Here is a 72,089-nt window from a genome sequence, read left to right as displayed (position 1 = left end):
TTCTTTGACCGCATCAATGAATATACATTGTAATTCTCAAAGCCGTTAATCCTTTGTGTATCATGCTCCCAAGTTTCAACAAGAAGTACAACATCAGCTTTGCTTGTTAGTTCATCAATGCCAACCCCCGCATTCCATGGTATCCATTACAATTCCAAAAGCATATTTTCAATTGTAACTCGGTCTCATAGGTCATGCATGTTAGATAAGGGGAACTAGAACCTAGGAGTCCACCTCCCAACCACCCACTATATAGCATGTCCCCTGGCCCTTTGCCCTAGTTAACTCCCTTTCCACACTGCCTAGCCTAGCCTTGCCCTTGTCTAGTCCGGCCTTGCCAATGTCCTGACATTACTCCCCCCTTACAAAGGGTTTTTGTCCTCGAAAACAAAAGTGGAAAACTTCTTCTTAAGAACACTAATGTTTTCCCAAGTGGCACCTTACTCAGGTCAATTTTCCCACTTGATTAAGGCTTGTTGATGTACATGATGACGCGTATGTAAATCATTATAATCGAGAACACGTTCAGCTTCATCCGGTAAGGTAGGAGGTCCAATGAAATCTACCAAATTCTGTTGGTCAAAGACATTGTCGTCCCCATGTAACCGCTTACGTAAACGGCTTACATGAAACACCGGATGAATACGAGAATGTGTAAGTAGCAATAATTTGTAGGCACGATCACCTACTCGCTTGAGTATTTCGAAAGGCCCACAATATCGGGGAGATAATTTAGGTGTTGGCCCAGTTTTCAGACTTTCCGAATGTTCTGGCACACGTAAAAATACTTCCTCCCCTTCCTCAAAGGTAACTTTCCGACGTTTCTCATCAGCATACTTCTTATACCGATCCTGCGCTTGTCGGACATTCTGACGAGCGAGTTTCAGCATATCCATGTGGTCTTGGAGAAAATCCTTAACCTGTTGGAGCTTTTCGGTTGCCAACTCCACCGTAGCAGGTGACCTAGGTTGAAACCCATACATGAACATGAAATGACTCAATCCAGTTGTGACATGCTTAGCATTGTTGTAGGCAAACTCGAGAATAGGTAAGTATTCTTCCTAGTCTGACTATTTTTTGCTGACGTATTCACTTAGCATATCCTCTAGCACTTGGTTAACTAGTTCAGTCTGGCCATCCGTTTCTGGATGATCGACTGTACTGAGGTTCAGTTGTGTACCCAATCGTTTAAACACAGCCCTCCAAAAGTGACTATTAAACTTGGGATCATGATAACTGACAATGTTACTTGGAAAACCATACAACTTGTATAGATTATCCACAAATAACTTGGCTAATTCTGGTGTCTTAATCGTTGATTTGGCTGGAGTAAACTTACATAGTTTAGTCAACCTGTCTACGACCACCCATACCGAGTCATGACCTTGTACAGTGGTTGGTAAACCCACAATAAAGTCCATAGAGATACTAAATCCTATTTTCCATTGGGAATCTCCAAAGGTTGTAAGAGTCGTCCTGCTTTCAGGCGCTCTGCTTTGTTAACTTGACATTTTTGGCAATGCAAGACATAAGCTTGAACAAAGTCATGTATACCTGGCCTGTAAAACTGTCGTCGTATAAGAGCATAAGTTTTTCTAATACTCGGATGCCCTGCACTTGGACTATCATGACATTCATAAAGAACTTGGCGCCAAATGTCTGTGTCTGTCGGTACACAAACTCTCCCCTTATGGATTAGGTACCCATTGTCGATGGTGAAATGCTTCCATCACTGTAGTTCATCACTCGATAGAGGAGAACTAGGTGTGGAGGTTAAGGTTACACTACCATCATTGGAGTGAGAAGGATCCCTCATTTGAACATGGATCCACACTTTGGGATATGCTTCATCATGCTCATATTTTCCTTTGAGAGAATCCAAAAATTCACTACGAAGTTCCGTGAACAAGGGAGAATTGATCTCCGGCATACGACTTAGAGCGTCAGCCACCACATTGTATCGACCTTTACGATACCTGAGCTTGGTGTCATATTCCTGAAGAATCACGGCCCACCTGGCTTTCTGACCCTTCAAATCCATTTGTTGTGTAAACCATTTGATGCTTTCATGGTCAAACACAATCTCAAACTGAGCACCATACAGATAATGCCACCATGTTTTTAAGACAGACACTATTGCATAGAGTTTGTGCTCATAAGTAGAGTAGTTCTGCTGAGCTGCATCGAGCTTCTTGCTTTCAAATGCAATTGGCCGTCCGTCTTGTATCAGGACTGCTCCAATAGCACGGTCACTGGCATCCATTTCCAAAACGAATGGTTTCAAAGGATCTACAATAGCTAGCTTGGGAGCTGTAGCTAATGCATCCTTGAGTGTATCAAAACTGTGCTATTGAGCGGGTCCCCACTGAAAAGATTTGCCTTTCCCTTTCAGTTGATCCCTCATGGGAACAGCAATATTAGCATATTTTTTAACAAACCTTCGGTAAAAACCTGCAAATCCTTAAAAAAATTGTAACACTTCTAGATTTTTAGGAGAAGGCCATTGCCAGATTGTATCCACTTTGGATTGATCCATATATAGCCCATTAGCTGAAATAACATGCCCTAGATAGTGAATTTCTTCTTTCAAAAAATCACACTTAGATTCCTTGGCATATAATTTGTTTGTTCGTAACAACTCGAACAATTCCTTGAGATGTTGTAAGTGTTCTTCTTCAGAAGCACTGTAGACTAGAATGTCATCAAGGAAAACGATGACAAACTTGCCCAAGTACGGCTTCAAGACACTATCCATAAGTGTCATGAATGTTGCGGGCTCATTGGTTAACCCAAAGGGCATCACCAAGAACTCGTAGTGTCCAAACCTTGTTCGGAATGTAATTTTGGGTATATCAACAAGTTAAATACGGACTTGGTGATAACCTGACCGCAAGTCTATTTTCGTAAAAATGCGAGCATGAGTGAGTTTGTCTAACAACTCATCCACTCGTGGCAATGGGTACTTGTTCTTAACCGTAACCGCATTTAAGCCACGGTAGTCTACGCACATGCACATACTGCCGTCTTTTTTCTTCACTAGTAGGATAGGAGAAGCCCATGGTGAAGAACTAGGTTGTATAAACCCTCTGCTAAGGTAGTCAGCAAGCTGACGTTCCACCTCAGCATCTTCAGAATAACTCATACTAGGGAGGTTTATTGACAAGTTTACAGCCTGCAACCACATCGATGCTATGTTGCACCGATCGTGTCGGCGGTAATCTTGGTGGCAAATTATTAGTAAAACATCATAAAATTCCTTTAATAATTTCTGTAATTCACTAGCACCATTTGCTTGTTTGGAAGTAGCCATTGGTGGAAGAGATGAGAGAGAAGCATGCGGCGTTGAGGGATGTTCAACAGATTCAATGTTAGAGAGAAAATGAGACAGTGAGTAACACAAGAAAACTTGATCTATTTCATTATCAGATACGAGCCGCATAAGCTCAGGTGTACAAATCAATGGTGAAGAAGGTACATCCTTCTCTCCTAACAACAACACATGTGCGCCATGGGATTCAAAGATCAAGTTGTTGTGCTCATAGCTACGCTTCAGTGATGGTCCTAGGCTATGCAACCACTCCTACCAAGGACCACGTCTGCCCTCTCCATGTTCATAACCTAAAAATCCAAGCATGTGGAGTAACCTTGTACTTCCAACGGAACAGCTCGGACTTTAGTATCCCAGATTTTGGTATCATGTCCATTCATCATAGCTACCTTGTAGTGGTGGGTACTCATAGTTTGAGGCAATTTGAGTTTTTTCACCAATCCGTAATTGATGAAATTGTGAGTAGCACCGTCATCTACCAAGATGCGCACCTTGTGCCCTTGCAGAGATCCGTGCATACGTACTAACTCATGTGGTCCGAAGGTTTGTTGCCACATGGAAGCTGTGAGACAACATTCATGCACCACCTTGGTGTGTGTTACTTCCACTGTAGAGAATCGTGAGGAAGACTCAAGAGGTAGCAGTTGCACCGTGGGCATTGCTTTCGCCTTGCCATGAGCAGTAGATTTTCCCTTGGGACAATCCTTTTTTCCATGACCGCTGCCTAAACATCGAAAACATAATTTCTCTTTCTTAGCTTTATCAAATTCCTCAGGAGAGAGAGGACCTCTGGACCCCTTGGGTTTTTTAGATGCTTCTGAATTGGCTACTATAAATTTCCTTTTATTGTGCCCACACTGAGTGCGTGTATTACCATGTGTATTAGCAGGCACGTGAATATTATCTGCTTTCTTTTCATTTAGATCATCGTGAATATGTGCTTTCACTATGGCTCCCTCAAGTGTTTTAGGGTCTTGGGTCTTGACATACTTCTTAAACTCTAGTGTCAGACCACGTATAAAACCCCGTACTTGTTGACAGTATCTCAACCTTCCAACTTGAGGATAACATCCTGATAGTGAAATATATATTCAAGCAATGATGGGTATTGGCGCATAGAACATGTGTCCCAAGCCGTCCAATTCCGATCTGCCTCATTTGTAGGCAAACATTCTTTGCAAAACATAGCTTCAAAAGCTGCCCAACTCTGTGGTATGATATTCTTCTCCTTGAGAGACATCCACCATTTGTAGGCCTTGCCTTCCAGATTTAAGCTCGTTTGCAGAGCTCTGACTGGCGTCCGAAGTACGCCGTAAGGCGTGAATTCCATCCCACTTGCTGAGAAAGATATTCACTGCATCCTTATTGCGGTCTCGGTCTTCTCCATTAAAAATCGGTGGTTTGGTGTTTTTCAACAACTCATCCACCTCTTTTGCAGTGAGACTATGCAAAGTATCAGCAGTTGGGCCTTGCCCAGGATTAGAAGGTCCTTGCCCTTGTGTAGCAACGTGCTCGTGCATGTGTGTGTCAGCAGGACCCTTGGGCTGTTGTTGCATTAATTGAATTACTAATGTGGATAGTTTAGTGACATTTGCATTTAAAGCTTTAAAATTTTCATCTATGACTGACATGCGTGTCTGAAGTGCACGAAATTCTTGAATGTCGAGCAATTCATAAGTGTCATCACCTGACGTAGCATCACGGGTACTCTCCTTGAGAGGATCCGTCCGCAGGCCATCATGGGCAGGATCATGCGTACTTTGCTCAAAATCAAAAGTCATATTTATATCTGAATCCATGGCGACACAGTGCGGTGCAAGGAATAGTCAGAAAAATACCTGAGATTGAGAGCACTTGCAAAGCTTAAGTAGCCTTGTTAATTCCATCAAAGTCGATAGTATCCAGGTGGAAATCAATCCGAAATGTCCGCCGTAAAGGGAATCCCTTAATCCCATGTAGCCGAATCAATTATGCATGCAACCGTTAATTGATTTTGAAATATAATGTCACTTTGAACTCCCCTCGAGATGCTTTGATTAAATTTCTGAGTTTCTACCGATAATACGTAGAAAATATGTGTGTTGAATTACTTGCCGGCCGTGTCGATATGCCGAAACTTGCCGAAGCCGCACAAGAGGGGCGGGGGGGGGGACCCCACTGTGGGTACCGTCCCTTGTGTTTGAAAAAAAAGCTTTGGCCACTTGCAGACAGCGCGAGGGGTTGAGCCAAGCTTCCCCCACCTCGTATAGTGCTCCTCTCTGCCTGCTGCTGGCACGTGAAAGGTTCCACATGCCGGCGCGATGCCATAGAGCCCGCAAGGGCACCGTTTGGTGCAGGTCCAACCTCGATGGCTTCTCCTTGCAAGGGCAGTTGCCCACGGCTTCAGCCTGTCGTCCTCCTCACAGGAGGTGATTTCCACGCTCCCTTGATCCCAACATGCAAAAAGTCATGCAAGTTTGTGTGGCTCCCCTCCTCCACGGTTGTGCCTTTCCCAAAAAAGGAACTAGGCTCTGATACCAATGTTAGACAAGGGGAACTAGAACCTAGGAGTCCACCTCCCAACCACCCACTATATAGCATGGCCCCTGGCCCTTTTCCCTAGTTGGACTCCCTTTCCACACTGCCTAGCCCGGCCTTGCCCTTGTTTAGTCCGGCCTTGCCGGTGTCCTAACAACGCATCCCTATTTGCTCGAGGGACTTGCCTCCTCGTTGGGCACATTTTCTTCATCAGAGATCTCCTTGTTTTTCTTATTCTTTTCCTCATATTCCTTGCGACGCATATTTTGTTGCTTAATAGTGCGATCTTCACATACAAAACATTTTGTATTCCTCAAATAGATCCAACTATTATCAAGGATAATCTTTCCCTTGGTCTCATCCGGCATGGTGCATACAATTGGCCGTTCTCCCCGAGCGAGGAGCTCCTTGCTTCACCACTCTATGTGCTCCATAGACCATAACTCCGGACATGGCAAAGTGGATTTTTAAGAAATCTTTGATAACAATGGCAAGATAAGGAGGTGTCTCTAGCTTCTCTTTCAGAATTCCATGAATAACAATGTTCTTGGAACGTCGCTCCCGTTCCTTCAACTCCTCCACATTCACATTCTCAACATTCTTTGCTTGAGCCATATCTTGCATGAGTGAGGAATTAGAAACCACATTGCTACCACATACATCAGCCCAAGACTTGTTTGTGCATACGTTTTTCATGTCGCATACATCCCAGCTCATGGTGTCAAATTTCTCCTCTTTCAATACATGGTCATGCTCTACTTTGCTCATCCGCTCCTTCAAAGAGTTTACATTCCTTAAATTCCTCTTCAAGTTGCATCAAATGTGTTGTTTGCATCTCAAGTGTCCTCTTGAGATTGTCATTCTCAACCACAAGTACCCTTAGTGTGCCATTCTCCATTGCAAGTGCTAGTAAGTCTTCGCCTTGTTTGTTTACGGTCTCTTGCAATGATACCAAGTATGCCATGATCATGGTTTCCGATGTCGTTGGTTGGATGGTTGTGTTTCTATCTCCACACTTAGGAGATCTTGGATCATTTTCCACAATGGTTGTGGACCTTGTTGAAGAAGAACCCTTGCGAGTGCCAGAAGACATTGTATGTAAAATAAGAGATAAGAGTCAATTTTCTTGAACCTGTTCACTTTGGAAATGTTGTTACAAAAACTCCTTCCATAACTCTTTAAATTTCAGTCTTTACATCAATGCGTAGAGGGATTTGTGCTCTTCAATTGAGGCTACCCAAATCGGTGTTTGGATGAAGAAGTTATGATCAAAAGAGTGAACTACTCTCTACTATGTCAAAAAAACGGCTGCGTTTTTTGTTGGAGTTAGAGAGAGAGAGAGAGAGAGAGATTGTTTGTAGAATGGCACACAAGTAATCTTTTTCTCATTCTATGAGCTACCCCATGTTCCATAATACTACTCCTAGAGACATTTAGAGAGAGAGAGAGAGAGAGAGAGAGAGAGCATGAACGTATAGGTATAATGATGTGCAAGTTATATTCCACTCATTCTAGAAGTTCCCCTAAACACACACACACACACACACACACACACACACACATTGGTTGATGTTTTAGGACAATGGCAAGAACCAAGGGGATTGCTAGGAAGGCTGGCAAAGAGCCAAGTTAGCTGCTAAAATAAGGGGCAAGTCGGCCAGCAAGAAGAAGAGACCCGAAAAGCCGATGAATATTTTGAAGTCCCCAAGGATGAGGAAGATGCAAAGAAGCTTAAAGTTGTTTAGGGAGATTGGGAAATCTCAAAAATGCACTGAGGATGTGTACCAATGCTACCCTTTTAGGCTGATCGGATCGATTTGTAAAGAGGAATACATTGGTAAAATGAGGTTGAAGGTCGTTGCACTTTTGGCACTTTAAGAGGTAGCAGATGACTTTCTGCTTGAGTACTTTAATGACATAACTGTTCTTGTAGCACATGCACATAGTTTGAACATTATGGACAAGGACAATGAGACACTAAAGAGAATAAGGTGAAGGCATGATAAATCACTTGTGCCCAATGAATTCATAGACAAGACAATGAGGGAGATTCTAGCAAGGCCGCAATCAGAGGTGAAAATTGTAGAGGTAACCCATGATGTGAATACCAAAGCCAAAGCTAAGTAGGAAAACCGGTGTGCAGAGGACTCTAAGAAACTAAGAGAGAAAGAAAAGGTCATAGTTGCTTAAAAAAAAGTAGAGAAGAAAAGCTACGACATAGTAGCGTGTGAGATGGATGCAAAAAACAATGAAATCTTATCATCAATGAAAGATGGATTGCTAGTAGACATACCAGTAGCAAATGGCTCAAGGAGACTAGCAATCAATTCTGTCGTTATTAATGTATTACAGGATCAAGATGCACAGATAACACATTCTATTGTGTATATATGCATAAAGCATGTCCCATTCTCTAGCTTTGGCATACTTACCTTCTCGCTTTGGAATGGAAAATAACTTTTGTTAACTATTTGTAGCTCAATCAAGAGCCAACTTCCTCAACAAAGCCAGTCCAAAAAATATATATTGGGTCCACAAATGTCTATCCTTCTCAGAATGAAGAATACCTATCAGGGCACATTAGAGAGATGGTTTGCTCAATGCCCTATGCTCCAAGCCACAACAATTAATTTTTCATATGCGAGAAACAACCATTCGTATGCATTGAGCTTGACAATCCAGTGGTGTGGACTCTCAACTCAATTCAAGGAAGCCATTCAGAATTAAGGCTGTGAGTATTCAGATTTTGAAATTAGTTTTATGTGGAATTAGGTTTGCATGTAGTGATTCCCGTGGTTAAATAAAAAATTTGACTGTTTGCAGCTGCATAAAAAGATTATTCCATGCATATGGCAAGCTATGTGGAAATTATGAACTATACAAGACGACCATAAAGGAAGTCACAATGCCAAATCAAATGGATGCAAACTCATGCGGATCGAGATGTCTCCTACATGTTGAGTACATACTACAGAGGTTCTTTGCACTAGCTCCATTCATGTCAAAGGTAGCCATTTTGCAAAGCATTACAATAACTTGGTGGTTGTATAGCAATAAGGATTGATCTCAACTTCTTTTTATTGTTCAGAGTGCATAGAGAAATACACCATAGAATATTTTGATTCCGTGTGACACTTATCCAACATCTATTCTCTATCTCAAATCTTGTAAGTTTGGGTGCAAAAGACAACCCGTTGGATGATCATGCGGTAGAGATGAAAATGTTAGGTGAGGGACACAAGTCAATGGACCTCCCTGAGTCCTCAAATTCTACCAAATTAGATGAGAAGTCACAAGAGGAAGAGGAGGAGAAAGACCAGGCACAAGGAAGGGCTGAGGAGAAGAGCAATCATGTAGAGGGAGGGGTTGAGTGAGAAGAGATGCATGATGCAGAGAGAGGTGTTGAGGAGGAAGGCAATGCGGAGGCCGAGGAGGCAGAGATGCACCATGCGAAGGGAAGGGTTGAGAAGGAAGATCGTGTAGAGGGAGGGGCTGAGGAAGAAATGCACATTGAAACTCTCAACCCTCAACCAAAGCCCTCCATCGTTCAACTAGAAGAGCCTGAACATCCTGATCATTCAATAGTGCTTGAGCATCAAGCAAACCATACCATTGTAGCAACCAATTCATTTTCTATAGACACTCTATGATGGAAATACAAGAGTCTTGGATTGCAAAAGCACAAGGGACTAAGGAGGAGAAGATTGAGGACATTGACACTAGACATGACAACCTCTACAATAGTCAAACCCAGTATGGACCTTTGCTAGAAGTTGACATGGTTGTTTCTGTAATAACCAATGTAAAGGAATAAGAAAGTCATCTTAGTTTCTATTAGTTATATGTTTCACAAAATTTTTGTAGAGATTGCTTATTTTGGACATCAATGGATTGCTACTGTGAGAGCCATATGATGCAAATGTAGTCTACATTGACTTGCATACTTTTCGGATAATCAATCACAGGGTCATTTTTTGGCCAAGCACCAAGGAACTTCTAGAGTTTATTCTTCCAAGGTTCCATGTTGCAATATGGTCTTTCATGCAACAACATAACCTCGACCCCCTCGTGGCCGTAGTTTGCAATGTAGCCAAAATCCAACGTTCATAATTTAATTTTTTGTATTGCCAAAGGTAGTGTGTTGCCATTGAGGGCCACTATCACCCTAAAATACCCAATGTATCCTTTATTACAAACCTTTTTCCCAAATCCATGTGCCTTTGATGCTGACAACACTTTGTTAATAGGTGACACACCACATAAGGGTTTGCTTAATCCACCGGGCACAACTCTCTTCCCACCCTCTTTCAAGGGCATGAAGATGACTTCTACCCAGAGGACAAATTTGTACTTGCAAATACTATTCAAAATGCTAACTATATACATTAAAATGCTAACTAGAGACATCCAAATGCTAACTATTTGTACCTATGAAAGTGGTGCCAATGATGCATTAGAGAGAGAGAGAGAGATGCATTAGACAGAGAGAGAGAGAGAATATGTAGAGGAATGGAAGAATGATGAAGATGTCGTCACACCGAAGAGCGATATAAGACAATAAATTTTTCATATATTATACAAAATGTAAAGAAATGGCATATACTTTCACAAAGAGAGAGAGAGAGAGAGAGAGAGAGAGAGAGATTCATCTCACTGTTGAAAGAAAGATTTCAATTAAAAGAAGATATATATCCCAATAATCAGATTCATCTCAGGATGCCACCCGGTCTATATAATATCCTCTTCCCTTGATTCCATAAGTGATAACAGATAGGTAGGTTAGGGGTCTAGATTTTGTTTCAGCTTGTTTTCCATGAGTTTTGGTCTTTTCACACTGACATGCCTCCTCGAGGTATAGTGCCTTGTTGCTTGATATTATTGTGTAGAACTTATATGGGTCTCCATCGACATGGCAGAGGACATTTGCTACAACAAAATGAGCAACTCCATACCTCCAAGTGTACTACTTTCCATGATTCATACTGGTGGATATTTATACTTGTTGATTGTGGTTTTCCATGGTTTGATTAAGTGCATTTAGTTATGTTTTTTTATTTTCCATTATAACTATATAAATTTGTCTTTGCTTAGGTTGATAAACTAGAGTTTAGTTTTATGGATGAGCCTTGAGGTTAGGAGGTCGTGACTTTAGGTTAGCTCATTTACTTGACCGCTAGTCCTAGTTGGTAAAATTATACGGGTGTTTGAGACCTTAGGAGTGTTTTAGGCAAAGAGAAGCTTGCTCACTTCAACAACAAAAGACACTAATGAGAATACAAAGGAAATGGAAGCAAAAAGAAAAAGTACCACAAAGGTAAAATCTCAAGCTGGAAGAGAAATCCCGGTTTGATTTGGTACTTCACGCACATGTATTGTCTATGGTACTAGAGCCTTTGAGGTTCCCAATGTGGGTTCTTTTCTTTGAAAAGAAAAAATCCCCAGACATACAAAATAAGCACACACAGGAAATAATTTTGAAAAAAAAAAGGCTTGAGAAAGACTTCCATTAAGCTTAAAGTGAAAAATTCAAGCTCTTGCTTGGAGTTGTGAGAGTTAATTGGCTAATCAAAGCTGAAAGGCACACTTGGGGATTCTTGCATTTAGATAATTTTCCTAACTTTGATACTACCATAGTAATTGTTTTAACCTTAGCCATGCCTATCTAATTGATAGATTCATCCATAAGCCCAAAACTCTTGATTGATTAATTTCATCAAAGTGCAATTTTTTCGTCCTTATTGGCAGTGTAGCATTTCATAATTGTTTGCAACTACTTATGTCCTCATGTACTTTATATTTCCCTCATGCTTTATTGCCATATAGTTTTGCTTGCATACTCTCACGCGGTGAATTTGTTGTGCAGACAATCTATCCCAGATGCTCTACCACCTCAACAAACAAGCTTCACCTCACTAGCTTCAGAGGACGGAAGCTAGTGAATAGATTTCGAGGACGGACTCTACACACATCGGTAAGGTGGGTACGTTAACCGATGACGGAGACCCGTGTGATGAAGTTTTTACGGGTCATGCAATGGAGTCAGTACCAGGAAAATATGAGACTGGACATCGGCCCAATTAACATCCACGGATATCACATTGTTTTGAGTTAGGGATTGGGCTTGTCGGTCCTATAGATGATTGGGTGATCTTCGATGAAAGGTGCATTACATATCTCAATTGACAACAATTTTTACTTTGATCGACCAATATGGATGCCTATGTGTGGATGGCCCAAACCCATGTAAAAGGGTCATTGTGAACTAAATCCCTCATTCTGAGAGGTGCATGCAAAAAGAGTGCTCTTGCCTTATCTCTATCTCCTTTTCCATCGTGTGCTCACGAGTGTGTGTGTGTGTGTGTGTGTGTGTGTGTGTGTGTGTGTGTGTGTGTGTGTGTGTGTGTGTGTGTGTGTGTGTGTGTGTGTGTGTGTGTGTGTGTGTGAGAGAGAGAGAGAGAGAGAGAGAGAGTATGTGTGTGTGCGCAATTGAGCCTTATGGCAGCATCAACGGTGATGAGTTGGTTGAGCAACAGCGTCGAGTAGGCTCCCTCTTCACAACAGCGCCAGATTCCTGCGACGGCAGAAAGACAAAGGTAAGTGACACACCGTTTGTACTCCCGAGCTTCCCTGCTCATGGGTTGCTGTTTGTAGCCTTAGTGGCTCACACGCAGCGCACAGCAAGTCCCCAACGATATGACACTGGCCACCACTGTCCTTAGTATGATTTTGTTACCCGAGTATATGTTGACAAATATTTGGATTTGGATTTTGGATTTGGAATTGGTATATGATTTCTTGTTGCGACATTATTTATGGAATTGGACTTGAGATTGATGAGAAATGATTATTGAATGATGAGTGTGACCAATGATATCCTGGTTCATCAGGGTATGACATGTATTACTTATTTTGGTGGTATGGGACACTAGAATAGGTAGTATGTGGATGACGGCAGGCATAAGCAATGTTGTTTAGTTTCATAAACTTTTCTTTTACTATGTAATATCTTTGAAACAGAATACTAATCACTATTTTTTTCTACAAGTATGATTTTCAGATTTATTATCTTTGCAACTGAGGACAGTTGCTTTCTAACGGAGAGGTATGTAATGGAATTGATATTTTGTTATTTATTGCAACTGACATATGGAAAATTCATAGCTGCTCTATGGAATGTGCAAAGGATAGCAAATTCATTATCTTTGTATTATTAAAGAGCTCTTTGTGAGCTATAGTCACTTTATGTTCGGGCGGACAATGTGTATTCATTTTTTAGCATTTAAAAATATATAAGTAAATACGTGCAAGAGGAAAATGCTCACTCTTACACGGGGGGAGATTGCACCCAGTATCTGGGTTATTCTTCTTCTCTCATCTCTTCTCTCTCGTCGTGCCAACGCAGCACTCCGCTCTAGGAGGTGCACCTGCACGTTCTCTCTCGCTCCCTCTCTCTCTTGCTCTCTGTCTCTCTCTGTTCACGTGCAGTCTTGACTATGTGCTATGCAAATCATCAGGTATGAAAATTCATGGTTTTATCGCTTGTAGCATATCGTTCTTGGTATTTTGCAAGGCTCACGACGCTTTTGTTTGTAGCAAGTTTCCCTTTTATGTTGTATTTTTCCCTTATGTTTTGTAGACCCCTTATCTTGAGTTAGCAAAAAAGAAGAAGTACAATCTTCTGTCTCCATATTTGTGTGTGTGTGTGTGTGTGTGTGTGTGTGTGTGTGTGTGTGTGTGTGTGTGTGTGTGCTCGTGCGCATGCGCTTGCAAGATGGTATCAAAGCCCCGTTGTGTCTGAGGAGCTTGGAGCAACAAGTAGGAGTAGCCTAAGAAGCGGTCCCCATATTACCGGGATCCATCGTCAACGATCTCCGATTGAGGTGATTCCATTTTAAAAGTGTGTGTCTTGGGGTTATATACAGTCCTTTGGACTACGACTGTGCAGTTAGATTTCCATTTCGGGCGCGTTTCGACCCCCGTTTTGAAGTTAGAGTGCTTTCACGTGCAAAAACACTAAGGTTGGGGATTCTCTAGATCTGCATATTGGTGGTGCAGAAAGCTTCGGTTTGGCTGCAGTGTGCACAGATACTCTATATTACGTAGATTGTGGTTATAGATGTGATAACTGACTATTTTTAGCAGGTTACTCAGAAACTTTGTGTAGGGTTGGAAATAGGTCATCCAACAATGATTGGCTTGACCAAATTGTCAATGAGAAGCTGTACAAGAAAAACTTCTATGCTTGAAAGTTCAGAATGACCAATTTCTTTATGGGCAAAGGTTATTAAGAGTACGTTGATGGAGAACGTGAGACAGCACCACCACTACCAGAGGAAGGTGCGAGTGCTCCGCAAATAAAGACATTTAAAGATTGGAACCAGGGAGCTCGGAAGATTATGTGCTGGCTTTCTATGAGTGTGTAGGACACAATGATTGGGCATATACAAGATTCCCATATCCCTAAGGAGACTTGGACACTTTACTGTCATTGCATGTGACCAACACAAAGGCAAGGAAGCTACAGTTGAAGACTAAGCTGAATATTTACATAAGAAAAACCTATCCATCATCATTGAAGATAAAGAACATATGTGAGTCACTTGCATCGATTCGTGTTACAGTCGATGATGATGACAAAGTAGAAGCTTGTCTCTGTGAGATTTGGGTCCAAAATACAAACAATTCAAAAGCGGCATCCATCTTTGAGAGAACATTCCCTCATTTACAAATTTAGTGTCCTTATGATTGTGGAAGAGAAGGAAGTTGAGGAAAACTCCTCTACGCAAGGTGGAAACAATTTTGAATAGTTTCTTTCCAACAACAAAGGAAGAGGAAGAGGACGTGGTATAGGCCGTAGACGAGGCCGAGGAAGAGGCAACCACCAAGCACAATAGTAGAATAACAATCAAGGTTAGAACACAGTTGGTCAAGTAAATTTTTGAGGCAAAGGGAGTCCAAGAGGTTGTGGAAATGCGCAGTGCAATAATGCAAGTCAACATGAAAATGTAGTATGTTGGGTTCGTGGAAGATATGGTCACTCTGAACGTGAATGTCCAAACATGAGGCAACAAAACAATTATGCAACCACTAGCAGAAATGTACATGAGCCTCAGAGGCTATTTGTGGTACAATACATGCTGAATACTATATCTACAAATGTGGACAAATCCAGTGATAATGTCTAGTATGTGGATTGTGTTGCATTGAATCACATGACCAGTCATGGTGAGTGTTTCAAGGAAATGTAGACTTTACAAAATCCGACTTATGTGGAAACTAGAGATGATACTACACATCCCATTATGCATACAGAAAATGGGCCATTGTCTATGACAAATGGTGTACCCAATATTACAAAGAACTTGGTTTCTGTTGGGCAAATGTTTGAATAGGGTTTACAGGTCAGGTTTAACTCCAATGATCTCTTTGTCAAAGAGCATAACAAGATTGGAAAGTTGGTTGCACAAAGAAAGAAAGTGGGAAAAATGTTTTCTTTAGATGTAAATGTGTCTGAGGTGAATGTTGCCATGTTTTCACAAGGTGCAAGTGTTGTTCCAGACATTGAGTTTGGTACAAATGCATTGGTCATGTAAATTTTTAGAGGCTGAAAATGATGCAAACTAAAGAGATGGTTACATATTTACCTTCATTTAGAGTTGCCGAAATGCAGAAAGTTTTTTAAGCTTGTTAATTTGGAAAGTAGGAAAAAGCATTATTTCCTCTAATAAGCATGTAAGCAGGAATGCATTGGATTTAGTGCATACAGATGTATGGGGTCTGGCAAAGACTGCATCTATGGGTGGATGTAGATACTATGTGAGTTTCATTGATGACCATAAAGGTATGGATCTATTTCATGAAGCAAAAATGTCAGGTGTTTATGCATTTTCAAAATTTAAAAGTAATGGTTGAAAAACAGACTGGGAAACAGGTGTAAAGTGCCTGAGGTCAGATGGAGGGCGAGAATACTTCTCCAATGAATTCAATGTTTTTCTGAAAAAGCATGGAATTCAGAGGCAGTTTTCATGCAGGTAAACTCTGCAGCAAAATGGTGTTGCTGAGTGGTTGAACAAGCACATTGCAAAAGTTTCTAGAGCATTGATGAATGAGAAGAATATGCCTCACTGTTATTGGGTTGAGGTTGTTGCTACAGGTGTCTACATTATGAACATGACCCCTACTGTTGTAGTACATGATATGACGTCTGAAGAGAAGTTTAGTGGTGAAAAATCGGATGTATCATATTTTAAAGTGTTCAGATGTATTGCTTATGTGCATATGACCGATGGCTAAGAAGTAAGCTTGATCCGAAAGCAAAAAATGTGTGTTCATTGGCTATTCCCTTGAGCAGAAAAGGTACAAGTGTTACAACCCTATCACGGGTAAAGTAAGGGTGAGAAAGGATGTTGTTTTTTATGAAATGGCAAGTTGGTATGTTGATCTGTAAAAGATGATTTGGGGACTGATGCAAGAGAAAATGTGGCTACAAAAAAATACAGGTACACAATCACACGTTTTGAGTGGGCTGCAAGGATCACCTAGTGCACGTCACGATGAGAATCCATGGAGTGGCAGGTTGCGTAAAGAGAGAGTCCTGATAACTCTTCAAATGTATCAAGGAAAGGAAAGAAAAAAGTTGATGATGTCTGTAAGTTGCCAAATTTTTGTGTTGGTTATGATGATGGCGATAGCAGTGGTTCTGAGCAGAGTTTGGACGAGGAGCTTGGCATACCCTCTGTGAATACTCCGCATGCAAGAAGGATGCAAGAAGGGAACAAAGCACCTAGAAGTAATCTTGGACCACACAAGAGGTCAAAAAGAGTAAGAAATCATGTGCAAAGATTGACTTATGACAGTTATGTGGCTCGTCATTGTGCATATATGGCGAAGATTACAGAGGAGGTAGAACCCACATGTTTTGAGGATGCTGTCAAAGATGAAAAACGGTGGCAAGCTATGGATGAAGAGATAGCTGCACTTGGTGCAAATGGAACATGGAAATTGGTGCTATTATCAAAAGGTAAAAAGGCAATTGGATGTAAATGGATTTATAAAATAAAGCATAATGTTGATGGTAGTGTGAATAGGTACAAAGATAAGCTTGTAGCCAAAGGTTATGCACAGACTTATGGGATTGATTATGAGGAGACATTCAACCTTGTAACCAAGATGGCTATTGTTCGTGTGTTTATTGCAATGGTTGTCACGTTAAAATGGGTGTTGAAGTAAATGGATTTAAAGATTGCATTTCTAAATGGAACTTATGTATATGGAGCAGCCACAAGGTTATGCAAATATGAAGTTACGCGACCTTGTATGCAAGTTAAAGAAAGCATTGTATGGCTGAAGCAAGCACCTAGAGCTTGATATGAAAGGATTGTGGAATTTCTCATTTCATTGGGTTTTGAGATGTCAGATGCAGAGACAAAAATTGTGGTGATATGCATTTATGTGGATGATTTGATTGTTTCAGGTGATAATGTGATTAAAGTAGAGGGTGTATAGGCTCTACTTATGCAAGAGTTTGAGATGAAAAACTTGGGAGACTTGCGGTATTTTTAGGGCATTGAAATTATTCGCACGGAAGAGGGTGTATGGCTATCACAAAGGCAATATTTTGGACATGTTGAAAGTATGGTACGGGTTATTATAAGCCAATTTCAATGTCCTTGATTAGAATTAGAACTTGAAAAAGTATGGTCTGGGTTATTATAAGCCAATTGCAATGTCCTTAGATTAAAATTAGAAGATGGAGAATGATGCAAGCCAAGTGCTTGAGAACGCTACCATGTACAGGAAGATTGTGGATAGCTTGATCTACTTGACTGTCTCACATCTAGATTTGAGCTACATAGTTGGATTGTTGAGTAAGTATATGCAGTCTCCCAAGAAACCACACTTGGATACCGTGAAGCACACTTTGCACTATGTGACTGCTACTTTGGATTATGCACTCTTTTATAGGGCTAGTGTGGAGTTGCAACTTTATGGCTACACAGATACGGATTGGGCTGGTACTACATACGATCGCAGATCTATCAACAGTTTCATGTTCTCACTTGGGAGTGCTACTATCACATGGAGCAACAAGAAGAAACTATAGGTTGCTCTTTCGAGTACAGAGGTAGAGTACAGGGGTGCTGCAATGGCAGCATGTGAAGTAGCATGGTTGGGATTTCTACTTCACGACTTTAAAGTACAGATACAGAGACCGATTGTCGTCTATTGTGATAACCTCAATAGCATACAATTGGCACGAAACCCAATGTTTCATGCCAAGATGAAGCACATCGAGGTGCACTACCACTTCATCAGAGAGGGTCTTAGCACGCGACATCGACCTTGAGTACATGGCGACGAATGAGCAAGTTGCAAATATCTTCACGATGGCCCTTGGATCGGAGAAGCTACAGGGGTCTCGAGTGATGCTTAGTATATGAGAGATGGCGTTGAGCTTGAGGAGGAGTGGAGATGCCAAGTTCAACATGTACCACTCTTGGATGACTACCACTGACAGTCATCTCATCAGTGGTACGCCTTAGTGGATACGCATATCTTCGTCACCAGTGATACTCCATTTGTACTACACCAAGGGGGAGTGTTGAGATGTCAAGCTCAACATGTACGACTCCTGGATGACTACCACCGATAGTAATCATCACTAGCAAGCCTTAGTGGATAAGTATATCTTCGCCAATGATACTACACCGAGCTAGTCTATCTATCAGAGTGATGGCACACTTATCTACTCACCTCACTCACTAGCGGTTTACACTAGACCATTGTACTAGTTCTCCTTTTATGTTGCAATATTCCCTTATGTTTTGTAGACCCCTTATCTTGAGTTAATTACAATCTTTTCTTTGTGTGTATGTGCACGCTTACAAGAGCTCAAGCTCTCTCCTTCTCTATCTACTAACATCTCCTTGAAATAATGATACTATAACTCAATGTGCTTTGTGCAAGCGCGGAACACTAGACCCCTCGCAACTACCAATACTATCAATGATGATCATGGCGAGAGCCAACAGTCCAACACCCATATAAAATGCATGTGAGCCAAACATACTCACAATCGCTTTATAACAAGCTCTATACTCAACCCCATGACTAGAAGTGGCAATTGTAACTTCTTCCTCATGTATGAGTTGCTAAGCATGAAATAAAAACCACTAGTTGTCATAGAAACCAACCCAATCCAAATCTGAAAAGGCATGGCACCAATGATCCTCTCCAAGATAAAACAACCCAAGTTGCATAAAACCACTCAAGTAGTGAAAGATCCACTCACTTGCATTTCAATGCATAAACACTAACCTATGCATAAATTTGCTCATCTCACTACTACATACTCATATATGGCCTTGTGATTCATACATAAATGAGGCAATCAATAGCTTGTTGATCAAGAGTGACATCTAAATAATCTCTGGTGTAGGCTTCAAACCTCTCGCCATAAGAGTAGTAATAGGTTTGCAATCTTTGAATATATGCAACGTCCTATGTAAATTTTCTTACACAAAAGTATACCTCCAATCGACCTACTTAAACCGCATGCCCATATAATGATGCAAAAGCCCCAAATTCGATGTTTCAAAACAAGTATTCAAAAATAGCCTTAAAACCAACACTATATCCTCATTTCATCTAGTGAACAGTGTCACCACCATATGACAGAATGATTATAAATGTATCATACGCATTGATATACAAACTTCTCTGAGCTGGACTCGTCAAAAACCATATGCGACTAAGCATGAATCTTTTCATACCAAGCATGTGTAGCTCACTTCAAAACATGCAAAGACTTCTTAAGCTTGCACACGTTTGTTCATGTCCATTTTGAGTAAAACAAAAGGTTGTGCTTGATACAAATTTCCGTTAGAAAAAGCAGCTTCCATATCTAGTCAATGTACATTCCAACCATTATGAGCTATCAATACGCAATGGTAGTCATTCAAAAATTGGGAGCAAAAGTGCTCAAATTCAATGCCCTTCTCTTGGCAATATCTTTTTGACACAAGTGAACCTCATAGCAATCAATCAAGATGCCCACTTAGTCCAAATTTCATTTCACAAAGACCACGTGCCATTCTTCACAATAGCATCATAGTTAATTGATAGCAACCAACCAATTTTTTAAATTTTGGGCTTAATCAAATTGATAACGACGGTTCTTCGTCCTAATTCCTTAGCCAAGACAGAAAAAATTGATGCATAAAAAGCATGCTACCAAACTTTTACTCTGCTTAATAATTTGAACACCTGCATTGTGAGAACTTGAACAAGTATGAATAAAGAACATTGCGCCCAATTTACAGTCATACAAAAGTTTACACTGGCCATCTTGGCGTTCCTCTATGTTGCTCATTATCAGCCCTATCCTCATCAATTATCTTGCAGATTTGCATTTAAAAAATGGGGATCTATAACAACATTTGAAACCTACACAGACCGAACATGTGCCTCATAATCAATAGAAGCATGCCACTGCTAGCTCTAGACGAGTATGCAATGTGATAAATATGCAATCAAACCATACAAAACAAGGAATTTAACTCGGATGCACTTTGAATATTTCTTAATAAAGTACAGAATTCAATTACATAAGAAGATAAAAGGTCCCAAATAACATGGTATTATAATCTTAGAGATTTGAAATACATAATAAATTAGTTGACAACCCACAAACAGGAAAATGAACAGGCTTTCCAATTTGTATTGGATTTCATGGTGTGTGAGTCCTCCGAGCATCAAAAAACCTCTACCTCAATCCCATCACGCAAGACAGTGTAGGCATCGAAAGGTCTTGCTTTCTTGACGCTGGCAATAAAGGAGATTTTTGAGCCAGAATTGTCTACGGTTATTGCAGTTACTTTCACCCATACAAGAACTTTTGTTTTTAAACCTTCAATGTTTAAGAGCTTTCCCTGCGAAAGTGTCCCTGTTACTTTGAGAGCATACCTCACAACAGAGGAGTCTTTAAATCCCACCTCACAGATTGTAGGCAGAAAGACTGTCAATGTGCCCGTATCCTCCTCAAACTCATAATGTGTTGCATTCTTCGGAAATAGACCCTTGGGAAGTCCGTATGATTCTAACAACTCTACTAGTGGTTTTTGCATCTTGCCTGAGAAAATTTCAAAAGATTTGAGATGCTCTCTGTGCACGCGCGTTGAACATAAGCCAGCGCAAACCTATTCAATACTACAAACTATAATAGATTAAACATTAAAAATACAGGTATACCTCTCAATCTGTTGAATAGACGTGCTGCCCCTTCTTCAACGCTTTTGGATAATGACTGCACACGCCCAACTTGATTGTCAAAAGGGGAAAATGTGTAGTTGTACAGATGATGCTTACCCCTTAGTTGTTTGAAATTTATGCTTTTATAAACAACAGACATTCCTGAATACATTGGACCTCCCATCAGCAGCTTCTAGATAGATATCCTTGCCTTTTTGAAGATGGGCTTTCAGACTAATAAAGGTTTACAACTTAAAATCCCAAGTAAGCAATTTACATAACTCCTCATAGATGAATGCAGAGCTCGCAACTTGGTATCATCCAGTAATTAATCAACCAAATACTACACATTCATATATTAAAAGATAACCAACAGAGTGGTATAAATGGCAGTGACATTAAACAGGCCTTCAACTGCTGAAACGGTCTGTTGCCCAAGCAAACACCAAGTTTTATGACTTCAAAAGTAATACTCCAAAAAATGTTGCACACGGGGGGACTGTAAGAGTATCCATATGCAGGGGGAAGAGAGAGAGAGAAGGGGGGGGGGGGGGGGGGGCTGATCAACCCCCAAGGGCTCTTCATTTGATTGACGTACAACTGTGTGGTTTCGTGCTTTTGTGCTGAGGCAAGAGCCTCCTTGAGCAGGAACAGGAGTAGCTAACTGCTCCTCCAAAAGCAGGCACAGGTGAGGGTGATAACCTCACCGTACAGGTGCAATTTCAGCACTGGTTAAGCGGTGTATTTTGACAATTTCCAGCCATACAGATGCGAAAATCATTCGGAACAATGCCCCACTGACAGAGGACAGTTCGGGGACTTAGGGCTGAAAACAAGGCAAAAACCAGTAAATACAGCTGAATTTATTGTTTTTGGGCAGAAATCAGAGGGTTTATGCCAGTGGAAGTGCGTCCCAACAGGGGAAAAGGTTTCGCGCAAGTTTTGGGGCTTTGGCCAAAACAGGTGGTATCTAGCTGGATACAGGTAAAGAATTCACAGGACTCTACTTTGTAATTTACCCTCTCAAAGTATAAAGAAATACCGAAAGGGGCGCCAATTTTGGGGCCTACAGGTTGTCGGCGTCTACTCAGGGCATTCTAGCTTCCGAGCCGTGTGTGTACTTAAGTGTTAATTCCCGTCGCACGTTCCTTTTGCAAAGTACTCTCTCTCTCTCTCTCTCTCTCTCTCTCTCTCTCTCTCTCTCTCAAAGGGGTTAAAGGGGAAAGATGCAGTGATTGAAGAGCTTAAAGGGGAACTTGCAGCTTGCAAAATTATGCCCAAAACGGAAGGGGGAAATCAGCCCTCGATGTTAAAGGAGCTCGAAGATATTAAAGAGCAGGTGAAAACTCTGCGGGAAGGGGAAGAACTAAACTCGAAAGAGACTTCCTCATGGGCGGAGCGCCTTTCTAAAACACAGGATAAAGTTGACGAAGCAGAAAAATGGATTGAAGGTGCAAAGAAAGGTAAGGCCCGGATGCCAGAAGCCGCACAGACTTCTACCATCATCAATATGACCATTGAGGAGGAACAGAAGAGGAGGACTAGAGCCCTCCATGTGCGTATTACTGGTATCAAAGACACCGAGAATGTAGAAGACGAAGTGAAGGAACTCTTGCAGTGCATGGGCATCCCGGAACCTATGCACAAAGGTGCTTGGAGAGTAGGAAAGAAGGGAGTGGATGAGAAGGGAAACGTCAAAGAGAAAGCACTTATTTTGCGTTTCCCGACTTTGGAAACAAGGAAGGAATTCCTGAAGAAGAGACCAGCACTTAAGAAAACTGGAATATTTATGGGGGATGACCTTACGTTAGCACAAATAGCACATATGCAAGAGTTGATGCCAGAGATCAAGGCAGCAAGGGAAAAATTGCCTTTTATAGAGGAGGGAAAGTAGTGGTTTTGGAAAAACGCACAACATGACGGTGCGAGACATATGGGACCACACTCCGGATGGCGGTATGGAATTGTAATGGATCATATAGGCTGGATGTGGGTGCCTTTGAGGACAGCTTCAGAGATAGAGACATTGTCTTTTACTCAGAGACACATCAAAAATCTGGACAATCGATGCCAAATGTGACTGGTTATTTATGGGAGACAGCTTGTCGGCCAGACGCTAGATCGAGGTTCAGGAGGGGTAGCAATCTTATTCAAGGAGGAGTTGCAGCCGCTATTACAGATTGTCCGGAGAGATGATGTAACCGGCTTGTACAATCCAAAAAGGGCGGTAGACTTTACTTCAAACCTTGATTTAGCTTTCACCCATTATTAGCCGTCTATTTTACCTGCGCTATAGTGACACAAGAGAGGGGAATGGGATACAGATGCTAGAATGCACCTGTATGAGAAGACCGACACCAGATTGGCCCCTAACTTAGGTGCCCCTTTCGGTATTTCTTTATTGTTCAAAAGAGGGAACAAACGTTGTGGATCCCTACAAGCTGCCCCGCACAAACTTGGCTGAATTTCAACTGTTCCGGCCCGATTTCGGCAGCATAACTATACTAGGACCCTTCACAGTCAGTATTCCCACGCATTGAGTGACTTTCCCGACGCATACGGGCACTTTGCAAGACCTGGCGAGAATCTGCAGCACGCTGAATTCTCTGTTTTCAGCCCTGAAAATGCGCCAGATCACCTGTACAGCGGTCCCCTTGCGTCCCCGAACCTCCTGGGGGTATTAGGGTCCGTTTAGGGCCAAAACCCTAAACCTGCAAAAATACACAGCAGGCTGTAATTTACTGTTTCGGGCTCCGTTTCGCGTGCCGGTCGCATCCTTAGCAAGTCCTCGAGCTCCCGCACCTGTAGGGCTACTTGCCCTTTGAATCGGACGAAATTTCTGGTGTGAAACCTCTCCGAATTCACCTGTACCTGCGGGGGGGATTAGCCGCTAGCTAATCCAGTACCTGTGCAAGAGGCTCTTGCCTCGGCAATTGTGCATGAACCCACACAACTGTACATTGGTCAAATGAAGAGCCCACTAGTGGGGCATAACATACTGCCAAAGGGGAGAGAGAGGGCAATGCGTAGCGTGCAGGGCATCACTCCTGGCACCGCACTGTGCATAAGAGGGAAAGCAAGCACTCCATAGCTCTTAACCTGTGACAAATCTGAAAATGAGGCTCTCCCCCTCCTAAATTCAGCGCCACTTCTTGTTGCATAAGGCAAGTGCACGTGAAGGTGCCACTTGGCACATTTATAAGCATTTTCCCGTTTCGGGGTTGCCGTCTAAAAATATCCCAACCGGTTGCCCAGTTGACTTCACGGCAGAGTAAGAAAATGTTCCCCTTGTCATTCCGGAGGTAATGACGTCAACACATTTTCAGGTTCCAAAATAGCAGTTCCCTAAATTTTAGGAGATGTTGCCATTGTATCTTTCTAGGTCATCCGACCCTCTTTGTACACTACGGCCACATCTAGAACTGAAATGTAGCCTCTGTAGCAAAGGATTCCACTTTGGCTAGTCAATGACCCCACTTGGCTAACCATAGTCCTTGTCCAAACTTAGTGCTCTCTTGCCCTCAGGCCTGGACTCCCTCTGGACAGTTCCACACTAGCTATGCAATGCAGGGCAGTTAGATTTCCCGAGGGGTGTTTCCAAAAAGTGAAAGTAAATAGATAATAAGAAAGAAATCAACAAAAAGGATAGATAGTAGTCACACGCTGGTGACATACCCCCCTCTTGAAATCTCAAACGTCCTCGTTTGCATCTATGTCGTTCATGCTCCTAGTCAACACTGATGTATTCAACACCTGTCGACACATGTACGACACATACATGCTCATTGTCAACCCTGGTGTATTCAACACCTCGTCGACTCATGTATTGCTTGCGTGTGAACCCTGTCCCAATGACATAGTGGTAGCTGCGCACTCTGCCATTGCTTTGAGTCACTAACTTTCCAATGACAAAATGGTAGCTGCACATTTTGCCACTGTCTTATAGTACACGTTGGATCTCGTAACACTTTCGAGCATACCCAAACCGACAGTTTAAGAATGCAGTTACACATGTACTCTTCAATAGAAGCAATCACTGTATCCTTGACAAACTGACAAGAAATACTCACTTCTATAGCACTAACCAAACTTTTGGACATTCCATAAGAGCAATTGCCAAACTGACAATCTGTACAGCTCTAACATTCATGTAACAAGTATTTGATTTGAGCTCACTTTAAATACCATGTACATCATTTGTTTCAGAAGCCATTGTCACACTGACAATCCATTTAGCTTTGAAACTCAAGGGGTCAAGGTAGGTTGCAAATCGAAGGCTTCCAGGTAAAGTGATAACACAGTTGGTGACTCTGCAAGTTCACCTTCTTCCATCCACTTAGCATCCATTGGTGGATAGTTTCTGAACTTTACCAAGTAACGCCTAGCAACCTTGCCTTTCACTTTCCTTTCTTTGTGTGCCAAAATCTGTTCAGGGACCAAGATCTCGTCAAGTTCCTCGACTTCCGGCTGATCTTCAGCTGGCATATCTTCTGGCACATCACCCACATAGGGTCTAAGAAGACTCACATGAAACGCATTGTGAATCTTCCAACTGTCAGGCAATTTCAACCTGTATGCAACATCACTGATTATGTCGCACACTTGAAAAGGCCCATAGTAACGCATGCTGAGCTTTGGAAACAGTCTTTCCTTGCCCTTCATCTTCTTTCACCTTGCCTTTTCAAAGCGTAAAAGCACCCAATCACCAAGTGAATATACCACTTCACGACGGTGACGATCAGCTGCTTTCTTTTGCTTTGCCTGAGTCCTTTCTAAGGCCACTTTGACCTTCTTGTACATTTCATCCATGTCCTGAACATACTTATCTGCTTCAAATATCTTGTCCTTTGTATGCAGTATGGGAGGAACTTTCTTGCCACCTTCAACTATCTCAAAGGGTGCCTTGCCAGTTGATGAATGCACTGTATTATTGTATGCATACTCCACCAATGGCAAATACTGCTCCCACTTTCCTTTATGCTCTGACACATAGCACTTCAGCAGATCTAGGACAGTAGAATTTGCCTCTTCTGACTGCCCATCTGTTTGAGGATGAAATGACGAAGAGAATTTGAGCGTGGTGCCCATATTCTCAAACAAGCCTCTCCAGAACAAACTTGTCATGCGTGGATCACGGTCGCTAACAATCGACTGTGGCATGGCATGATACTTGAAAATATTGCTCATAAACAAGCGTGCCATCTGATCTGGCTTTATCTTCTTCCTGACAGGAATAAAATGAGCCTGTTTGCTGAATCTGCAAATAATGGTCCAAATACCATCGTTTCCTGTCTGCGTTCTCGAAAGATCAAAGATAAAATCCATAGCAATACTTTCCCATGGTTTATCTGGAATAGGTAGTGGTTGCAATAACCCTGGTGCCTTTTGCCTGTCAAACTTGACCTTTTGGCATATTAGGCATTCTCGCACAAAGGCATCCACATCTCTTCTCAATGTAGGCCAGTAGAAGAATGTCTCAACCGCTTTAACTGTAGCATCGATACCACGATGCCCTACATACGGTGGGACATGACTCTCTTCCATAACTTTGCGTCGCAATGGCTTTGTGACACACACTCTGCCATGCATCATCATGAACCCGTCTTTAAGAAGATAGTGTTCATGACGTTGTCCATCCATTAGTTGCTCGAAGACCCTTGCAAAATCTTCATCATTTGCATACTGTTCTCTCATATCATCAAGTTCATGATGATAAGGAATTGACACAGCTGAAATTTGTGGCTTTCTTGACAAGGCATCAGCCACAACGTTCTTCTTGCCTTCCACATGCACAATCGGAAAATGGAACATGGACAAGATATTTGCCCATCGCATATGCTTCTAAGATAACTTTGTCTGTGTCAAGAAGTATCGCAAGGTCTGATGGTCCGTTTGGACAACGAAATCTGCACCTAGCAGGTAGTGTTTCCAACTTAAGAGCGCATGAATCACAGCCAGTAACTCTTTCTCATAGACCTGCATGGTCATCTCTGGCCCTTGCAAAATTCTGCTCTCATAGGCTACTACCCTGCCATCTTGCATTAGCACTGCACCAATGCTACTACCGCAGGCATCATACTGGACCACAAATGACTTCCTAAGATCTGGTAGCACAATGACTGGATCTGAAGTCATCTTTTCCTTTAAGAGATTAAAAGCTGAAATCTCTTTCTGTGTCCATCTAAAGGTGACTGCTTTCTTTTGAAGAGCATGTAAAGGTGAAGCAATCTCAGCGAAATTTCGGATAAACCTTCTGTAATAGGAGCATAGTCCCAAGAAACTTCGGACATCGTGCACCGTCTTCAAATCTGGCCATGACTTGATCGCTTCAACTTTGGCAGGATCCATTCTGACACCATCCTTTGAGACAATGTGTCCCAGAAAGTGAATCTCTTCCAGAAAAAACTCACTTTTCTTTGCATTAATAAGCAGCCTATGACTGCGTAGCTCTTTGAACACAATGGCCAAGTGATGCCTATGCTCCTCTTCATTCTTTGAGTAGACTATCATGTCATCAAAGAATGTACCAACAAACTGCTGGTGTGGACGGAAAATTCTGTCCATCATCCTATTGAACGTAACAGGAGCATTTGTGAGACCAAAGGGCATCACTAAAAATTCGTAAAGGCCAAACGTCGTTCTAAAAGCAGTCTTGTGCACATCCTCTAATCTAATGCGGATCTGATGGTACGCACTCTTTAGATCTATCCTGCTAAACATAGCTGCTTCTTCTAATTTATCCATAATATCATCAATTCTAGGTATAGGGAACCTATTCTTGATGGTATTCTTGTTCAGTGCACGGTAGTCGATGCACATACGCCGTGAGCCATCCTTTTTCTGCACCAACAACACTGGAGAACAGAATGGAGATGAACTGGGCTGAATCAGCCCCTTTTCTAACAACTCCTGTACTTGGCCCATTATCTCTTTCTGCTGAGCCACACTAACCCTGTACGGAGGCTTATTTGGTGGGCTACTGCCTGGCACCAAATCTATCGCATGGTCCTCGGGTCTCTCTGGCGGTAATTGATATGGTAATGAATCAGAGAAACAGTCACTATACTGTTGTAAAAACATTGACCTTTCTTTATCTAGCACAGATAAATTTGATTCATCACAATCTGACACTTCACGTGCAAAAACCAAGTACGCAAAAAGATGCTTTTTCATTACAGAAGTAATAGCAGAAGCTGATACAGTGGGAATAGACTCCCCTTTAAGCTTTACATCCAGAATGTGAGTCTTTCCCCTGCTCTGTACAGTGATCTTTTTGCTGTAGGCATCCATGATTCCCTGTACACGAAACAACCAAGGAATACCTAGCAACACATCACATCCGTCCAGTGGCATGATGTAAAATTCTTCAGCATCTACATAGGACTGGATATGTAGGCGCAACTTTCCAATGATGGGTGTCACAGCCTCTGTATGGCCAGGACATGCCAAACCTGCCTCTGCTGTATACCCCATCTCTTCAGGTCTGATTCTCAACTTTGAAGCCAATTCTGGGGAAATGAAGTTGGCTTTGGCACCTGGATCAAAGAAGATAAGCACTGTTTGATCCCTGACCTTTCCCCATGCTCTACAAAGCTCACTTGCATCTGAATTTGGCTTGTCGCCCACCATATCTGGCACTAGACCGGCCATGGGCTTCTTTCCTTTCTTGTCTTCCTTGTCATCAGAATCAGCTGGCCTTTTCTTTGTAGGACAATTGTAAGCAATGTGGCCAGGCTGCTCACATATAAAGCATTTGTTCTCTGTCCTCAGGACCTTCTTTTGCTCTTCTGACTTGCGAGGAAAACGTCTTTTCCGTTTCTTTGCTGGTCCTTTTTCTGATTCAGCCGTAGCTTTATATTTCCCTGCGTTGGCTGACTCCTGAGTCCCCTTAGGAGCCTCATTGGGAACGTGCTTCTTGGCTGAATTTTTCTTGCCTAATCCTGCCTTGACGCCAGTGTTAAATTCACAATCTTCTCCCTTGAGCAAACCATTGCCAGTGTTTGCTACCTCGATGAGCTACGTCAAAGTAGTGACTTTTGTCTTCGTACAGTACTTTCTCAATCCTTTAGGTAGGCCACAACAGTATTTTTCAATATGTTCTGTCAATGGCATAAACCTATAGGAAGTTACCGGAAGTAGAGCTTTCCAAAACTTCCGATTGTAATCATCCAGATTTCTGCAAGTGGCAGCATTAAGCTGGTGCCATTCTGTCATGACATCTGCTTCAAAGTCATCAGATAACCATGCTGCTGCAAAAATCTGCTTGAAGTAAATCCATGTGGACGGAGCTTGCCCTTGAAGCAATAAAGTTGTCCACCATTGTCCCGCATTCCCTGTCAAGAAAGTGGCTGCCTTGCGGACCTTTGAAGCCTCTCTAAAGTTTCCCCCTGCATAGGCCTTGTCAAACTGCTGGAGGAATGAGAGAGCCTTCTTCCTGTCATCAAACCCTGTAAAGGTCGTGAAAGTCACACCTTTGCCACCTTCTTTGTACGGAGTTGGCCTCTCCAGCGGCGTTAAGTTGTCATATGGAAGTGACTGAAACATGGGAACATTGTTAGGGTTCATTTGTGTTCCCTGACCGCAATTAAGTTGACCTGGAAATGCCATATTTGGCTGCTGATTTGTAATTCCAACCATACCAAAATTTGCTTGTGGCATCCCAAATTGGCCCTGAGTGCTTTGAAATCCTGGTAGCATACCCGTGACACCATACATGGGGTTAGGCATCATCGTTTGAGCATCCCCGAACACTGTTCCTGGCGTATAAAACTGATTTCCAGGTGCATGACCAGCCATGCTCTGGAATACCGATCCACCTCCAAAATAGCAAGGGTGTACTGAAGGTGGTGGGAAGACCTGTTGCATAGCCTGTAGGTTGCTTCCCTGCCCATTAGAACCAGCTATAGGCTGCTGAAAGGTGGCAGGCTGAACTGGTACAGCTTGAAAGACTGGCATCTCAACCACCTGTTCTTGCACCTTAGGCACAGGTTGTGGAGACTGCATGTTCTCCGTCAAGTGTACAGGTGTTTCCATTGACTGTGCGGTATGAATCACCTGTGCTCGAGCCTTAACAGGCTTTTGAATATGATCCAGTAACCGAACTTGCTGAGACGGAACAGGAGGTTGCAGAAAGACTAAAAACCTCGGGTTCTGCATTACTTGTGTAAACATAGCCACAGCAGTAGCTAACTGGGTCCTGAATATATTATCATCTGTCTGTGGTGGTCTTGAAGACTCACCCACTTCATGTGTCTGTTGACCCTGTGAAGAGGAAACCTCTTCAGTCACATCATCTGGTCTATCAGCCATAATTGCAATTCCATGTGTCTGGTCTGTGATCCCCTGTGTCTTCAAGCCCAATCTGACCAAGGCTCACTTCTATGGGAAAAAGTGATTTAATCCTGTCGATGGAACCATGTAACCGGCCTGTACAATCCAAAAAGGGCGGTAGACTTTACTTCAAACCTTGATTTAGCTTTCACCCATTATTAGTCGTCTATTTTACCTGCACTATAGTGACACAAGAGAGGGGAATGGGATACAGATGCTAGAATGCACCTGAATGAGAAGACCGACACCAGATTGGCCCCTAACTTAGGCGCCCCTTTCGGTATTTCTTTATTGTTCAAAAGAGGGAATAAACGTTGTGGATCCCTACAAGCTGCCCCGCACAAACTTGGCTGAATTTCAACTGTTCCGGCCCGATTTCGACAGCATAACTGTACTAGGACCCTTCACAGTCAGTATTCCCACGCATTGAGTGACTTTCCCGACGCATACAGACACTTTGCAAGACCTGGCGAGAATCTGCAGCACCCTGAATTCTCTGTTTTCAGCCCTGAAAATGCGCCAGATCACCTGTACAGCAGTCCCCTTGCGTCCCCGAACCTCCTGGGGGTATTAGGGTCCGTTTAGGGCCAAAACCCTAAACCTGCAAAAATACACAGCAGGCTGTAATTTACTGTTTAGGGCTCCGTTTCGCGTGCCGGTCGCATCCTTAGCAAGTCCTCGAGCTCCAGCACCTGTAGGGCTACTTGCCCTTTGAATCGGACGAGATTTCTGGTGTGAAACCTCTCCGAATTCACCTATACATGCGGGGGGGATTAGCCGCTAGCTAATCTAGTACCCGTGCAAGAGGCTCTTGCCTCGGCAATCGCGCATGAACCCACACAACTGTACATTGGTCAAATGAAGAGCCCACTAGTGGAGCATAACATACTGCCAAAGGGGAGAGAGAGGGCAGTGCGTAGCGTGCAGGGCATCACTCCTGGCACCGCACTGTGCATAAGAGGGAAAGCAAGCACTCCATAGCTCTTAACCTGTGACAAATCTGAAAATGAGGCTCTCCCCCTCCTAAATTCAGCGCCACTTCTTGTTGCATGAGGCAAGTGCACCAGAAGGTGCCACTTGGCACATTTATAAGCATTTTCCCGTTTCGGGGTTGCCGTCTAAAAATATCCCAACCGGTTGCCCAGTTGACTTCACGGCAGAGTAAGAAAATGTTCCCTTGTCATTCCGGAGGTAATGACGTCAACACATTTTCAGGTCCCAAAATAGCAGTTCCCTAAATTTTAGGAGATGCTGCCATTGTATCTTTCTAGGTCATCCGACCGTCTTTGTACATTGCGGCCACATCCAGAACTGAAATGTAGCCTCTGTAGCAAAGGATTCCACTTTGGCTAGTCAATGACCCCACTTGGCTAACCATAGTCCTTGTCCAACCTTAGTGCTCTCTTGCCCTCAGGCCTGGACTCCCTCTGGACAGTTCCACACTAGCTATGCAATGCAGGGCAGTTAGATTTCCCGAGGGGTGTTTCCAAAAAGTGAAAGTAAATAGATAATAAGAAAGAAATCAACAAAAAGGATAGATAGTAGTCACACGCTGGTGACAGATGACCAAGCGAGATACATGTGGGTGAGACTGAGAGCTGAGACAGGCAGATTCTTATACATTGCTATATGTTACTTTCCCCCTAGCACATCAGTCTATACCTCACCTAGAGGGCAATCCCCTTTCTCTATACTTGATGACATATGGGAGTTCTCTAGAGATGGAGATATCATTCTCTTGGGAGACTTTAATGCCAGGACGGCCAACTCCCAAACGGTATTTTACGATACCTCGGAGGAGATGCTTAGAGAGATGGATATATCGGAGATGGGACTTGATAGACACTCACAGGATAGAGAGCACACAGAGTATGGGAGATACCTCATGGAGATGACGACTACGCATGGTCTGGCCATACTTAATGGTCTAGAGATTTTTCCTTCGTCTGGGGGATTCACATGCTTTCCACACAAACATGGAGCCAGTACGGTGGACTATGTCATGACTTCACCGAGCTTCATCTCTAATATTTAGGATCTCAGTGTGGGTCTTAGGCCTGTTGGAGTAGCAGTGGGCCATGCTCTCCTGACTTTTTCAGTCTCTTTCCAGTATAGTGCCTCTCAGACACCACGGAGGATTGCACGCACACGGTATACTTTTACACCAGAGACGGATTCAGTTTATGTGGTAGAAATTTACAGATGGATGTGGGCAGCCGAGCCTGTATATACAGTGGAAGAGATCACCACTTTATTGACGGAGATCTTGCATGGGGCTGCAGCAGAGGCATACCCACACACTCAACCAGATCAGAGAAGACATTCTGGGAACATGCCTCAGAATAGTTGGTATGATGAGGAATGCAGAGAGATGAGAGTTCAGATTCAGAGCGAGCTTATACTTGGAGTCATTACATATAGACAGTCTCGAATTGCCCTTCGACGCTTAGTGCGACGAAAGAAGCGGGCCTTTTTAGCCCAGATGGAATGTGATTTGTATCAGCTCTTTTTGAGTCGAGATTCAGGTGAGGCCTGGCGTCTCTTCCATGAGCACTCACCTCCTCCAGTGATTACCTCTCCCGAGATTTGGGGTCAATATGCAGCATCATTATATATAGTACCTGGGCAACAACCATTACCAGACCCTCTAGAACCATGTCCAACCACTACTACCTTCTTTACCACTGAGATGGTGAAGAACGCCATTGACAGGATGAGGACTAGGAGAGCATATGATCATGATGGTTTGGTGGCAGAGCACTTGATACATGCTAGAGATTTACTGTCAGAGGTTCTTGCGCGGTTGTTTAACCGTGTCATGTGTGAGGGACTACCCGAGTCCTGGAGATTATCTACTATTGTACCTCTCTTCAAGGCAGGGGACCCCACTGTGCCAGGGAACTACCATACTATTATGATAGGGCACATTGGCACGGTTGTATGCATCCATTCTTGAACAACAACTGAGTAAATGGGCAGAAAATGAGGGCATACGAGCAACAGGACAAGTTGGATTCAGGAGGGGTTTCTCCACTTTGGACCATATTCTTACACTCAAAGCCATTATTGAGGAGGGTCGGGCACATGGGAGACGGATGTATTGTTGCTTTGTGGACTTCTGCAAAGCATTTGACACAGTGCCGAGGGCCAGATTGATGCACAGGCTACTGAAGTTGGGAGTACCCACAGAGATCATATGGGGGATCATGGCTTTATACGGCTCAATGACTGGCCAGGTACGCACTCTTGAGGGGATTTCTGACATTGTTCATTCCACTATTGGAGTGAAGCAGGGGTGTCCTTTGTCCCCTACACTTTTTGGTGTGTATGTAGATGAGGTCTCTGACTACATTGACAGAGAGGGTGACAGAGACGCTCAGCTAGCAGGGACATGGATCCCTTTATTATTATATGCGGATGATATTGTGTTGATATCAGAGTCGCCAGAGGGCATGGACTGTCTGTGAACCTTGGTAAAACCAAGGTTATGGTGTTTAACACCACACCACAGTGGGTCAAGAGATTGGCACCTACACTCGTATATGGTCAGGACACTGTGGAGTACACAAATGAATATACATATCTGGGGGTGGTATTTACGGGACCAAGGTTTACTCTGAGGAGAGCAGCAGAGACTAGACTGTCCAGAGCCTATGCGGCATTGGGAGGGCTAGAGAGGATGTGTTCGCAGGTTCAGTTTCAAGAACCACGAACAAAGCTATGGCTCTTTGATACTTTGGTTGCTTCAGCTATGCTTTATGGGGTCCAAGTTTGGGGACCATCTGTGAATCATGACAGTTGGAGGAACATGGAGAGACCCTTGGTATTTATGATGTCCCGGATGATTAGAGCCAAGGCCTCCGTACCACATGCGATTATTCGAGCGGAGGTAGCCGCCCCTCCTATTGAGATTGAGGCTCTTACTAGATCAGTGTCCTTTATGCACAGTCTATGGGATACACATAGAGGCAGATATACTAGATTGGCTCTTGAGTCTTCTAGACAGTTAGCGATGCAAGGAGATGCATCATGTTGGTATGCGCAGATGACCTCATGGTTTCAGAGGCATGGTCTCAGCATGGATAGATTGCCTCCTTTTCAGTATTCCCTAGATGCACCCTCCCAGACAGTCACACGGACGGAGATCACTAGACTCATTCGGCAGGATCTAATACAGTTGGACACTAGGAGGACATGGGTAGAGCCGATGCAGGAGTTGGGCACGAAGATGGCTTTTTACAAAGAGCACCTTCTCCAACTTTCGGGAGATGGGTTTGTGACTCGTCCGAGCTACATGGACACTCATTTGTCTCATGGTCTGCGATGTGCTATTGGTCAGATTCGCACATCCTCACACCAGCTGGAGACTGAGACGAGTAGATTCAGAGGGATACCGCCGGAGTCTAGGATATGTCAGCTATGCGGTAGAGAGCCAGAGACAGAGCTACACTACATATGCCACTGCACTGTGTATTATGAGATACGAGGGCGCTTCCATTGCTTATTCAAGGAGGGTTTTGGACCCCTAGATAGAGTCATGAGGTATCAGGATCAGAGATGCCTTGGCTTATATCTACTTGAGCTACACCGACATAGAGATAGTCTGTTGAGGAGACATGGAGCACGACAGTCGCAGAGACAGATCACAGACTTCTTTGGATCGAGGGAGCCAAGAGACCAACCACCAGCACAGGGTTGTACCCGCATTCATACGAGAGGCACCCTCATTGACAGGGCGACTGAGCTCGGGATATCGAGACGACCACGACCGAGACACAGGAGCACACTTCATCGACCGAGACTCCAACAGAGGATCAGAGGCATTCTAGCATGACACCCAGATTGTCATTGAGGGCCTATTCTACATTTTCACATTTCACATTTCACACTCATTTTCAGTTTTCATTTTTACTTTCAGTACTTTTTGTACTTGTACTTCAGACGTTGTATTACATTCACCACTTTGTATCTGATGGTCTCATAGCTCATTTTGGCCTTTTGAAGACGTTAATATATCATTTCATTTCATTTCTCTCTCTCTCTCTCTCTCTCTCTCTCTCTCTCTCTCTCTCTCTCTCTCTCTCTCTCTCTCTCTCTCTCTCTCTCTCTCTCTCTCTCTCTCTCTCTCTCTCTCTCTCTCTCTCTCTCTCTCTCTCTCTCTCTCTCTCTAAAGTAATGTAAAGAATTATGGGTGAAAGCCAAAGTCTACCCCCCTACGGGCCGGTTTCATGCTTTGTCCCGGAAGCCGTTGGTTCTAGCTATTTCCACGATACACCATAGACGCTTGGAGGACATGGTCGATGAGTACGCCACAAATACAGATTTTTCAGATGTATTCAGTCGAATACAGAATGGGGAGGTAGTAGCAGGATATCCCATTCGGGATTGCTACTTGATGAAGAAAACGATGTGTTGTGTCACACAGCCGTTCAGGGAAAAGGTTCTAACCGAATGCCACTGTCCACCATTTACGGGTCACCGCGGCATTGATACCACCTTGAAAGGTGTGGAGTGATACTTCTTTTGGCCGAGACTCAAGAAGGACATGGACGATTTTGTACAAAGTTGCTTGGTATGCCAGAAGGTCAAGTTTGAGAGGCATAAAGCACAGGGATTGTTACAACCTTTACCCATTCCCACCCAGCCTTGGGAAGGTATTGCAATTTGCAATGGATTTCATTTCTGATCTCCCGAAGACAGAGTGGGCACAATGGTATTTGGACTGTTATTGAAAAATTTAGCAAGCAAGCTCATTTCATTCCAGTGAAGTAAACAGTCAAGCCGGATCATTTAGCGAGAGTGTTCATGTCACAAAAATACGGAAGCGAAAACTGACTGTTAAATGCAATTTATATACTCAAGAGACTTCGGAGAGAAAGAGAGAAAGCTTGACACATCATTGGGGACCAGAAGATGGGCTGGTCCCCCCCCATAAAGAGAATATCTTTATTACTAAGGGAGAATTCTTTACAAGCACAGGAACGGGGCGAAAGCCCGTCCTCTATTCTTTCTTGTCCTTCTTCTTCTTCTGATTGAGAGAGTAGAAGAACTGCTCTCCTGACTACTAAGAGGATCTTTCCTCTTCTGTGAGATTTTGGAAAGCTCTCGTAGATGAGAGTCTACCTTCCACAAAACTCATTGGAAGCTCTCAAAAACGAGAGTCTATCTTCCGCTAACTATGTCTCTTCGGACATAATCATTCCTGCAGTCAACCCACGAAGGAAACATGCAAAACACACGCACACACGCTTACTGTAATTTCTTGCACATAACCAGAAATTGTTACCTGAGCGCGTTCCAATGCCGAAACGGAGGTCCTTTTCGCGACAGAAATGCTCCAAACTATGTGTGTGTGTGTGTATAGTAGGTAGAGAGGAATAGTTTCCTACTAAAGCTTTGCTGAAATTCACCCTAATACAGGTGATTAGGGGCTGAAAACAGAGAATTTGCAGCAGCTAGTAGAGAGAGAAAAAGAGTTTTCTACTACTTTACGTGATGAAACTTCTCCCACAGCTGCCTATGACCATGAGAGGCCTTGTTCTAGGTGATGGGTGCACAGAAGCTCCACATACACCACAAGGTGCTGCTCTCAAGATTCAATGGAGAGCTTCACTGCGTAGAGGACGTTCAACTTAGGGGGGGTAGTGCACTGCCAACCTGGCAAGAGGGGAAGGGGCTGCTCTCTTATATGCCTCCCAGAAGAGGGGGCGCTTCTGGGGCGCTAGCATGAAGAGAGAGAGAGAGAGAGAGAGAGAGAGAGAGAGAGAGAGAGAGAGAGAGAGATTGCATGGGAAAGTGTGCCAAGTGGCACACTTACTTTAAAATTAAAAAACCATTCAACTTTTGACTTTAAAAATCCTATGCTAGTTAATGAAATGTGCAATTAGGTGCACAACTGCACACATAGATGCAACCAATTAAATTGTTAGCTGCTCCCCAACACAATGCCGTACCGACACTGCTTTGGCATTACCTGTTCGCACTTGTCCGGCCATTTGGTCCAGCGCAAATCATTTAAGAATACTTTAACTAACTTATCCTAAGGCCGTAAAATAATCAGGCCTTAGGGTTATTATTCTAAGGACCTCATCTCATTCCTCTGATTGCACTAGCGCGCGTAATTTTCTGAGCCTGAAATCTGAGGCTACTATCTATCCCTTCATTGAAGACCCGATTTCCCAATCGCTAGGGCTTCAGGGTATTTTCTGCTAGGGTCTCCCTGAGGTGCACTGGCCCAAACTTGGGCGCACCTAAGGCCCCAGAACTGCTAAATCTATTCTGATGTGCACACAACTAATTAGATAATTCTTTTCTCGTAAATAAATTAATTATTTACAAAGTCTGACCTAGTTACATCCCTCTTGGTTCTAAACAGTTGACCTCAACTGTAGAGCGTCAACATAATTGTGCAAGATGTCTGGGTAGTCCTTAAGATCGGACTCAGTCATCCACTTTGCATCTAAAGGAGTGTAATTCTTGAACTTGACTACATACTTTCGATGTAGACTCCCCGACTTGAGTTGTCTCTCCGAGTGGTGTATTATCTGTTCAGGTTGAAGGATTTCCTCAGTCTCTTTGACTTCTCGAGGATCTTCTTGTATTGGCGCCACTGGAGGAGGTCCAACATATGGTCGAAGGAGACTGACATGAAAAGCATTATGGATGCCCCAGTGAGAAGGCAAATCCAATCTGAAAGTCACGTCATTGACTTTATCTGTAATTTTGAAAGGGCCGTAAAATCTATGGGAAAGTTTGACAACTTTCCCTTTGCCGACCCGCTTTTTCAATCTAGCTTTCTCAAACCGAAGCAGGACATATTGTCCTTTTTCTAGATTGAGATTCCTTCTGTGCTTGTCTGCTTTTCTCTTCTGTTGCTCTTGAGTACGAAGAATCGCTTGCTTTACGTGTTGATGGGCAATATCAATATTGCGCACAAATTCATCTACGGCGAAGATGTTTTCTTTGGTAACCATAATAGGAAGTAAGAATGGCTTCCCATAAATAATTTCGAAGGGAGCTTTACCAGTTGAGGAATGTAAGGTATTATTATACGCAAACTCAACGATTGGTAAGTACTATTCCCATTCGGATTGTCGTTCCGAAACATAGCACTTAAGGAGATCTAAAACAGTGGCATTAGCGATTTCGCTTTGACCATCTGTTTGAGGATGATAAGTTGATGAAAAGGCAAGCTTAGTTCCCAAGTTTTCAAACAATGCCTGCCAAAATAGACTAGTCATGCGGGGATCTCTATCGCTGACAATAGTCTTTGGCAATCCATGGTGTTTAAAAATCTGAGCTAGAAATATTCTAGCCATGTAATCAGCTTTGATCGTCTTCTTTACTGGAAGAAAATGTGCTTGCTTACTGAATCTGTCTATTATAGTCCAGATTGCATCATTTTCATTCTTGGACCTAGGAAGATCCGTAATAAAATCCATGGCAATACTTTCCCATGGCGTGTTAGGCACAAGAAGCGGCTGAAGCTTGCCATAAACTTTATGTCTGTCATATTTTACTTTTTGGCAGACTAAACACTCTCGTACATGTTTTCCAATGTCCGCACGGAGTGTTGGCCAAAAGAAATACCTTTCGAGGGCACTAGTGGTGGAAGCAATCCCCCGATGCCCGGCATAAGGAGAATTATGTGCTTCATCCATCACCTTCTGTCGTAAGGGCTGAGCTATGCATATTGCTTGTTGACGATAGAGTGTATTATCCCTGATGGAATAAGGTGGCTTTGAGTGACCAGCTTGAAGATCTGCCCAAATTGTGGCGAAGTTTGGATCTTGAGGATACATCTCGCTGAGAGATTCTAGTTCCTCATGATAAATTGTTGTTAGTGCATTGATCTTTGGACGCCTGGAGAGAGCATCTGCAACTGCATTCTTCGTTCCAAAAGTATGTAAAATCTGAAAATGGAACATTGAAAGAAAGTTGGCCCATCTCATCTGCTTTTCTGATAATTTTCTCTGTGTGAGAAAGTAGCGAAGACTTTGATGATCTGTCTTGATAATAAAATTAGCTCCTAATAGATAGTGTTTCCAAATGGAAAGAGCATGAATTACTGCCATTAGCTCTTTCTCGTATATGGAGACATGCAACTCTGTATCTTTAAGGCGCCGACTTTCATAGGCTATCGCGTGACCCTCTTGGTTCAAAACTGGTCCTACACAATCTCCAGATGCATCGCAGTATACCTCGAAAGGTTTGCGAAGATCAGGGACGGTGAGAACCGGTCCGTGACTGAGTAGATACTTAAGCTTTTCGAAAGCTTGTTTTTGTCCAGACCCCCAATGGAATGGAATCTGCTTCTTTGTGAGGTCATGGAGGGGACCTGCTATCGCGGCAAAAGCTCGAATGAAACGCCGATAATAGGAACAGAGGCCAAGGAAACTTCGTACATCATGTACTGTAGTTAGCGTAGGCCATTCTACAACTGCTTGAATCTTATCAGGGTCCATTCTCACCTGATTGTGAGATACTATATGGCCCAAATAGTGGATTTCTTTTAGAAAGAACTCACTCTTCTTAGCATTCACAAATAATTTGTGTTTGCGTAATTCTTCAAACACTAAGGCGAGATGCTTATAGTGTTCGTCTTCCGTCTCTGAGAAGATTAAGACGTCATCAAAGAAAACGCCTGTGAAGCTTCTATATGAGTTGAAGATTCTATCCATCATTCTGTTGAATGTGGTTGGTGCATTAGTGAGTCCAAAAGGCATCACTAAGAATTCATACAACCCGAAGGTTGTTCTAAATGAAGTCTTATGCACATCCTGAGGAGCTATGAGGATTTGATGATAACCGCTCTTCAAGTCTATACGACTAAAAACACTTGCTCCTTGTAACTTGTCAAGAATGTCGTCAATCCGAGGGATTGGAAATCGATTCTTGATTGTGATCTTGTTTAGAGATCTATAATCTTTGCACATGCGGAATGTGCCATCCTTTTTCTGTACTAGCAAGACAGGTGAACAATATAGAGAAGTACTAGGCCTTATTAAGCCCTTCTCCAAAAGTTCGTTAACCTGCTTGAGAATTTCCTCTTGCTGCATTAGACTAACTCGATAAGGGGGCTGATTTGGAGGAGAACTTCCTGGGATCAAATCAATTGTATGATCCTTAGGTCGCGAAGGTGGGAGTTCATTTGGAAGTTCATCTGCGAAGCAATCTTTATAACTTTCTAATAACTTAAAGTCTTTTTTGCTCTAAAGAGGAAGAAAGTTGTGAAACAGACACATCTCTCTCTCTTGCAAAAATCAAGTACGCTGAAACACACTTTTTCATTTCTTTCTTGATGGCAATGTGATTGGCGATAGGAATACACCAATCACCTGCATCTGCAAGTATAAGATACTCCTTTCCTTTATGAGCAAAGGATAAGGTTTTCTCAACATAGTCCGGAATGGGATGCATCTTGTAGTGCCAAGGCATTCCCAAGATAACATCGCATCCTTCAAGTGAAGCTAGTAAGAAAGACTCTTGATCTTTGTAGTCGTCGACCTTTAGATTCAACTTCCCTATGATTGGAGTAGAGTTTGAGTTCTACCCTTTGAAAGCGGATTGTGCTTGAATAGAAACTCCAAAACAGTTGGGCTGCAAGTTCAGGTCATCAGCTAGCTTGGTAGAGATGAAGTTGTCTGTACTGCCAGGGTCAAACAAAATGAGAGCCCGTTGGTTGTTGATGCTACCCCATGCTTTAAGAAGAGCTCTTTCTTTTCCATCCTTGGTTGTATTTCCCTGTACATCTGGGACTGCATTGGAAGAGGGTGGTTATGGAGGTTTGGTAGGACAATCACCCTTCATATAACCAACTTGTCCACACTTGAAGCATCTTCCTTCACTAATGTAAGTTCGCAGCTCAGCAGGAGAGAGATATCTCCCTTTCTTGGGCTGATTTGGCTTTGCTTCTGCTTCGGAGGCGGTTCTTTTCTTCTTTTGAGAAGAAGAAGTAGAGGTAGATTGCTCATGGAGAGCCTTCTGCTTGGCATGGTAAGTGCTTTGCTCCATCTTCCTCAGAGTACCCTTGTCATGTATTCCATCAGCTATGCGGGCTGATTCCATAAGTATCTGCAAGTTACCTCGAGGGTAAAGCTTCATAGCCTTTTGCAAGGCTTCATGCAATCCTGCTTCAAACTTGCGCATCTTTTCCAAATCGTCAATCTTCTTGAATGGAGTGACTTTCAAAAGAACGTCCCAAAACCTATCCACATAGCGTGGAACAGTTTCGTTCTCCGGCTGTGAAAGTCGATCCCATTCTTTCTTTACCTCTTCCTCATAGTCTAGAGGAAGGAACTGTGCGTAGAACTCCTTCTTGAAAGCAGTCCAATCTTGGGGTTTACGATCTTCCAGGATAAGGGTTAACCACCAACTGTTGGCGGTGCCTTTCAGGTACATACTAACATGGCGAAGATTGGATCTTTCTTTAAAATTCCCTTCAGAAAATGCAACTTCGAATTGGCGGATGAAAGCCGACGCTTTGTCATTATCACGCCGCCCATTGTAGGTGTCGAATTTCACATCTTTGTCTCCCGACTTGAATGTTTTATGCGTTTGGTGCTTCTTCTTATGATGCTCCTTCTTTCTATGCTTAAGACTCCTTATGGACAGGAGTCTTTTCCCTTGAATGCACTTCTTGCTGCGACGGATCTTCCAGGAACATGTCTTCCGGAGCAACTGTCATCCACATCCTTCATGAAAGAGAACTGAGGGGAATCAAGAGGATCCTGCTCTTGAACCTTTGGGTTAAACCGCACATGACGTTCTGGAGGTTTCCTGTGCCTCTCGTGCATGCGGGAGGTTCCAATCAAAGGATCTTTCCTTGATTCTGGCGCCTTTGGGTTCTACGGGATTTCTCCCAACCCCATCGGCATTTTCTCCTTCCCTTTCTCAAGAGTATGGAGAATCTTTTGGACTTCTGGATGGGAGAGAGCTTTTTGCAACTCTTCCACCTGCTGTTGAAGGAGAGAGAACTCTATCTCACGTCCTCCCATTTCTGTAGTCTGCCAAGAGTCGTCGATCCCTTAAGGAAGAGAGAGATGACCTTGCTCTGATACCACTGTCACAAAATACGGAAGCGAAAACTGACTGTTAATTGCAATTTATATACTCAAGAGACTTTGGAGAGAAAGAGAGAAAGCTTGACACATCATTGGGGACCAAAAGATGGGCTGATCCCCCCCCCATAAAGAGAATATCTTTATTACTAAGGGAGAATTCTTTACAAGCACAAGAACGGGGCGAAAGTCCGTCCTCTATTCTTTCTTGTCATTCTTCTTCTTCTGACTGAGAGAGTAGAAGAACTGCTCTCCTGACTACTAAGAGGATCTTTCCTCTTCTGTGAGATTTTGGGAAGCTCTCGTAGATGAGAGTCTATCTTCCACAAAAACTCATCGGAAGCTCTCAAAAACGAGAGTCTATCTTCCGCTAACTATGTCTCTTCGGACATAATCATTCCTGCAGTCAACCCACGAAGGAAACATGCAAAACACACGCATACACGCTTGCTGTAATTTTCTGCACATAACCAGAAATTGTTACCTGAGCGCGTTCCAATGCCGAAACGGAGGTCCTTTTCGTGACGGAAATGCTCCAAACTGTGTGTGTGTGTATAGTAGGTAGAGAGGAATAGTTTCCTACTAAAGCTTTGCTGAAATTCACCCTAATACAGGTGATTAGGGGCTGAAAACAGAGAATTTGCAGCAGCTAGTAGAGAGAGAAAAAGAGTTTTCTACTACTTTACGCGATGAAACTTCTCCCACAGCTGCCTATGACCATGAGAGGCCTTGTTCTAGGTGATGGGTGCACAGAAGCTCCACATACACCACAAGGTGCTGCTCTCAAGATTCAATGGAGAGCTTCACTGCGTAGAGGACGTTCAACTTAGGGGGGGTAGTGCACTGCCAACCTGGCAAGAGGGGAAGGGGCTGCTCTCTTATATGCCTCCCAGAAGAGGGGGCGCTTCTGGGGCGCTAGCATGAAGAGAGAGAGAGAGAGAGAGAGAGAGAGAGAGAGAGAGAGAGAGAGATTGCATGGGAAAGTGTGCCAAGTGGCACACTTACTTTAAAATTAAAAAACCATTCAACTTTTGACTTTAAAAATCCTATGCTAGTTAATGAAATGTGCAATTAAGTGCACAACTGCACACATAGATGCAACCAATTAAATTGTTAGCTGCTCCCCAACACAATGCCGTACCGACACTGCTTTGGCATTACCTGTTCGCACTTGTCCGGCCATTTGGTCCAGCGCAAATCATTTAAGAATACTTTAACTAACTTATCCTAAGGCCGTAAAATAATCAGGCCTTAGGGTTATTATTCTAAGGACCTCATCTCATTCCTCTGATTGCACTAGCGCGCGTAATTTTCTGAGCCTGAAATCTGAGGCTACTATCTATCCCTTCATTGAAGACCCGATTTCCCAATCGCTAGGGCTTCAGGGTATTTTCTGCTAGGGTCTCCCTGAGGTGCACTGGCCCAAACTTGGGCGCACCTAAGGCCCCAGAACTGCTAAATCTATTCTGATGTGCACACAACTAATTAGATAATTCTTTTCTCGTAAATAAATTAATTATTTACAAAGTCTGACTTAGTTACAATTCATTGCCCAGATATTCAGATTACATGACATGCCTGAGACAATCGTCTCTGACAGAGATCCCCGATTCACGAGTTTGTTTTGGAAGGCTATTTTTCCACCCGCTATTTTTCCATCTGAGATTGCAAATTCAATCATACTGGATTTGTTGAAGTCTTCTTCTTTTGATCAGAAGACTACATGGGAAAAGTATTTTGCCCTTGGTGAAATTTGACTACAATAACACGATCAACTCTTTTGATGGGGAAGGCGCCATTTGAGATTATTGAAGGTGCTACGAAGGTTCCACCCTTCCTAAGCACGAAAGATAAGATTTTTTTAAGCCGGCCAGTTCACGAGGGACTTGGACTTGGCTTGGGAGGCCTTAGAGAAATCTCAAGAAAGATATAAGAAGGCAGCAGATCGACACGGTTGCGGTTTGAAATTAAAGGAGAACCATTGGGTGCTCTTACGTTTTGAAGGCACGCCTAAGAAAACGGAAAGGAAAGGAGCGGCTTTTTCCAAAGCTTAGCATGAGATACTATGGACCTTTCTAGATACAAGAAAAAATAAATGATGTCTCCTTTAGACTAAAGCTGCCCGATACTTGGAGAATTCACAATGCTTTTCATGTGACTCTCTTGAAGCCTTTTAAAGGCGATGTGCCTGATGATGGGGAGCCAGATGAGCAACCTGAAGTGGAGGAAAGCGAGGAGATACTCGTTCCAGAACAGATACTGGTACATAAAGATAGAAAGATAAAAGGTGAAGTGATAAAGCGGTTCTTGGTTAAATTAAAAAACTATCCTGCATTGGATGCGAAGTGGATGGAGGAGGAGAACCTGGCAGATACTCTTCAAATTGTGGAACTTTACCTTAAAGCATTCGGTTTAGCATAGTCTACTCCGATAGAACCCCGATTTCAGCATGGGCGAATTTGTAAGAGTGCGCGTGTGCGGAAGACACAGAGAGAGAGAGAGAGAGAGAGAGAGAGAGAGAGAGAGAGAGAGAGAGAGAGAGAGAGAGAGAGAGAGAGACACAAACGCCAGAGATAGTGAAGAGGGGGCGATCAGCCTCCCATGACTACCATGAGCAGAAGACCCTCAGTACAATCAGTATAATCTTTGTGAGATGTGGAAGAGGGTACCCCCTTGGGCACCTATTTCTTGGCCCCATAAATAGGTGCCCAAGGGGAGGTAGGGCAATGCCCGGAAAAATCCCCCACTACCCAACCGAAAAAAAAAATGATATATGGAAAATTGAAATATATGTGGGCGCTCGGACAAAGGTGGACGGCCGGCCCCAAACTCGGGCGGCCACCAAGAGCAACCTATACTATGGATGGCCAGCCCGGACGGCCCCGGAGACATACTAGTTGTTCATGTATGCCCTGGATCTGTGAAGCAATAGAGTGGTGTAAGTCTTAACACCCCCTCTCAGCACCGAATGCTGAACAAACCGCATGAAGCCGAAGATGTGAGGCATTGGATGAAGATATACCTAGATGAATCCAGGATAAGCCCAGATTCACCCTTGAAGGAAAGTGCAAGTTATAGACCCATGGGAGTCACCCACAAGACGATATAACCATCAGCTGCATCATGCATAGTATTGACTAAATACCACGACATCCCCACTAACGTCGTCAGTGCCCAATAGTGGGTGTAGGACTAGGTACTAACATATGCTCCCCAACACAACACACACCACACGCACACACACATGAGCATACATCAACACAAAGTTCAGCGTATTGGATGAAGATGTCTGTTGCGATATCTGCAGCAACCTGGGGTGTCTCAACCGCCAGGAAATCTCCGTGGAAAGATGCCGTCACGAGCAGTGTAGCAAACTGCTGTACTCTGTCGATACAGAGTGAAGATACTGCGTGAAGGTCCCGAACTGAGTGTGAAAACAACTCCTTGTCGTAAAAGAAGTGCCAATCATAGTAACAGGGAATGGCCATTTTCAGGTCCCCGTTCCCCGTTCCGAATCCCCATTTCCCGTTCCGAATCCCCGTTCCGTGTTTCAAACGTGAGTATCCGAAACAGGGAATGGCATTTCATGCATGTTGCCATTCCCCGTTCCCCGTTCCGAGTAACTATGGTGCCAATAGACCTACAAGTGTCCTGCCTAATAAGATCTATGGTGTCTGTAGTCAAATCGTCTGGAGAAAATGGAGAAGCCCAAGAACAGTCCTGTAACCCAGTGTGGCCAGGTGGCTAAGCTGTGTAAAACTCCAATAAGGCCAAACGTAGTAATATGCGCCGCACACGTCCTCCGAATCAAGGAAAGTCAGACTAAGCAGTCTGCACTGTAGAAGCTACTGTAAGCTGCAGCAATCACCGATAGACCACACGGGCCACCACCGGATGGTGTCCTGTCAGTAGGTAGGGTAATCCAAGATGAGGGGAAAGCCAGACTCAACAGTCTGCGCTCTTAAGGGCCTCTGAGAAGAGGTGTGGTCAGACCAAGCTGTCTGCACAATAATCATCATGTATGAATAGGGAAGCCAGACTGAGCAGTCTGTGCTGTGAAGATCCTCTGAGAAGAGGAAAGGCCATACCAATCTGTCTGCACCGTCTTGCTTGTATCTCCTGCGTCCAATCCTCCGGGTGTCAACCAAAACAAAATCCGCGCCAACGCCACCAAACCGCATCTCGGTGTGGCTCTCAATGTGAATGAGCTGGGAGTGGCCTTCTGCCCAGGTCGGGGGATGAGTCTGCTGTGAGGTTACCGAGGATGAGTATGAGCAACTCTGAAGGTAAAAATCCAAAGGATCAAGAGTGTGAAGGAGCAACTGCACTACCGTCCAAGCCAAGCTCTGGGTGACTCCAAAAGTAGTCGCATGAAGATACCTGATCTCCCACATCTTGTGGGTAAACTTTATATATATACCTAGATGAATCCAAGATAAGCCCAGATTCACCCATAAAGGAAAGTGCAAGGTATAGACCCATGGTAGTCACCCACAAGACAATATAACCATCAGCTCCATCATGCATAGTATTGACTAAATACCACGACATCCCCACTAACGTCATCAGTGCCCAATAGTGGATGTAGAACTAGGTACTAACATATGCTCCCAAAAACAACACCACACACACACACACACACACACACGAGCATACATCAACACAAAGTTCAACGTACTAAGTTTCTGTCAAGACTCCGGAGGTCAAGGGCAGGACTCGGCCATAATGAAGCCTAGCACTAAAAGAAGCATTAAATCGGAAAAATTAGCACAAAAATGAGGTAGTTGATAGGGCATACGCACCACAAAAGATGGAAAGAATTAGCACAATATCAACTGGTCGTAACTCGGACGAAAACTTCACAATGTGAAGTCTGCATGTCCGCTATACGACTAAAAAATATACCTAGATGAATCCACGATAAGCCCAGATTCACCCCTAAAGGAAAGTGCAAGGTGGTAGTCACCCACAAGACAATATAACTGCCAAAAATGGGCTGAAAACCCAAAAACGCAGATTTGGCTGAAAAACACAGATGGAGCAGAGGAGGTTTCCGGCGATGAAATGATCCCAGAAGTGAAGCGCTAGCAACTTGATGCAAAAACGCTGGCAGATCTGGCTCCAGTTGCGAAAACGCTGGCTGATCCAGCCCTTGTGAGAAGAACTTGATGCGATGTAGCGCCTCAGAATAGGCAAGGCCTAAAGCTGCTGATACCATGTGCTGGCGATTGATACCTGTGAGAGTGCGTGTGAGAGTGATGGCCCCATGCGATGTAGCGCCTCAGAATAGGCAAGGCCTAAAGAGAGAGAGAGAGAGAGAGAGAGAGAGAGAGAGAGAGAGAGAGAGAGAGAGAGAGACCAAAGATGGTGAAGAGGGGGCCATCAACCCCCATGACTACCATGAGCAGAAGACCCTCAACAATCAGTATAATCTTTGTGAGATGTGGAAGTGGGTACCCCCCTGGCCCCATAAATAGGTTCCCAAGGCAAGGTAAGGCAATGACTGGAAAAATCCCCCACAACCCCACAAAAAAATGATATATGGAAATATATGTGGGCGCCCGGACAAAGGTGGGCAGCCGGCCCCAGATTCGGGCGGCTGGACCAGGAGCAACCTAGACTATGGGTGGCCAGCCCGGAGACACACTAGTTGTTCATGTATGCCCTAGACCTATGAAGCAGCAGAATGGTGTAAGTCTAACAGAATCTAGTGCAGCGGGCTTGCACAAGAGGGGAGTCACTCTGCTCCTTTGTCAATAGATTGCCCCGATTTTTGATATAGAGTCATTGATGTCCCTATTGGGTTTCAAGGATACTGTTGGGCTAACAGTATTCTGATGTAATGACTTAATGATTTGGAATTCCCGATAATGAAAATGATACTGATTTGTACTTGACTTGTTTAAGTGTAGGAACTGATAGACGAGATGACTGCATCATTTCGGTCTGATAAATCTTTATAGACATGATTGCAATAAGAATTAGTTAATTGGGCATCTATGAGGTCCCGATTGGATCTAGATGCGATTGCTAAATACGTTGCCGGTTAATCATGGTCTGAGATTGGAATGAAATTTGAATGTGATTTGTCATGTGATGTCCTATGATGTGACTATCGATTGGTGCATGTGCTAGGTGTGTTGTTCCTAGTGCGTTGGTACTAACAGTCAGTGTCTGATAAGACAGTTTATGGCCTTTGTCTAGTTTGCAGGCGTAATCGAGGGCAATTACAATGCTTTCAAGAGGGGGGTATGTCACAAATGGGTGACGTGACAGACTCCAGGACACACCACATAGGCTGGCAACTCCGTAAAACGCGGAGACAGGCTAACGTGGCAGTCCCGGATTTTCCCCCGGTTTTCACGCTGGCAATGCTGACGTGGCTTGCCGTACGGATCCTCGCTTTTTACGCTGACACATTGTACGTAATTCCTGGATTTGCACTGAGTTGCTTTTGGAGCCCATTGCTTTAATTTTAGAAGCTTTTAAATGGCAGCTTTTTGTGCTCAACTTTTGGGCATCTCTTGTAATCAATAAATAAGCGGCTAGGCCCTCACTTCTCAGAGCATTTGGATGCAGAGTCTGAGAGTGAGCACCTACCCACTCTCTTGTACTTTGAACACAGATTAATACAAAAAGAAATACCGAAAGAAGCGCGAGTCTTTGCGGCCAATACCTCTTGGCACGGAACGCCACCGGGCCGTGTCGAATTAATTGTGAAGTGTGTACCGTTTTGAAGTACTGTGTCGCGGTAGAATCTTGACTTGGGGTGCACAAGTTTGTTACCCATCACCGCCCAAGTTTGTTACACTAGGTGATGGGTATTCCTGATGTGTCACAAGGTGGGTGACACGTGCATCGGAAAGAGAATATACATAGTCAAGAGGAAATTCCGAACTGTGTTAGAATTGTGCACAAGGAAGAGCAAGCACTTGAATGAAGATGTGTTCAGAGGAAACTTTGAGGGAAAAACGGACGCTTTTTGAGAAAGCGGGTTGCTTTTCGAGAAAGCAAATGCTTTCCCGCAAGGAAGTCTATGTCTGCATTGCAACTGTGCATGTGATTGCATCCAGGGACACTTGGAAAGTGTTGTGTAAGCATTGCTTTTAACATATAAGGTTTTATTGAGTTTTTGGGAAGATTCAGACCGTTTTTAATATACGCCGGCCGTCCACTTAATAAGTGGGCAGCCACCTGGAAAATAAAGAAACAAAAACCAGCCAGTGATTTCTCTCTCCCTCTTTCTGGCAGAAGAGTTTTATAAATAAATAAATAAATAAATAAAAACGGTCGCGATCTCTATGCGGGCAACTAGCGCCCAGCAATTCTTGCAGTGGCCAAGGAGCTATAAAAGCATCACACGCCCTCTCTCAAGCACGAGTTGCCAACGCCAACAAGAGGAGATTCTGCCGCTAGCAGACGCAAGAGATCGCGAAGCACGGAGGTCGCTTTTCCCGCGCAAATAGCGAGAGGTATCAATTGTGGATTCGCCATACGAATTGTTTGTGTGTGTGTTCCTCTTCAAGAGGGAGTAGGAGCAGAGGAAGGCATGAGCCTCTCCAGGAGAACGCGCTCTGAGGAACTAGAGCCAGATTAGCCCAAGGGTTTCGTACCCAACTTTGGGAAGTAGATCCACGGATCGGAGAGAGGTAGTCTCTCGAGTTGTGATCCGGAAGTGGGGATTCTCAAGTAAGGACTCCGTGTCTGAGAAAGCAAAGTTGTTCTACAAGAAGAGGACTCTGGGAACAGAGGCGGAAAAGAGTTGAAGGGATGCCATGCCCTGAGTCTAGAAGGTGAGATCCAGAGGCAAGAACCTTGATTCTCGAGGATTCTGAATAAGGAACGAAAGTTCCTTAGAATAGGGTTTTCCCCTAGGAATAGGAAGCCGAGGCTTCCAGGAACCATCAAGTCTTATTCTAGAACAAATGTGGTAATACATTCGGTTCAAGTGCTTGTATAGACTTCTCCTCAGTAATAAAGATACTATTATGGGGGGGGACCAACCCATCTTCTAGTCCCCAGTACTGTGTCGATCTTCTCACCCTCTATCTCTCTCTCTATTTCTCTCTATACCCTCTGGCTTCAGTATTAAGTGATAAATTCTATTTATCAAAGTATATTCTATATTGCTATGCGCTCCCGTTTGTGGCAGTGGTATCATAGTATGGTCTCCTCTCTTTCTCTGTAAAGGAGGACGACTCTCGGAAGATACGGGAAGAAGCAAGTAAGTAGGTGGAACTTTAAGCACTGCCAGAAAAGCTCACACAGTTGGGAAAGTTTTTCTCTCTGCAAGAAGTCGGTAAGACTTGGGATTCTCTAAGAAGGCGACAAGAGCATGATGCTCAAGAACCTAGAGAGTCAGAGGAGCGAAATGCTCAAGATCCTTCAGAACCCAGGAAATATCCATGAACATCAATCCAGAACCATAGCCAAGAAATCTCGTTATTTCGGGAAGGATATGAAGATGGTCTTTAGACCTCAGAACACTCAGTCAAGTTTAATACTTTTGACGAAGGAAAGATGTCCCGAAAGCTACCGCTTTCATTCGACAGTTTGACGTTGCCTTTGCAAACGGCAATTTCTAAAAAGCGTCGAAGGTGAGGCATGTGACCAAAAACCTCAAGGGGAATTGCAAGTACTTGGTCGTACACCAAAGCTCTACAAGGAACTTACAACAAGACTTGGATTCAACTCAAGGCTGAATTTTTTGACAAATTTTTTTCCTATACGTTTTGAGGAAGGCATCCAAGAAGATTGGGATCAGTTTACCCAATAGGAACACGAGCAAGTCAAAGCAAGTAGTGGTTTACTCTTGCCAAGGTAGCTCCACTCTTGACCCTCTCTGAGGAAGGAAAGATGAAGAAATTCAACGAAGGGCTGCAAAGTATCCTACGGATGTGTCTACAAAATTCGGGCAAAAGTGGATGGTGGAGTCAGCAATACAAGCTGAAAGTGTACACTCGAGTGTACATAGAATCTAATCCAAGCAGTGGGACGGAAACGATATGTGGCTAGCCAAAGAAAGTTTGGAGTAAGGGAATTCAAATTGACTCCTGAAATTTTGAACAGAAGACCCTTGAACTTTAAGTGAGAGGGCTTGTCTTTGATCAATGTTAAATCTTTGAGGAACTCATCAACTGCATATTGCTTTTATGCACAAGATATGCATGTGTCTAACCAGGACAATCACTCTCGAGTATTCATGAGAGTAGGATCAAGTTGGAACATTGTTCTATGAGATGAACTGGTTTGCTAACCATCCAGAAGGTCAATAATTAATCTGATATCCGGTAGTTCTCCAACAAATTACATGCTATTGCGGGTAGGACGGCAGAAAGGAAGGAACCATTCCGAGATTTCAAGCAAAGTAAAAGCTTTCGCTAAGCTTGAAGCCTAAACCAATTAATGGAAGCTACGGAACAGACTTGGATACTCCAAAGTCAAGAATCAATCACGACAGCACCAAATAACCACTTCAAACAATTCACAAATCACAATAGATTTGCACTGGCCCGGCGGAGTTCCGTGCCTAGAGATATTGGCCCCAAAGACTGGCGCCCCTTTCGGTATTTCTTTTTGTATTAATCAATCATCAAAGTACAAGAGAGCGATTAGGGTTTCACTCTGAGACTCTGCGTCCAGATGCTCTGAGAAGTGAGGCCCTCACCACTAATTTAAAGATTACAAGGGATGCCCAAAAGCAAAGCCCCAAAAGCAAAGCCCCAAAAGCTTGAAAGCAAAAGCAGATTCTCTCTCTCTCTCAATGAGAGTCAGTAAAAAGCAAGTTCTCTTTTTCTCTCTCTTTCTCCCAAATCATAGCAAAAAGCTTAGATTTGCGTCGCTCAAAATTTCCAAAAAAAGCCTCCGCGATTTCCGAAAATTAGGGTTTCGGCTAGATATTAGGGTTTGCAGGAATTTTAGGGTTTCTGGCAAAAATTAGGGTTTCTGTTGTCCGCCACATCATCACTTTGTGAGATACCCCCCTCTTGAAAGCATTGTAATCGACCGCGATTACGCCTGCAAAACTGACAAAAGCCATAAACCGTCTTAGCAGACACTGACCGTTAGTACCTACGTACTAGGAACACACATCTAGCACATGTACAAAATCGACAGTCACATCACAGGACATCACCAAACATCACAGGACATCACATGACATTCAACATTCATTCAAATCTTAGACCATGATTTATCGGCAATGTAGCTAGCAATCACATCTAGGTCCAATCGGGACCTCATCGATGTCCGATTGACTAACCCCTATTGCAACCATGTCTATTCGAGATCAAGTAGACCAAAATGCTGCAGTCATGTCGTCTATCAGTTCCTGCACTCAAAAGAAGTGAAGAAACAAATCAGTATCATTATCAGGAATTCCATTTCATAAAGTCATCCAGCAGAATATTGTCAGCTATCAGTATCCCTGAAGCTCAAAGAGACATAGGTGACTTTAGTATCAAAATCGAGGCATCTGTTGACAAGGGAGCGGAGTGACTCCCCTCTTGTGCATCCCACTGCACCAGATCTCCGGCCAAGCTGAATTCTAAGTTCCATTTGGAGTAGACTATGCTAAACCAAAACATCGCGGTGAAGTTTCACAATCCGAGGAGTATCTGCTAGGTCCTCCTCCTCCATCCACTTCGCATCAAATGCAGGAAAGTTCTTGAACTTAACCAAGAACCGCCTTCGGGCTTTACCTTTCTTCGTATTGTTATGTGCCAAAATCTATTCAGTAACAAGGATCTCCTCGTTTTCTTCCACTTCGGGTTGCTCATCAGGCTCCCCATCATTAGGCACATCACCCTTGACAGGTTTCAAGAGACTCACATGCAATGCATTGTGAATCCTCCAAGTATCTGGCAGTTTCAATCGGAAGGAGACATCATTTATCTTTTCAGTAATCTGGAAAGGTCCGTAGTATCGCATACTAAGCTTTGGAAAAAGCCTCTCCTTTCCCTTTTTCTTTCTTAGGCGTGCCTTCTCAAAACGTAAGAGCACCCAATCATCCTCCTTCAGTTTCAAGTCGCGACGATGGCGATCCGCTGCCTTTTTTTGTCGTTCTTGAGACTCCTGCAAAGTCTCGCGAACCTTGGCAAAAGCCGTATCCAAATCTCGCGAATATTCATCCGCTTCAAATATCTAATCTTTCGTGCTCAGGAAGGATGGAACCTTCGCAGCACTTTCAACAATCTCACATGGCGTCTTCCCCATCGACGAGTGTATCATGTTATTGTAGGCAAATTCCACCAAAGGTAAATATCTTTCCCATTGAGTATTCTGATCTGAGATATAAGACTTCAATAAATCTAGAACCACTGAATTGGCAATCTCAGATTGCACGTCAGTCTGCGGGTGGAACAATGACGAGAACTGCAACCGCGTGCCAATGTTCTCCCAAATTGCCTTCCAAAACAAACTCGTAAATCTGGGGTCTCTGTCGGAGACGATCGTCTCAGGCATGCCATGTAATCTAAAAATCTAGGCCACAAACAGTCTCGCTAAATGATCCGGCTTGTCTGTTTTCTTCACTGGAATAAAAATGAGCCTGTTTGCTAAATCTGTCAATAACAATCCAAATACCATCGTGACCACTCTGTGTTCTCGGGAGATCAAAAATGAAATCCATCGCTATACTTTCCCAGGGGCGGGTGGGTATGGGTAAAGGCTGTAACAATCCCTGTGCCTTATGCCTGTCAAACTTGACCTTCTGGCATACCAAGCAACTGCGCACAAACTCTTCCACATCCTTTTTGAGTCTCGGCCAAAAGAAGTATCTCTGTACCCCTTTCATGGTGGTAGCAATGCCGCGGTGACCCGTAAAAGGTGGACAGTGGCATTCAATCATAACCTTTTCCCTCAACGGCTGTGTAACGCACAACATAGTCTTTTTCATCAAGTAGCCTTCCCGAAGGGAGTATGCAACTACTATCTCCCCATCCCGTAGCCATGTGAAAATATCTGCAAAATCTGTATCTGTGGCATACTGATCGACCATATCCTCGAAGCTCCTATGATGTATCGCGGAAATAGCCAGATCCAACGGCTTCCAAGACAAAGCATCTGCCACCACATTCTTATGTCCTGCTCATGGACAATCTGGAAGTGAAACTGTGACAAGATGTTCGCCCACCGCATCTGCTTTTCCGAAAGCTGCTTCTGTGACAAGAAGTAGCGCAAACTCTGATGGTCTGTAAAGACAGTAAAATCCGCTCCGAGTAGGGAGTGCCGCCACTGAGTAAGAGCATGGATCACTGCCAAAAGCTCTCTCATATATCTGTGTTGTCATCTCCGGCCTAGAGAACAGTCGGCTCTCATAAGCAATGACATGGCCTTCTTGCATCAAGACCGCACCCAGACTACGACCACAAGCATCACATATACTTCAAATGACTTTTGCAAGTCGGGCAAAGTCAAAACTGGTCCCGCAGTCAATTTCTCTTTCAATGTCTGAAAGGCAGTCACTTCTGTGGATCCCCACAAGAAAGGAACTCCTTTCTGTGTCAAGATATGCAAAGGGGAAGCAAACTTTCGTATGAACCGCCTATAGTACGAACACAGTCCAACTTCATGGACATTCTTCCAATCAGGCCAATCACGTATAGTCTCTATCTTGGCCGAATCCACTTGCACTCTTGCTGCTGCTGAGACAAAGTGTCCCAAAAAGTTTGTCTCTGAAGCAGATGATCTCTGTGTTCTGCCTCATTCTTGGAGAAAACAATGATATCATCAAAGAAAGTGCCAACAAATAGCCTGTGCTCTCGAAAAATCATGTCCATCATCCGGTTAAATGTTGCAGGCGCATTGGTTAAACCAGAAGGCATCACCAAAAAAAACTCAAATAACCCAAAAGTCGTCTGAAAAGTTGTCTTGTAGATGTCTTCCGACGCGATTCGGATCTGATGATATCCACTCTTCAAGTCAATCCTGCTAAAGCACGAGGATCCCTGTAACCTGTCGAGTATATCATCGATCCTAAGAATCGGAAATCTGTTCTTGATGGTGATTTTGTTGAGAGCTCTATAATCAATGCACATTCTCCAAGATCCGTCTTTCTTCAAATCCAACAACACCAGGCTGGACAAGACCCTTTTCCAAGAGGTCTTTCACTTAGTTCATAATCTTTTCAATCTGTACTCGGCTCACACGGTAAGGTGGCCGATTCGGTGACGTGCTTCCAGGTATCAGGTCAATGGTCTGATCTTCATGCCCTCTAAAAAGCAATCGGCATGAGTGTGGAGAAAAATCTTGGCGTTCTTTTGTTCAGGTCAAAACATATTCAATCTTTATCCATCGTTCAGTTCTCTCCCAAAAGAATGAGTAAAGAAACTGAAGTTCATCAAGTACAATCTCTGAGCCCTTCATTTGTCAAAGTCGCTTTCTCAGCCCGGTAGTCAACCACGGCGTAGTTCTGGTGGTACCAAGGGATTCCGAGTAGAACGTCACTCGCGTGCCTTGAACACCCTTGTCATCGCAAACAAAGTTTGCCAATGCTCGGTGTAATGGCAACATCCCATCCGGGTGCCAATCGAACTACCTCCGCCTGTGGCGTCAGTCTGCCGGGAGTAATCCCAAATCGAGCCGCCAATTCCAAGTGAAAAGAAGTTGGCCTTGGCTCCTTCAAAAGAGCTTCCTGATCCTTCACTTTGCCCCAAAAAGCGGCAAAGTTTGTACTTTCATTCATTTGATTCAGTGCAAGTCCCACGCCATGTGGTACCAATTCTGCTTTTCTATCTGCCTTTTCTGCCACGTTCCTCAGCTACTCTCGAACTCTCAGGCATGTCGTCGTTCTTATCATTCTGTTCTTTCTGTGCCTTTCTAGGGCACTTCGCGGAGATATGTCCATGTTCCCCGCATCCAAAGCACTTCCCCTCTCTAATGAAGCGAGCTTTCTCCTGAGTAGTAAGCTTGGGTCGTGCATCCTTCTTCTCTAGGTTGCTCTTTTTCCTTCTACTTTCATTCCCAGAAGTCTGTTCAGCTCGTTGTGTCATGGCCTCATCTGCGGGGTAGGTCAGACTGCCAGAGTGAATGGCAAAGCCCCGCTTCGCATGACTCATCAACTCCTGACTAGAAGCTGACTTCTGTTCCAAGTAGTGATCTAGATCTCTGTAGGTAGATGTAACCGGCCTGTTCAATCCAAAAAGGGCGGTAGACTTTACTTCAAACCTTGATTTAGCTTTCACCCATTATTAGTCGTCTATTTTACCTGTACTTTCAAGACACAACAAAGGGGAGAGGGATACAGGCTGCTAGATTGCACCTGTATGAGTAGACGGACACCAGATTGGCCCCTAACTTAGGCGCCCCTTTCGGTATTTCTTTATTGTTCAAAAGAGGGAATAAACGTTGTGGTTCCCTACAAGCTGCCCCGCACAAACTCGGCTGAATTTCCACTGTTCCAGCCCGATTTCGGCAGCATAACTGTACTAGAACCCTTTACAGTCAGTATTCCCACGCATTGGCCGACTTTCCCAACGCATACGGGCACTTTGCAAAACCTGGCGAGAATCTGCAGCACGCTGAATTCTCTGTTTTCAGCCCTGAAAATGCGCCAGATCACCTGTACAGCGGTCCCCTTGCGTCCCCGAACCTCCTGGGGGTATTTGGGTCCGTTTAGGGCCAAAACCCTAAACCTGCAAAAATACACAGCAGGCTGTAATTCACTGTTTCGGGCTCCGTTTCACGTGCCGGTCACATCCGTAGCAAGTCCTCGAGCTCCCGCACCTGTAGGGCTACTTGCCCTTTGAATCGGACGAGATTTCTGGCGTGAAACCTCTCCGAATTCACCTATACCTGCGGGGGATTAGCCGCTAGCTAATCCAGTACCTGTGCAAGAGGCTCTTGCCTCGGCAATCGCGCATGAACCCACACAACTGTACATTGGTCAAATGAAGAGCCCACTAGAGGGGCATAACATACTGCCAAAGGGGAGAGAGAGGGCAGTGCGTAGCGTGCAGGGCATCACTCCTGGCACCGCACTATGCATAAGAGGGAAAGCAAGCACTCCATAGCTCTTAACCTGTGACAAATCTGAAAATGAGGCTCTCTCCTTCCTAAATTCAGCGCCACTTCTTGTTGCATGAGGCAAGTGCACCAAAATGTGCCACTTGGCACATTTACAAGCATTTTCCCGTTTCGGGATTGCCGCCTAAAAATATCCCAACCGGTTGCCCAGTTGACTTCACGGCAGAGTAAGAAAATGTTCCCTTTGTCATTCCGGAGGTAATGACGTCAACACATTTTCAGGTCCCAAAATCGCAGTTCCCTAAATTTTAGGAGATGCTGCCATTGTATCTTTCTAGGTCATCCAACCCTCTTTGTACACTCTGGCAACATCCAGAACTGAAATGTAGCCTCTGTAGCAAAGGATTCCACTTTGGCTAGTCAATGACCCCACTGTGCTCTCTTGCCCTCAGGCCTGGACTCCCTCTGGACAGTTCCACACTAGCTATGCAATGCAGGGCAGTTAGATTTCCCGAGGGGTGTTTCCAAAAAGTGAAAGTAAATAGATAATAAGAAAGAAATCAACAAAAGGAATAGATAGTAGTCACACGCTGGTGACATACCCCCCTCTTGAAATCTCAAAAGTCATCGTTTGCATCTATGTCGTTCATGCTCCTAGTCAACACTGATGTATTCAACACCTGTCGACACATGTACGACACATACATGCTCATTGTCAACCCTGGTGTATTCAACACCTCGTCGACTCATGTATTGCCTGCGTGTGAACCCTGTCCCAATGACATAGTGGTAGCTGCGCACTCTGCCATTGCTTTGAGTCACTAACTTTCCAATGACAAAATGGTAGCTGCACATTTTGCCACTGTCTTATAGTACACGTTGGATCTCGTAACACTTTCGAGCATACCCAAACCGACAGTTTAAGAATGCAGTTACACATGTACTCTTCAATAGAAGCAATCACTGTATCCTTGACAAACTGACCAGAAATACTCACTTCTATAGCACTAACCAAACTTTTGGACATTCCATAAGAGCAATTGCCAAACTGACAATCTGTACAGCTCTAACATTCATGTAACAAGTATTTGATTTGAGCTCACTTTAAATACCATGTACATCATTTGTTTCAGAAGCCATTGTCACACTGACAATCCATTTAGCTTTGAAACTCAAGGGGTCAAGGTAGGTTGCAAATCGAAGGCTTCCAGGTAAAGTGATAACACAGTTGGTGACTCTGCAAGTTCACCTTCTTCCATCCACTTAGCATCCATTGGTGGATAGTTTCTGAACTTTACCAAATAACGCCTAGCATCCTTGCCTTTCACTTTCCTTTCTTTGTGTGCCAAAATCTGTTCAGGGACCAAAATCTCGTCAACTTCCTCGACTTCCGGCTGATCTTCAGCTGGCATATCTTCTGGCACATCACCCACATAGAGTCTGAGAAGACTCACATGACATGCTTTGTGAATCTTCCAACTATCAGGCAATTTCAGCCTATATGCAACATCACTGATTATGTCGCATACTTGAAAAGGCCCATAGTAACGCATGCTGAGCTTTGGAAACAGTCTTTCCTTGCCCTTCATCTTCTTTAACCTTGCTTTTTCAAAGCGTAAAAGCACCCAATCACCAAGTGAATATACCACTTCACGACGGTGACGATCAGCTGCTTTCTTTTGCTTTGCCTGAGTCCCTTCTAAGGCCACTTTGACCTTCTTGTACATTTCATCCATGTCCTGAACATACTTATCTGCTTCAAATATCTTGTCCTTTGTATGCAGTATGGGAGGAACTTTCTTGCCACCTTCAACTATCTCAAAAGGTGCCTTGCCAGTTGATGAATGCACTGTATTATTGTATGCATACTCCACCAATGGCAAATACTGCTCCCACTTTCCTTTATGCTCTGACACATAACACTTCAGCAGATCTAGGACAGTAGAATTTGCCTCTTCTGACTGCCCATCTGTTTGAGGATGAAATGACGAAGAGAATTTGAGCGTGGTGCCCATATTCTCAAACAAGCCTCTCCAGAACAAACTTGTCATGCGTGGATCACGGTCGCTAACAATCGACTGTGGCATGCCATGATACTTGAAAATATTGCTCATAAACAAGCGTGCCATCTGATCTGGCTTTATCTTCTTCCTGACAGGAATAAAATGAGCCTATTTGCTGAATTTGCAAATAATGGTCCAAATACCATCGTTTCCTGTCTGCGTTCTCGAAAGATCAAAGATAAAATCCATAGCAATACTTTCCCATGGTTTATCTGGAATAGGTAGTGGTTGCAATAACCCTGGTGCCTTTTGCCTGTCAAACTTGACCTTTTGGCATATTAGGCATTCTCGCACAAAGGCATCCACATCTCTTCTCAATGTAGGCCAGTAGAAGAATGTCTCAACCACTTTAACTGTAGCATCGATACCACGATGCCCTACATACGGTGGGACATGACTCTCTTCCATAACTTTGCGTCGCAATGGCTTTGTGACACACAATCTGCCATGCATCATCATGAACCCGTCTTTAAGAAGATAGTGTTCATGACGTTGTCCATCCATTAGTTGCTCGAAGACCCTTGCAAAATCTTCATCATTTGCATACTGTTCTCTCATATCATCAAGTTCATGATGATAAGGAATCGACACAACTGAAATTTGTGGCTTCCTTGACAAGGCATCAGCCACAACGTTCTTCTTGCCTTCCACATGCACGATCTGAAAATGGAACATGGACAAGATATTTGCCCATCGCATATGCTTCTCAGATAACTTTGTTTGTGTCAAGAAGTATCGCAAGGTCTGAGGGTCCGGTTGGACAACGAAATCTGCACCTAGCAGGTAGTGTTTCCAACTTAAGAGCGCATGAATCACAGCCAGTAACTCTTTCTCATAGACCTGCATGGTCATCTCTGGCCCTTGCAAAATTCTGCTCTCATAGGCTACTACCCTGCCATCTTGCATTAGCACTGCACCAATGCTACTACCACATGCATCACACTGGACCACAAATGACTTCCTAAGATCTGGCAACACAATGACTAGATCTGAAGTCATCTTTTCCTTTAAGAGATTAAAAGCTGAAATCTCTTTCTGTGTCCATCTAAAGGTGACTGCCTTCTTTTGAAGAGCATGTAAAGGTGAAGCAATCTCAGCGAAATTTCGGATAAACCTTCTGTAATAGGAGCATAGTCCCAAAAAGCTTCGAACATCATGCACCTGGAAATCAGTTTTACACGCCAGGAACAGCGTTTGGGGGTGCTCAAACGATGATGCCTAACCCCATGTACAGTGTCATGGGTATGCAACCAAGGTTTCAGAGCACTCAGGGCCAATTTGGGATGCCACAGGCAAATTTTGGTATGGCTGGAATTACAAATCAGCAGCCAAATATGGCATTTCCAGGTCAAGTTAATAGCGGCCAAGGAACACAGATGAACCCTAATAGTGTTCCCATGTTTCAGTCACTTCCATATGACAATCTAACGCCGTTGGAGAGGCCAACTCCGTACAAAGAAGGTGGCAAAGGTGTGACATTCACGACCTTTACAGGGTTTGATGACAGGAAGAAGGCTCTTTCATTCCTCCAGCAGTTTGACAAGGCCTATGCAGGGGGAAACTTTACAGAGGCTTCAAAGGTCCGCAAGGCAGCCACTTTCTTGACAGGGAATGCGGGACAATGGTGGACAACTTTATTGCTTCAAGGGCAAGCTCCGTCCACATGGATTTACTTCAAGCAGATTTTTGCAGCAGCATGGTTATCTGATGATTTTGAAGCAGATGTCATGACAGAATGGCACCAGCTAAATGCTGCCACTTGCAGAAATCTGGATGATTACAATCGGAAGTTTTGGAAAGCTCTACTTCCAGTAACTTCCTATAGGTTTGTGCCATTGACAGAACAGATTGAAAAATACTGTTGTGGCCTACCCAAAGGATTGAGAAAATACTGCACGAAGACAAAAGTCACTACTTTGACGCAGCTCATCGAGGTAGCAAACACTGGCAATGGTTTGCTCAAGGGAGAAGATTGTGAATTTAACACTGGCGTCAAGGCAGGATCAGGCAAGAAAAATTCAGCCAAGAAGCACGTTCCCAATGAGGCTCCTAAAGGGACTCAGGAGTCGGCCAACGCAGGGAAAGATAAAACTACGGCTGAATCAGAAAAAGGACCAGCGAAGAAATGGAAAAGACGTTTTCCTCACAAGTCAGAAGAGCAAAAGAAGGTCCTAAGGACAGAGAACAAATGCTTTATATGTGAGCAGCCTAGCCACATTGCTTACAATTGTCCTACAAAGAAAAGGCCAGCTGATTCTGATGACAAGACAAGAAAGGAAAGAAGCCCATGGCTGGTCTAGTGCCAGATATGGTGGGCGATAAGACAAATTCAGATGCAAGTGAGCTTTGCAGAGCATGGGGAAAGGTCAGGGATCAAACAATGCTTATCTTCTTTGATCCAGGTGCCAAAGCCAACTTCATTTCCCCAGAATTGGCTTCAAAGTTGGGAATCAGACCAGAAGAGATGGGGTATACAGCAGAGGCAGGTTTGGCATGTCCTGGCCATACAGAGGCTGTGACACCCATCATTGGAAAGTTGCGTCTACATATCCAGTCCTATGTAGATGCTGAAGAATTTTACATCATGCCACTGGACGGATGTGATGTGTTGTTAGGTATTCCTTGGTTGTTTCGTGTACAGGGAATCATGGATGCCTACAACAAAAAGATCACTCTACAGAGCAGGGGAAAGACTCACATTCTGGATGTAAAGCTTAAAGGGGAGTCTATTCCTACTGTATCAGCTTCTGCTATTACTTCTGTAATGAAAAAGCATCTTTCTGCGTACTTGGTTTTTGCACGTGAAGTGTCAGATTGTGATGAATCAAATTTATCTGTGCTAGATAAAGAAAGGTCAATGTTTTTACAACAGTATAGTGACTGCTTTTCCGATTCATTACCGTCTCAATTACCGCCAGAGAGACCCGAGGACCATGTGATAGATTTGGTGCCAAGCGGTAGCCCACCAAATAAGCCTCCGTACAGGGTTAGTGCGGCTCAGCAGAAAGAGATAATGGGCCAAGTACAGGAGTTGTTAGAAAAGGGGCTGATTCAGCCCAGTTCATCTCCATTCTGTTCTCCAGTGTTGTTGGTGCAGAAAAAGGATGGCTCATGGCGTATGTGCATCGACTACCGTGCACTGAACAAGAATACCATCAAGAATAGGTTCCCTATACCTAGAATTGATGATATTATGGACAAATTAGAAGGAGCAGCTATGTTTAGCAAGATAGATCTAAAGAGTGGGTACCATCAGATCCGCATTAGATCAGAGGATGTGCACAAGACTGCTTTTAGAACGACGTTTGGCCTTTACGAATTTTTAGTGATGCCCTTTGGTCTCACAAATGCTCCTGCTACGTTCAATAGGATGATGGACAGAATTTTCCGTCCACACCAGCAGTTTGTTGGTACATTCTTTGATGACATGATAGTCTATTCAAAGAATGAAGAGGAGCATAGGCATCACTTGGCCATTGTGTTCAAAGAGCTACGCAGTCATAGGTTGCTCATCAATGCAAAGAAAAGTGAGTTTTTTCTGGAAGAGATTCACTTTCTGGGACACATTGTCTCAAAGGATGGTGTCAGAATGGTAGACCCAAGGTAAACCGCTCACAATAAGCATTGATTGTATCTTTCTTGGTCATCCAAAGATGGTTCCAAGCAGCTCGTACATCTCGTTCATATTCTTGCGTCAACCAAGAAGAAATAAAAAGCTTCTTAAATTTCAGCCATTTAACTGGCGCAGTCTTGTTTAAAAGAAGCGTGGACCACCAAGTACGAGCATTCCCCTTAAAGTAAGAGGCAGCTCTCCGAATCTTGGAGTCTTGGAGTGCTCTGGATAGAGTCCTCCCGCGAAAGCGATGTCAAACTACTGTATAAAAGACAAAGCCGTCGAAGCATCTGAGTATCCTGAAAAAGTATCAAACTATCGAGTGGCCACCTTCATTAAACTCTCGGACTTTCTTGCTTTTATCTTTGAGAAAGTTATACTGGTTAGCTTTGTAAAAATTCTTCTTGTTTGCATAAAAGTTTCCGTCATCGGAATCTAAGCTGTCTGTAGACGAGTCCTCAGGAGAACTGTCAGTCTCTGGGCAAGATGTAGCCTTCTTTGCCTTTCTCTTGCCCTTTCTCTGGATAGAGTCCTCCCGCGAAAGCAATGTCAAACTACTGTATAAAAGACAAAGCCTTCAAAGCATCTGAGTATCCTGAAAAAGTATCAAACTATCAAGTGGCCACCTTCCTTAAACTCTCGGACTTTCTTGCTTTTATCTTCAAGAAAGTCATACTGGTTAGCTTTGTAAAAATTCTTCTTGTTCGCATAAAAGTTTCCGTCATCGGAATCTAAGCTGTCTGTAGACAAGTCCTCAGGAGAACTGTCAGTCTCTGGGCGAGATGTAGCCTTCTTTGCCTTTCTCTTGCCCTTTCCGAAGCGTTGCTTCTTGCTTCGCTTTTTACCTTTTCTGTCTTCTTCGCTCGAATCCGAGGAGCTAGAAGAACTGTCAGAAGAAGAAGAAGAAGAAGAATTGGGTACTCCTTCAAATCGAACACGCTTCTTCTGCTTCTTTGCCTTGTCAAAAGCGACTGACGACCCAAATAACCTGGAAAGTCAGTGCTTTTCTTCTACTTTTTGCCGTGCTTTTTGGCTTTCTTCTGTGCGTCAAAAAGCTGAGCAATCCGTGCATCAACCACCTCTTCTAGTTCCTTCTCTGAATATTGTTTGGGATCAAAAGGTTTCTTGAAAGCAGATTTCAGGGGTGGTGTAGTGGTTTTCTGCCACTGTGCATGCACTTGTGACTTCCTGAAAAGAAGTCTCGCTCATATATTTTGCAAATTTTGGGTCCTTTGCAAAATTGAGCATCATCTTCGTTGCATCACCGATCAATTGACGACGCTTCATCTCTCTTTGCTCCGCCTCGGTAGGCAGAGGCGGGCCATACTCTCTGTCTGAATCTTCGTTGTGATCCCAGCCCGTATCTCCAAATGCAGAGGGAGTCGACTGATCCTTGCGTGAAGCCATAGGTGCCGGCGGAAAAAAAATTGGGGATCGGATTTCCCATAGAAGAGAAATCGGCCGTGCTCTGATACCACTGTAACAGACTTGGACACTCCAAGTCAAGAATCAATCACGAAAGCACCAAATAACCACTTCAAACAATTCACAGATCACAATAGATTTGCACTGGCCCGGCGGAGTTCCGTGCCTAGAGATATTGGCCCCAAAGACCGGCACCCCTTTCGGTATTTCTTTTTGTATTAATCAATCATCAAAGTACAAGAGAGCGATTAGGGTTTCACTCTCAGACTCTGCGTCCAGCTGCTCTGAGAAGTGAGGCCCTCACCACTAATTTAAAGATTACAAGGGATGCCCAAAAGCAGAGCCCCAAAAGCTTGAAAGCAAAAGCAGATTCTCTCTCTCTCTCAATAAGAGTCAGTAAAAAGCAAGTTCTCTTTTTCTCTCTCTTTCTCCCAAATCATAGCAAAAAGCTGAGATTTGCGTCGCTCAAAATTTCCACAAAAAATAAAATTTAAAAAAATCGGCTTCCGTGATTTCCGGAAATTAGGGTTTCGGCCAGAAATTAGGGTTTGCATGAATTTTAGGGTTTCTGGCAAAAATTAGGGTTTTTGCTGTCCGCCACGTCATCACTTTGTGACAAGCTATGGTAGTGCTTTTCGCACAAGTGAACAAGCACTCTCTTTATGAGGAAAGAAACAAGCGACGGCTACGGCCTGTGCTCAAGGAATCTAAGGATTGAAATCCTAGTTTATTTGAAGAGCGGGTTTTGCTCTAAGATTGAGCCAAGGGATCGTCAGGTTGGCATCTTCACTCTAAGGATCTTACGAAGGGAAAAAAAATTTCCCAAGTTCACTAAAACTCTAACACAGCTTAAGAATTATGTACACCTTTGGGTACATGGATAACACACGAAGATGCAGACCTATGCCAAGGAACTGGAAGGGAATTTGTTATACTCTCTTGAGCGCCTTTTTGCACGCAAGGATATTCTGACCCGAGAATCTCTATTTGAGACATGTTCGGTAGAAGAAATTTGAGTTTATCTAAGGAGAAGAGGTTTTCTGATGGTCGTTGATCATTGAGTACGCTATCTGCTTTTACCATTACAATAGCAACTTTTAGTTGTGGTATATGTTTCTCCATGAGCAGGTCAAGTAGCATTTACACGATGCTGGAATAAATTCGAACTATTATGTTCGTAAGAGTATAATTCACAACCGTTTCAAAATGGTAAGAATTACCTTAACCACATATGGGAGAACATCATTGAGATCTAAAGCGGGTTCGCCCTTACATGGGCTGAGTTTGAACTTATGTTCACAAAATGGTCAGGCTAGAATTTTATCTGCCTAAGATTTTGCGAGCAGCCCTAGATGCTTGCTAAGTGAAAAATTCTTGATGATTTTGCAAGGAAGAGACGCTAATGGGCATCGGGAAAAGACTGTTGGTGGTAATAACTCACAGGAGGAAAAGATTGGAAGGAAGTGCCATCGTGCACAAGGAATCTTCGGATTGGAACCGTCCGCCTACGTTAAGTAAGCATGAAGGCCGGATCTGTCAGTACGCCCTGAAGAAAGGGATGTGACATCACAAATTGCAAAAACCATGTAACTGCCCTCCACGTCACGAATCTATCATGGGTGCTCTCTCTCTCTCTCTCTCTCTCTCTCTCTCTCTCTCTCTCTCTCTCTCTCTCTCTCTCTCTCTCTCTCTCTCTCTCTCTCTCTATGTGTATGTACATACACATACACACATACATACATACATGTATAAGTGTGTGTGTTCACGCACACACAAATTTACTATCTACATACAAGGATCTATTTAGTATCATTCTCTATAGCAGATCTCTCTCTCTCTCTCTCTATGTGTGTGTATGTATGTGTGTGTACATACACACACATACATACATACATATGTATAAGTGTGTGTGTGTGTTCACGCACACAGAGATTTACTATCTACATACAAGGATCTATTTAGTATCATTCTCTATAGCAGAACTCAATCTCCCTGGATACATCTACCTATCTACAATGAGAGAGCTCTCTCTCGAGTAATGCATATCAAATATCTCTCTCCATTCATTCTGAAAAAGAATACACCAATAACGCAAAGGACCCACAAGCACATCCACTAATGCAACATTACAAAAAGGATTTTGATTGTGTGATTACTCAATCTTGTCTATCTTTCTTTCCACTGGATCTGGCACGGCAAGAAGATATGGGCAAGCAACAAATGCCTGATGGAGGCATTGTAAGAACTGGGGGAAATTTTCTGCCCGTTTCTTAAGATTTGCATCATGGGCAGTGCCAAGGACTTTGTGCACTCTAGTGTGCAACCATAGTAGATGAGTCCCCCCTAACTCCCTAAATGTCATAAACTTCCCCCAGCCTCAGTGAATGTTTCTAAATTTCAAGCTGTTTTACATTTCATGCATGATCATGTAAATTAGATACTGCACCAACATCAGACATAGACTTGCCCAGAGCCCTCTTATTGCCTTTTCCAAAAACATTGAGAAGACAATAATTACTTTTGCTATCGCTCTGCACATTGCAATAACAATGATTGTACCCTCTCAGTATGCTGGCTTCTCATCAATCAACACAAAGACTGTCTCACCCGCACTGTCTTCTGATCCTCACTAGACAAGTCTCAGCTGGTGATAGACATAAATGTGGGTATTTTCTTCACTCAGATACAAGCACATTCTCCTCGACCAACAAAAAAACCGATTACTCTACATAGTTGCAAAGATCAAGTCTTTGAACACAGATTGCGGTAAGCCCATGCTATGATCAGCCGGTAGAATTTCGGATGACGGGGACCCATGCTATGATAAGCCGGCAGAATTTCAGATGATGCCGCGCGGGGGGGGGGGGGGGGGGGGGGGGGGGGGGGGGGGGGGTGTTGTGCAAGCAGACTAGAACAAACAGGGGAAAAAAGAAAGTGAACTTACGTTTACATCGTCGCCCATGGAGGAGAATTCCTGCTTGGCGCGGCGGGCTAAGAGGAAGCTGCTGGCCTTGGTGAGGATGCTGTCCATCTTCCTCACGCTCGCCGATCCCCTCCCCTGTCTCGGTCCGACGCGGATGAGAGACCCTCTAATTTGTGGAAATTTTCAAAATACCCCTCAAATTTCAAAAATTCCCAAAATACCTTCAATATTTTGTCATAAATTCCCAAAATACCCCTGGTTGTGAAATTAAATTTCTCCAGAGATATAAAAATTTGTAGCTTTTCTTAAGAAGACTGACTGTCTATCAATACAAGATGCTAAAACTAGAATTTGGGTTGCTTATGTAGGCTTCGGAGATGAATCACTTCATTATTTTTAGACATTATTGCCTTTTTTGCGAGGTAATTTGCGACAAATTAGATGCTAAGCACTCAAAATGGATCGCAATTGTCAAAAAGGAACGAAGATTAGAAAATCTTGAACAATCCAACCAAATATATACAAGGGTATTTTGGGAATTTCCACAAATTAGAGGGGTATTTTGGTAATTTTCCCTTAGAACTACCTCGGTGGACGTAGACGTATCAATTAACAACGTGAATGAATATACCACCTGTAATGACCATTTGTATTTGAGCCTAGTAGTGGTATTAGACAAGAGTGCCCCTCGCAGCTTGCACACACACACACACACACACAGGAAGAAGAAGATTTTTTTAACGTCGTAGGAAATTATCCCAATAGACCTTAAAGATCTATCCGACGAGGAGCGTTGAACTCAAGACCTGTTAAACAAGAGGAAAATGGCATAACCAATCTACTACACTTGGGTGATAGAAAGGTTATACCAGTTTCCTCTTTCTTTTAGCACGCACACACCCATAAACACACACACACATCCGAGAGAGAGGGGCTTTGCCACATGCGTTGCTCGATCACGAGAGAGAGAGAGAGAGAGAGAGAGAGAGAGAGAGAGAGAGAGAGAGAGAGAGTCAACCGTCTCCACTCGCCAAATAGAGAGAGAATCTCCTTGGGAATCTTCCATTTTTCAATTAAATAATGCTCACACTATTTGAAATGGAATTTAGTGGTCTCAAGGAGACAAGCTCCTAAGTTGTAGTAGAGCTACAAATACAAAGTTTTTCTTGTGTATTAGATGGGCCTCACCAATGGAAATTCATTTCGACTCCTCAAAGCAAGGAGAAACTTTAGAAAAAGTTGGGAGCTTATCTTAACAAGGCAACACACTTTTCCATAAGATCCCATTCCAACTTTTAGAAACTAGTGTGTTTGTTAACCCTTAAATGCACTAGTACGATCGGCCGCCTTCGGCGGCCTCTCTCTCTCTCTCTCTCTCTCCTTCTCTCCCTCTTTATCGTGTGCAAAGGGGTTTGTTTTTGTTTTGGACTTTAACCTTCAAGTCACAAATTGCGACACGTGTAAAGGGCTCCCCCTTCCGCCATATTATGTTAGTAGATTAATAATACAAATCTCTTGTGAGACTTGGCTCTTATTTGTGATTGTGAATGAATATGTGAGTGGAAGGCTAGCTTTACTGTTGCCAAACAAAGTAATAACAAACAAGAGCATATTTTGGACCCCACCCCATATGCTATCTTTCACACGGGCAGTTTCAAATGGGATCTACGATTGAGGTGATTCGGACCGTCAGATGCACATTTGTAAATTTGAGACATTTGGTAAATTCAGGGAAAAAAGTAAATTCGGGACAATCCACACCCCATGTCTTGAACCTGCGACCTCCACGCTGCGAGTCATGTGCACTAACCACTACGTCCGGATACGTTCATTGAAATAATGGGGATTTGAATATGTCATATTGTAAATGTGGGTCGATTAGTAAATTCGGGGCAAATTTGTAAATTCGAAAAAATTACCAAATCTGACGGTCCACGATTGGCGCGCCCCACGTTTTCCTCCTCCACCATTGATCCCATTTGAGCATGCCCGTGTTATATAGCGATGAGGATATGCTATAAACCTCAATGATTGATGACCATAAGGGTTCAACAAGGACTACAATTTTTAGGAAATGTCTTTCAAAAAGAATCTTTCAAAGATTCTAGAGGAAAATCAATTAAACGTCCTTGGAAGTCATTTTTGAAGTGGAAGAGGAGACGTGGAGTGGAGACATGTACATGTTGGGGTAAAGGCCGATGTGCCCAATACCCGATAACGCACCCATCACACTTACCCTATGACTTATTCATAATACACAAAAAAGAATAAGGGAGTAGCTCATAGTTAGACCCGACTCCACATACTCTGTGTGCTCTCTCTCTTTCTCTCCTTCTCCCTCTCTGCACATGCACCGCACTTGCGTACCCTTCAACTGGTATCAGACCAACAACGACGGGGAGCATGGTGGCATCGAGAGCTGGGGACGGTTATGGGACGAGCTCAACGGAGCGAGCTTTCTTCTTTTTCGGAGGGCCACCACCACTACCTCCCATTGCCGCCCCTTAGCACCCATCGCCACCACCACCTAAGTCCACCACTGGTGGTTAGTAGTGCTAGCTTACTGCCACCATGAGCCGCCCCTAATCCTACCACCACCACCCATTGCTGCCCCTCCCACCACTGAAGTAGCCAAGGACCTCCTCTCTCTCTCTCTCTCTCTCTCTCTCTCTCTCTCTCTCTCTCTCTCTCTCTCTCTATGTATCTATCTTGACAAGGAACTAGCATTTTTGCTAGTGCCTTGTGTCTCTTTGTATCACACCCCCTCTCCCTCTCATGATCCCTCCAACCCACCCTCTCTCTCTCTCTCTCTCTCTCTCTCTCTCTCTCTCTCTCTCTCTCTCTCTCTCTCTCTCTGTGGATAGTTTCCTACGACATTAAAACTCTCTTCTTCTTCTTCTTCTCTCTCTCTCTCTCTCTCTCTCTCTCTCTCTCTCTCTCTCTCTCTCTCTCTCCCGGCTGGCCGCTCCCCTCCCCGTTCCCCCTCTCTCTCTCCCCTCCCCCCTCTCTCTCTCTCTCTCTCTCTCTCTCTCTCTCTCTCTCTCTCTCTCTCTCTCTCTCTCTCTCTCACACACACACACACACACACACATGCTTGAGCCTATCCCCTTTTCAGTGATACACACTATCGTAGCCATTCGGCTTAGCTCCCACTCCCTTCGATGTGAGACGGGTCGTTCGGGCAATGGACTAGAATCAAATCGATTGTGCACATTATGCTCACTGCAATTTTTAGAGTTTGAGTACCACACACTACTAGAGTGCTCAGCTTTTGGTCACATCCAAACTTGCTTCCCTCACATTTTCAGCCATGACTTAGACCTGTACACTTTCCTCTCCCATTCACAGTGTGGGCTCTCCATTGCGACTCTCATCACCACAATTTGGAGCATCGAGTATCATCAGCCACACACATCCTCCATCACATGTAACATTGGTCCCATAGGTATTTGACCTCCGATGATGACGGTAATAAAATCTCTCTTTCTCTCTCTCTCTCTCTCTCTCTCTCTCTCTCTCTCTCTCTCTCTCTCTCTCACATCAGTGACGAGTCTGATTATTGAGTCGAATCGTGCCTCGAGCTTGTTAATGCGAGCTTTGGGATTGCGTCTTCCATGACCCAATTGAGGGCCATTTGGAGGTGTTCAATGCATCCAAGCTTGCTTCGAGCTGCCAGGACAACCGCAAAGCTCGATCGTGTCCTCACAAAGTTTTGGGGTTGTAGTTTTCTCTTTGGTTTACATATCACCCCAGGATGGAACTGGGTTGGCTTGCAGCATAGGAACACTGGCTAAAGTGTGTGAGTGTGTACGCAAAGACTTTTTTTTTTCAAAAGCTTGAATCCAAAGCAAAAAGTGAAAGTACGACCAAGCTTGTAATGGAAGATGGTTTTGTGATTGCTTATGGCCAACAACTGATGGATACATGTACCTAACACTTTGAGGAGAATTTTTATAAAGTTTGGATATTTCAATCAAAAGAGCAAGAGACATGAATCAAACGTTGGTGCATTTGACACCATGCACTGGGATAGCAGATGCAAGTAGGCTTGAGAATTCCTTTCATGATCAGAATCTATTGGGCTCTAAAATGTATGGCAAATCAAAAGACTCCTATTTGCGGGATTACCAAAGAATTTATTATGCACTTATGGGCATCATTAAATTGTACTGTTCTTAAACTTCTCAATTCTATATGGCTATCTCAATGCATGGACCCATGCCTGAAGCAAGGGATTTAAAAAATGATTCCAAAGCAAATGTTTTCTACTAATCTCAACCATTAGAGGCCTATTACTATGTTGTGCTTTATTTATAAGTTGTTGGCCAAAGCAATTGCAAGGAGGCAAATTATCAAAGGAAATTCTTGTTTGAAGATCAATTAGATAAGGGGTGTCCTCTTCGCCCTATTCAATTTGTTATGGCCACCCAATATCTCTTTCTTGTTTGAAGATCAATTAGATAAGGGGTGTCCTCTTGGCCCTATTCAATTTGTTGTGGCCACCAACGTCTCTTTTGTTTTTTTGGATGCACAAGTGCAAGTAATTTCCATTGAGGGATTGATATCAAAGGAGAAGCCTATGACTACACTGAGTTTTGCTGATGACACTATACTTTCT

The 72,089-nt window shown here is 43.6% G+C and overlaps 1 protein-coding gene across 1 annotated transcript; it reads right to left on the bottom strand.

Annotated features, from left to right (window-relative positions):
* Positions 1-20,411: 20,411 nt before the first annotated feature.
* On the bottom strand, positions 20,412-67,650 carry LOC147421621 (uncharacterized protein At5g01610-like). The gene is made up of 3 exons (XM_086503408.1): positions 67,493-67,650; positions 21,095-21,149; positions 20,412-20,975 (listed from the first exon to the last, which is right to left on the bottom strand). Exons 1-3 carry the CDS (start codon positions 67,577-67,579, stop codon positions 20,599-20,601), a joined length of 519 nt encoding a protein of 172 aa, XP_086359534.1. The 5' UTR covers positions 67,580-67,650; the 3' UTR covers positions 20,412-20,598.
* Between the last annotated feature and the right edge of the window lie 4,439 nt (positions 67,651-72,089).

This window comes from Adiantum capillus-veneris, chromosome 27 (genome assembly GCF_014529385.1).
Source record: "Adiantum capillus-veneris isolate H3 chromosome 27, ASM1452938v2, whole genome shotgun sequence".
Taxonomy (NCBI): Eukaryota; Viridiplantae; Streptophyta; class Polypodiopsida; order Polypodiales; family Pteridaceae; genus Adiantum; species Adiantum capillus-veneris.
This window is presented reverse-complemented; position numbering and strand designations above follow the sequence as displayed.

Coding starts and splice junctions, on each gene's coding strand:
- LOC147421621 (XM_086503408.1), bottom strand. CDS start 67,579: ATGGACAGCATCCTCACCAAGGCCAGCAGCTTCCTCTTAGCCCGCCGC. Junction 21,150..67,492: donor CCATGGGCGACGATGTAAAC/GTAAGTTCACTT, acceptor GGGCGTGTGCAG/TCATTATCCAAAAGCGTTGA. Junction 20,976..21,094: donor TCTATTCAACAGATTGAGAG/GTATACCTGTAT, acceptor AAATTTTCTCAG/GCAAGATGCAAAAACCACTA.